The sequence below is a fragment of the Papaver somniferum genome, chromosome 11 (assembly GCF_003573695.1).
Source record: "Papaver somniferum cultivar HN1 chromosome 11, ASM357369v1, whole genome shotgun sequence".
Classification (NCBI taxonomy): domain Eukaryota; kingdom Viridiplantae; phylum Streptophyta; class Magnoliopsida; order Ranunculales; family Papaveraceae; genus Papaver; species Papaver somniferum.
Genome location: NC_039368.1, coordinates 37,762,641 through 37,834,027, shown reverse-complemented (window position 1 = coordinate 37,834,027; position 71,387 = coordinate 37,762,641). Strand labels below are relative to the sequence as shown.

The window sequence follows — 71,387 nt, the reverse complement described above, 5'->3', positions numbered from 1 at the left end:
TAAATCCGGGCGCTTTCGTAAGCATCATTATGTATCTCCACTAGCTCATTAAGTTGTAATTTCCTATGTTTCCCCGCACTGTCATAATCCATGTTGCACATCTTTATCGCCCAATAAGCCTTATGCTCAAGTTCAACCGGAAGATGACAAGCTTTTCCTTAAACCAACCGATATGGATACATACCAATCGGTGTTTTGTATGCCATTCTATACGCCCAAAGTGCATCGTTGAGTCTATAACTCCAATCTTTCTGTGTTGTCTTAACGGTTTTCTCCAAGATATACTTGATCTCACGATTTGAAATTTCAGCTTGCCCACTAGTTTGTGGGTGATATGGCGTACCGACCTTGTGATTTATGTTGTACTTCTTGAGCAGAGCATGAAAGGATTTCTTGAAGTGCGAACCTCCATCACTGATAACCACTCTTGGTGTACTATGTCTAGAAAAAATATATTCCTTTACAAACTCACAAACAACTTGAGAATCATTAGTAGGGGTGGCTTTAGCTTCCACCCATTTTGAAACATAATCCACAACAAGAAGTATATAAAATTTTCCATCCGAATTGACAAAATGACCCATAAAATCAATTCCCCACACATCAAATATCTCAACAATGAGAATTGGTGTGAGTGGCATTTGATTTCGAGCACCTAGATTGCCCGTTCGTTGACATCTATCACAAGATTTTCAAAAAGTATATGCATCCTCAAATAATGTAGGCCAATAAAAACCACTCTCAAGGATTTTAAGAGCGGTGCATTTTGAACCAAAGTGACCACCACATGCATAAGTATGGCAAAAAGTAAGGATGGATTGAAATTCAGAGTTAGGTATGCACCTGCGGATAGTTTGATCCGAACCATATTTCCACAAGTAGGCCTCATCCCACACATACTTCTTGGCTATCTTCTTAAGCTTTAACTTTTGAAAACTAGACATCGTACTAGGTACTTGCCTTGTAACCAAGTAGTTCACTATATCAGCGTACCAAGGTGTTGAATCTTCAACTGAGAAAAGTTGTTCGTCGAGAAAACGATTTTGTAAATGAAGTTCTTCTTCGGAAACAACAATTCTACTAAGATGATCCGCAACAGTATTTCTGACACCTCTTTTATCTTTGATTTCATAATCAAACTCTTGCAATAACAATATCCACCGTATAAGTCTTGGATTAGCTTCTTTCTTCTTCATTAGGTACCTAAGTGTTGCGTGATCGTATTATACAATCACTTTTGTACCCACCAAATATAATCTAAATTTCTCCAGTGCAAACACTATAGCCAATAATTCTTTCTCGGTGGTAGAATAGTTGATTTGTGCAGCGTTTAGGGTCCTAGATGCATAATAAATCACATGGGACAGCTTGTCCACTCTTTGACCCAAAATGGCTCCAACTGCATAATCACTTGCATCACACATCAATTCAAATGGCAAACTCTAATCCGGTGACTTGATAATCGGCGCAGTTGTCAACAATTCTTTCAATTTATTAAAGGCTTCTTTTCACTCCTTGTTGAAGTCAAAAGCAACCTCTTTTTGCAACAATTTGCACATCGGCATTGAGATTTTGGATAAATTTTTGATAAACTGCCTGTAAAAACCTGCATACCAAGAAACGAGCGAATCTCCCTCACCGAAGTGGGGTATTGTAAGTTCTTTATTAGGTCTATCTTTGCTTTGTCGACTTCAAGCCCTCGAGAGGACACAATGTTACCTAGCACTATACCATGGTCTACCATAAAGTGGCATTTCTCCCAATTTAAAACAAGATTAGTGTATGCATCTTTTTAGCTCAAGTTCAAGATTTGCTAAACATATATAAAATGAATCACCATAAACACTAAAATCATCCATAAATACCTCAATGATGCGTTCCACATAGTCAAAAAATATACTAACCATGCACCTCTGAAAAGTGGCAGGTGCATTGCAAAGACCAAACGGCATTCGTCTATAGGCAAACGTACCAAATGGACAAGTAAAAGTAGTCTTCTCTTTATCCTCTGGTGCAATAACAATCTGATTGTACCCCGAATAACCGTCCAAAAAGCAATAATATAATGTCCCGCTAACCTCTCTAGCATTTGATCAATGAAAGTCAAAGGAAAGTGATCCATTCTAGTTGCGGCATTAAGCTTTTTGTAATCTATGCACACTCTCCATCCCGTTTGAACTCTTGTAGGAACAAGTTCATCATCTTGATTTCTAACAACAGTGACACCCGATTTCTTAGGCACCACTTGTACCGGCTAACCCATTTGTTGTTAGAAATTGGGTAAATCACCCCCACACTTAGCAATTTGAGGATCTCTTTCTTCACGACCTCCATCATTTGGAGGTTAAGCCTACCCTGAGCATCACGTACCGGCTTGCTATCATCTTCCATAAGGATTATATGCATGCACATTGATGGACTAATGCCTTTAATGTCAGCAATTGTCCAACCAATGGTCGTTTTGTGCTCTTTCAGAACCCGAAGTAGACGTTCTTCTTGTATGGCAGTGAGGTTATTTGCAATGATTACCGGAATCTCCTCTTTATCACCCAAGTAAGCATACTTTAAGTGATCGGGAAGAGGCTCCAATTCTAGCTTAGGTGCCTGCACAATAGAAGGTAAAGGAACCTCATTAGTTACGGGTAAAGAAATATAAGATATATTACCCGTTCGAGCTTCTTGTAATGCTGTTAGAGAACCACACATCTCCACTATCTCTTTGGCTAAGTCGACGTCCAAATTCGGTTGCCCAAAAACGTCCAAATCAATGTTATTTCGGAACACAACTCCAATTTCATCTTCGTTTCTTAAATCAAACATATGTTGCGCTAACGAATCAAATAACATCAATAGAAAAAGCGGAGTGCACATCACTAGGATAACGCATGGCTTCAAATATGTTGAAGAGAATGATCTCCTTATCAAATTCCATAGTGAGTGTACCATTGTCAACATCATTCTTCGTCTTTGCAGTTTTTATAAATGGTCTCCCAAGAAGTAACGAAGTAGATGAACAATCATCTCCATTTTGCATATCCACAATGTGGAAATTAACCAGAAAGATTAACTGATTCACTTGAACTAACACGTCCTCCACAACTCCCTTAGGATATATATTGGACTTGTTTGCCAATTGAATAGTAATCTTTGCTTCCTTTAAAGGTCCAAGATTCAATGAATCATAAACATCAGCTGACATAACACTTATGGATGCTCCCAAATCAAGCAAAGCACGCTCGAATCGTCGATTACCAATAGTAATTGGCAGTGAGCCACCCGGATCTTCACACTTTGCAGGCATCTTCTTTAGTAACATAGCTATAGCACTTTCGCCCACTTGAGTAATTTGATTAGCAATCAACCTATCCTTCCTTGTGCACAAATCCTTCAAAACTTTAGCATACCTGGGTACAGTTCTGATGGCCTCAATAAATGGAATGTTGATTTGTATCTTGTTGAAAATATCTGTGATCTCCTTATCTTGAGCTTGCTTCTTTGACTTGGAAAAACGACTAGGGAAAGGAGGTTGTATGGTAAAAGTGGGAATTGTGTCCTTAGGTTGGACGGCAGAGGTTGGATTTTCCTTTGGTACGGTTTCCACCTCTACTTCCTTTTCAATATCTTCATTAACCACTTCTTGTTGCTTTGGCTCTTCCGTTTGTTTCCCGCTTCTTAAAGTTACTGCATTAACGTGCTCTCTCGGATTCACAAAAGGTTGCGATGACAACTTTGTCGAAGCTTGTGCTTTCATTTGATTCATATTTGTGGCCAACTGTCCCATCTGAGTTTGTAAATCTATGATAGCGTTATCAAATTTTAACTGATTTTGATCGGATTTCTGTTGACTTTTTTGGAACATGGATATGAGCATGTCTAACTTAGATTCTTCAGTTGGAGGTTTTTGTTGTGGTTGAAATTGTTGTTGAAAACCACCTTGTCTTGCATATGGATTAGGTGTTACAGCTTGCTTGTTCCCACAACTGAAATTTGGGTGATCTTTCCAACCAGGATTATAAGTATTTGAGTATGGATCATACCTTTGCCTCTGATTAGGAATTATAGCATTCACCCCGGCTTCCTCTTCGTATGAAGGAATGATTATCGTAGCCATTCTTTGGACTACCTTCTCTATGTTGTTCATCAGTTGTTTGGACTGTGAGGTTTCTTCCATCTCGCTAACTCTTCTTACATTCGAGTTATTCCTGGTGTAGAACTGTTGAGCGTTAGAAGCCATACTCTCAATCAAACTAGTTGCCTGCGAGATTGTCTTTTTAGTAAGTGAACCACCAGCATCTGCATCAATAAAATTATGTTGCTCCGGAAGTAATCCTTAAAAATATTGAATGATGAGTGTTGGAGATATGTTGTGGTGAGGACAGCTTGCCACCAACTTTTTGTACCTATCCCAGTATTCATAAAGAGACTCCCAGTAATTTGCAGAATACCACAGATCTCTTTACGAACAGAGGCTGCCCTTGAAGCAGGAAAATATTTTTCCAAAAATAGCTTCTTCATCTCGGTCCATGATGTAATACTCCATGGAGGAAGGTAATACAACCATTCTTCTGCTGAATCTATTAAAGAGAATTGAAAAGCTTGCAACAATGTTGTATCACTGTCTTCGGCACTTTGCCTAAGACTTGTCATCTTCTGTTGAAATTGTCGAAGATGGCGATTCGGATCTTCACCTGGAAGTCCCTTGAACTTCGGTAGATGATGAAGTAGATTCGATTTCAGCTCCACTGGGTTAGTGATTGTAATACACAGTGGTTGCGAATCTAAGCATGGAGATGTTAACTCTCGCAACTTCCTCTCCACAGGTGGGGGTGGATTAGCGCCGCCTACCATCTCTGTTGTGGACGATTCTGGTTGCAGCTTCTTACTTGCTTGAAGTATTGTTCCTTTACGAGTTTGAATTCCGCACCTCGGATAATCCCAATCCTTCGATGCCAGAGATTAAGTACCTAAAACAAATATCTAGAAAACAAAGTTAAAAACTAAAAAAAAAAAAAAAAAAATCTAAAAATAAAACTAAAAGAAACAACTAAAGCTATCGACTGCTTGCGGGCAGCGGCGCCAAAATTTGATGCGTGTCGTGAATGCTATCAAATTAAATCACTTATTTCCACACAATTAACTTGTAATATAATGGAAGCAAGGATCGTTCCCACGAAGAGCAGGGAGTTTAGTTGTCAAAAAGGTCACAAATTGGTGGTGGGGGGGGTGGGGGGGGGGGGGGGGGGGGGGGGGGGGGGGGGTTGTTTTTAGATTGAAAACAAAGTAAATAAAGCAATTGAAAATTGATTAAGTTGCAAGCAATGGAGAGAAATATGATCAGAGAATCCTTCTTCGTTACTAAATAGTCATCAAAGTAGCATATTCATCTATTCTTTATCATTCATATATTATTATCAACCGTAGGAAAGCAGCTAGCGCAGTGCTATCCTCAAAATTCCTTAAGTCACTAGATACCGAAGCGCTCGAATGCTAGATTTTATTCTCTAAACCACCTAGAAATAGAGCACTCTAAGTGTAATTTGGTCGAATGCTTTATATTTTGTGAATTTAGGTCAATCCTAGTAGTTGAACGCTTAGCGCAAGGTTCACTTTCTAGTGTTGTTTCTACTTGCGGTTTCTCCACAGAATCTCTCGCAAGGTTTCGCAATTTCTACTTGTGTAGAGAATTATTCAACAATTACGGATATACTAATCCTCTACTAGCATTAGGTTAACTAATAAACTAGTTCAGTTGGCCACCTAAACAATTTATCAATCAAACATAAATTAATTATTGTAAAAACAAACAATAATCATGTGAAGAGTTAAAATAGATTTATATGCTAAATTGAATCATATATTAGAACTTAGAATTCATCCCCAATCACTAAGAAGTTTAGCTACTCATGGGATTAGTGTAACCCATGGGATACATATGATAAAAGTAAGAGAAATAATTACGGTGATGAAAATAGCTCGAAAACCCTAAATTTCTCCTATTGTGTTCTTCTCTCCAAAAGCTTGATGAAAGGTTAAAAGATATCCCAAAAATATTAAAAGAGTCTCTTATATAGTACCCCAAGTTGTAGAAGCGCCCGTGCATGAATTCGGATGGAAATCAATTGCCAAAATTCGCAACTTCCCAAAAATTAGTCATGTCCCAAAATCTGGCCGTGCGAATAATCAGTTAAATAACCAAATGGGCCGCATGCAAAGCTGAGAAGTCCAGCCCATATTAAGTCAATGGCTTGTCAGTTCTGTAGAACTGGCAGCTTATTTCACTTCTCTTCTTCCGGCCAAGACTTTCCAACGTAATTTCTCCTGTAACATTCTTGGTTTTTCTTCTTTCCGATTACGTCTGGGTTGAGTACTCAACCGTAAATTATCCTGGATGTTTCCTTGCTTTCTGATCAGTTTTACGGCTGAAAATTCTAGTCGTTAGCTCTCCTGTAGCTTTTCAACTTCTTTTCCTTCTCGGCTTTTCTAACTCCAACTCACAGTTCCAGCTCTTCTCGTTTCCCACAGCTAACTCCACCAACAGCTATTATCTTCCACAACAGCCATTGTTTCTCCTTCATCAATCTCGATCACTGCCAGCCTATGTTGTGAAAGGCGAGCGCCTTTGGCGCTTAAGCACCAAAGGCGCTTTAAGCGCTAGACCAGCGCCTAGGCGACAATGTATACTTGCTGCTGTTGTTTTGGAATTTTCGGGATCTCGCCTGGGGCGCCTCGCCTTGCCCAGCGCCTTTTACAACATAGCTGCCAGCTCCATGATTATCATGCAGCAGCACGTCTCACTGAGTATAACCACCACCTGCCATTGATAATGGAAGCAACTCCTTTTCATCTCTGCCGATGATCACCAAACTGCCAAACTGATCTTTCCAGCTCGAGCTCATTTCAACCTTCATCTCAGCGTAAACTCCATGAAACAATCACCGATAATACAGCATCATAATCTATGCAAATCTTCCAACAGCGAAGCTAACTATTCCATCACCACTGTACTTTCTTCTCAGTCGATCCATTACAGACTCTTGCTCGAGTTCTCTTCATCCCTGCTCCATCGTAACTCATTGGCAGCAGCAACATTGCCATGGTGACTGCCATCAATCACTTCTATTCTTCTCGTCATCTCGGCAGAATCCAAGTTCCATTTCACAACAAACTCGAGCACCATCAGCTTCCCCTGATCACTGCCATGGTTGGCAACAACAGCAACTTATTCAATGTCCTTCTCGAGCTCCAAGATTTCACCATGTCAGTGGCAAACTCCATTTTCTCATTCTCTATTTTTACAACCAACATCTTTACTGGCCATCTTCTCTGCTCGATCACTGTATAACATCACTGCCACTACCTATCAACTTCATCAACCATCTGCAGTTACATATCGATTCCAACAGCCACAGCACATTCCTTGTCAAACTCGAGTATCACAGCAGGCTTCATATCGTCACTAACAGTTTCAACAGCTCAGTTCAATTGACGACAAGAACAACATTCGTCTACATAGAATTTCTCGAGCAATTACTCTCAGAAATTCATCAATCCATCATAACTTATTCAAAACTCCAGCAGTTCACCATTATTGCAGAAACCTTCAACACATCCACAATCCTCAACCATCATTGATCCCACACAATTCTCAGCTTCTCTCCTACAGATCAATCCATCTCCCTCTTTGCGACCGAATTGACTCTGGAACGCCATTGACTTGGTTTAGGCCGGAGTCCTACGGATTAATCTCTCGAATCTAACCACTCCCTTTGCAGTGCATCTGTGTGAGGTTGAGAAGTTTGCTCGGTTGAGGAGTCTCGAAAACACGCTCGTCTCTTCAATCCCCTGAAAAACCAGCAAACTGTTTGTTGATGATCTAACGGCAACCAAAGTAAAACGGCTAACTATAAACTGTTTAAACGGTTGACTGTTAGCCGTTAAAATTCTAGTCTGTTAGATCTTCAACGGCTTGAATGATCCTGTGGACAAAAATCAAAAACGGCTAATCATATACCGTTTTAATTCAACGGTTAATTCACACCAATCCAAATCTAACCATCATATCTTATACTACACTCACCTGAAAATCACTTCAAAATCTTATATCTCTTTGCAATTATTTTATATTTTGGTTTGATTTATTGTACTTGTTCCAAAACATAATGGTTAATTTTACACGAGCAGAAGATTTGGCAATTGTAAAAGCTTATGTTATGTTTGCAACCGATTCAGTAGTCGGGAGGTATCAAGATTCAGAAACTTTCTGGGACAAAATCGAACCGGAATACCACCGTAATTTTGGCACTCGTACAAACCGGACTTGAAAAGCGCTTCAAAACAGAATGAGTGCCCTCAAATCAAAGTAAATAAAGCAATTGAAAATTGATTAAGTTGCAAGCAATGGAGAGAAATATGATCAGAGAATCCTTCTTCGTTACTAAATAGTCATCAAAGTAGCATATTCATCTATTCTTTATCATTCATATATTATTATCAACCGTAGGAAAGCAGCTAGCGCAGTGCTATCCTCAAAATTCCTTAAGTCACTAGATACCGAAGCGCTCGAATGCTAGATTTTATTCTCTAAACCACCTAGAAATAGAGCACTCTAAGTGTAATTTGGTCGAATGCTTTATATTTTGTGAATTTAGGTCAATCCTAGTAGTTGAACGCTTAGCGCAAGGTTCACTTTCTAGTGTTGTTTCTACTTGCGGTTTCTCCACAGAATCTCTCGCAAGGTTTCGCAATTTCTACTTGTGTAGAGAATTATTCAACAATTACGGATATACTAATCCTCTACTAGCATTAGGTTAACTAATAAACTAGTTCAGTTGGCCACCTAAACAATTTATCAATCAAACATAAATTAATTATTGTAAAAACAAACAATAATCATGTGAAGAGTTAAAATAGATTTATATGCTAAATTGAATCATATATTAGAACTTAGAATTCATCCCCAATCACTAAGAAGTTTAGCTACTCATGGGATTAGTGTAACCCATGGGATACATATGATAAAAGTAAGAGAAATAATTACGGTGATGAAAATAGCTCGAAAACCCTAAATTTCTCCTATTGTGTTCTTCTCTCCAAAAGCTTGATGAAAGGTTAAAAGATATCCCAAAAATATTAAAAGAGTCTCTTATATAGTACCCCAAGTTGTAGAAGCGCCCGTGCATGAATTCGGATGGAAATCAATTGCCAAAATTCGCAACTTCCCAAAAATTAGTCATGTCCCAAAATCTGGCCGTGTGAATAATCAGTTAAATAGCCAAATGGGCCGCATGCAAAGCTGAGAAGTCCAGCCCATATTAAGTCAATGGCTTGTCAGTTCTGTAGAACTGACAGCTTATTTCGCTTCTCTTCTTCCGGCGAAGACTTTCCAACGTAATTTCTCCTGTAACATTCTTGGTTTTTCTTCTTTCCGATTACGTCTGGGTTGAGTACTCAACCGTAAATTATCCTGGATGTTTCCTTGCTTTCTGGTCAGTTTTACGGCTGAAACTTCTAGCCGTTAACTCTCCTGTAGCTTTTCAACTTCTTTTCCTTCTCGGCTTTTCTAACTCCAACTCACAGTTCCAACTCTTCTCGTTTCCCACAGCTAACTCCACCAACAGCTATTATCTTCCACAACACCCATTGTTTCTCCTTCATCAATCTCGATCACTGCCAGCCTATGTTGTGAAAGGCGAGCGCCTTTGGCGCTTTAAGCGCTAGACCAGCGCCTAGGCGACAATGTATGCTTGCTGCTGTTGTTTTGGAATTTTCGGGCGCTCGCCTGGGGCGCCTCGCCTTGCCCAGCGCCTTTTACAACATAGCTGCCAGCTCCATGATTATCATGCAGCAGCACGTCTCACTGAGTATAACCACCACCTGCCATCGATAATGGAAGCAACTCCTTTTCTTCTCTGCCGATGATCACCAAACTGCCAAACTGATCTTTCCAGCTCGAGCTCATTTCAACCTTCATCTCAGCGTAAACTCCATGAAACAATCACCGATAATACAGCATCATAATCTATGCAAATCTTCCAACAGCGAAGCTAACTATTCCATCACCACTGTACTTTCTTCTCAGTCGATCCATTACAGACTCTTGCTCGAGTTCTCTTCATCCCTGCTCCATCGTAACTCATTGGCAGCAGCAACATTGCCATGGTGACTGCCATCAATCACTTCTATTCTTCTCGTCATCTCGGCAGAATCCAAGTTCCATTTCACAACAAACTCGAGCACCATCAGCTTCCCCTGATCACTGCCATGGTTGGCAACAACAGCAACTTATTCAATGTCCTTCTCGAGCTCCAAGATTTCACCATGTCAGTGGCAAACTCCATTTTCTCATTCTCTATTTTTACAACCAACATCTTTACTGGCCATCTTCTCTGCTCGATCACTGTATAACATCACTGCCACTACCTATCAACTTCATCAACCATCTGCAGTTACATATCGATTCCAACAGCCACAGCACATTCCTTGTCAAACTCGAGTATCACAGCAGGCTTCATATCGTCACTAACAGTTTCAACAGCTCAGTTCAATTGACGACAAGAACAACATTCGTCTACATAGAATTTCTCGAGCAATTACTCTCAGAAATTCATCAATCCATCATAACTTATTCAAAACTCCAGCAGTTCACCATTATTGCAGAAACCTTCAACACATCCACAATCCTCAACCATCATTGATCCCACACAATTCTCAGCTTCTCTCCTACAGATCAATCCATCTCCCTCTTTGCGACCGAATTGACTCTGGAACGCCATTGACTTGGTTTAGGCCGGAGTCCTACGGATTAATCTCTCGAATCTAACCACTCCCTTTGCAGTGCATCTGTGTGAGGTTGAGAAGTTTGCTCGGTTGAGGAGTCTCGAAAACACGCTCGTCTCTTCAATCCCCTGAAAAACCAGCAAACTGTTTGTTGATGATCTAACGGCAACCAAAGTAAAACGGCTAACTATAAACTGTTTAAACGGTTGACTGTTAGCCGTTAAAATTCTAGTCTGTTAGATCTTCAACGGCTTGAATGATCCTGTGGACAAAAATCAAAAACGGCTAATCATATACCGTTTTAATTCAACGGTTAATTCACACCAATCCAAATCTAACCATCATATCTTATACTACACTCACCTGAAAATCACTTCAAAATCTTATATCTCTTTGCAATTATTTTATATTTTGGTTTGATTTATTGTACTTGTTCCAAAACATAATGGTTAATTTTACACGAGCAGAAGATTTGGCAATTGTAAAAGCTTATGTTATGTTTGCAACCGATTCAGTAGTCGGGAGGTATCAAGATTCAGAAACTTTCTGGGACAAAATCGAACCGGAATACCACCGTAATTTTGGCACTCGTACAAACCGGACTTGAAAAGCGCTTCAAAACAGAATGAGTGCCCTCAAATCAAAGTAAATAAAGCAATTGAAAATTGATTAAGTTGCAAGCAATGGAGAGAAATATGATCAGAGAATCCTTCTTCGTTACTAAATAGTCATCAAAGTAGCATATTCATCTATTCTTTATCATTCATATATTATTATCAACCGTAGGAAAGCAGCTAGCGCAGTGCTATCCTCAAAATTCCTTAAGTCACTAGATACCGAAGCGCTCGAATGCTAGATTTATTCTCTAAACCACCTAGAAATAGCACTCTAAGTGTAATTTGGTCGAATGCTTTATATTTTGTGAATTTAGGTCAATCCTAGTAGTTGAACGCTTAGCGCAAGGTTCACTTTCTAGTGTTGTTTCTACTTGCGGTTTCTCCACAGAATCTCTCGCAAGGTTTCGCAATTTCTACTTTGTAGAGAATTATTCAACAATTACGGATATACTAATCCTCTACTAGCATTAGGTTAACTAATAAACTAGTTCAGTTGGCCACCTAAACAATTTATCAATCAAACATAAATTAATTATTGTAAAAACAAACAATAATCATGTGAAGAGTTAAAATAGATTTATATGCTAAATTGAATCATATATTAGAACTTAGAATTCATCCCCAATCACTAAGAAGTTTAGCTACTCATGGGATTAGTGTAACCCATGGGATACATATGATAAAAGTAAGAGAAATAATTACGGTGATGAAAATAGCTCGAAAACCCTAAATTTCTCCTATTGTGTTCTTCTCTCCAAAAGCTTGATGAAAGGTTAAAAGATATCCCAAAAATATTAAAAGAGTCTCTTATATAGTACCCCAAGTTGTAGAAGCGCCCTGCATGAATTCGGATGGAAATCAATTGCCAAAATTCGCAACTTCCCAAAAATTAGTCATGTCCCAAAATCTGGCCGTGCGAATAATCAGTTAAATAACCAAATGGGCCGCATGCAAAGCTGAGAAGTCCAGCCCATATTAAGTCAATGGCTTGTCAGTTCTGTAGAACTGGCAGCTTATTTCACTTCTCTTCTTCCGGCCAAGACTTTCCAACGTAATTTCTCCTGTAACATTCTTGGTTTTTCTTCTTTCCGATTACGTCTGGGTTGAGTACTCAACCGTAAATTATCCTGGATGTTTCCTTGCTTTCTGATCAGTTTTACGGCTGAAAATTCTAGTCGTTAGCTCTCCTGTAGCTTTCAACTTCTTTCCTTCTCGGCTTTTCTAACTCCAACTCACAGTTCCAGCTCTTCTCGTTTCCCACAGCTAACTCCACCAACAGCTATTATCTTCCACAACAGCCATTGTTTCTCCTTCATCAATCTCGATCACTGCCAGCCTATGTTGTGAAAGGCGAGCGCCTTTGGCGCTTAAGCACCAAAGGCGCTTTAAGCGCTAGACCAGCGCCTAGGCGACAATGTATACTTGCTGCTGTTGTTTTGGAATTTTCGGGATCTCGCCTGGGGCGCCTCGCCTTGCCCAGCGCCTTTTACAACATAGCTGCCAGCTCCATGATTATCATGCAGCAGCACGTCTCACTGAGTATAACCACCACCTGCCATTGATAATGGAAGCAACTCCTTTTCTTCTCTGCCGATGATCACCAAACTGCCAAACTGATCTTTCCAGCTCGAGCTCATTTCAACCTTCATCTCAGCGTAAACTCCATGAAACAATCACCGATAATACAGCATCATAATCTATGCAAATCTTCCAACAGCGAAGCTAACTATTCCATCACCACTGTACTTTCTTCTCAGTCGATCCATTACAGACTCTTGCTCGAGTTCTCTTCATCCCTGCTCCATCGTAACTCATTGGCAGCAGCAACATTGCCATGGTGACTGCCATCAATCACTTCTATTCTTCTCGTCATCTCGGCAGAACATCGGCAGAATCCAAGTTCCATTTCACAACAAACTCGAGCACCATCAGCTTCCCCTGATCACTGCCATGGTTGGCAACAACAGCAACTTATTCAATGTCCTTCTCGAGCTCCAAGATTTCACCATGTCAGTGGCAAACTCCATTTTCTCATTCTCTATTTTTACAACCAACATCTTTACTGGCCATCTTCTCTGCTCGATCACTGTATAACATCACTGCCACTACCTATCAACTTCATCAACCATCTGCAGTTACATATCGATTCCAACAGCCACAGCACATTCCTTGTCAAACTCGAGTATCACAGCAGGCTTCATATCGTCACTAACAGTTTCAACAGCTCAGTTCAATTGACGACAAGAACAACATTCGTCTACATAGAATTTCTCGAGCAATTACTCTCAGAAATTCATCAATCCATCATAACTTATTCAAAACTCCAGCAGTTCACCATTATTGCAGAAACCTTCAACACATCCACAATCCTCAACCATCATTGATCCCACACAATTCTCAGCTTCTCTCCTACAGATCAATCCATCTCCCTCTTTGCGACCGAATTGACTCTGGAACGCCATTGACTTGGTTTAGGCCGGAGTCCTACGGATTAATCTCTCGAATCTAACCACTCCCTTTGCAGTGCATCTGTGTGAGGTTGAGAAGTTTGCTCGGTTGAGGAGTCTCGAAAACACGCTCGTCTCTTCAATCCCCTGAAAAACCAGCAAACTGTTTGTTGATGATCTAACGGCAACCAAAGTAAAACGGCTAACTATAAACTGTTTAAACGGTTGACTGTTAGCCGTTAAAATTCTAGTCTGTTAGATCTTCAACGGCTTGAATGATCCTGTGGACAAAAATCAAAAACGGCTAATCATATACCGTTTTAATTCAACGGTTAATTCACACCAATCCAAATCTAACCATCATATCTTATACTACACTCACCTGAAAATCACTTCAAAATCTTATATCTCTTTGCAATTATTTTATATTTTGGTTTGATTTATTGTACTTGTTCCAAAACATAATGGTTAATTTTACACGAGCAGAAGATTTGGCAATTGTAAAAGCTTATGTTATGTTTGCAACCGATTCAGTAGTCGGGAGGTATCAAGATTCAGAAACTTTCTGGGACAAAATCGAACCGGAATACCACCGTAATTTTGGCACTCGTACAAACCGGACTTGAAAAGCGCTTCAAAACAGAATGAGTGCCCTCAAATCAAATTGCAGAAGATTTGCTGCAATAGCGACGGCTTTTCTCAGGAACCCGCCGAGTGGATGGACTGGTGAACAAATAGTAAGTTTCCTCATACAAACAAGGTTATTAATTTTAGCTTCATTTCATATGATAATATTAATTAAGTGATTTACTTCATTGACACTTTCCATTATATGGTTGCAATACATAGAACCAAGAATGAAGTTTGTTGAAGGAAAGGGGAAAAAACCTTGGAAACATGACGCGGTTTTTGCAGTTTTGAGGCAGCATGTTGAAGGTTGTGACCCGGAGAATTTAAGGTCCCATCATGGTGAACCTAGTCAGTCCACCCCGATTCCTATGGTTGTTTCAGAAAGTGAAGGTGGTGATGGCACAGATACAGCAACGGAAACCCAAACACAAACACGTTTTTTTTTTGCAAAAGATAAACCCAGGGGACTTAGCAGAGACAAGGCCAAGATGGAAAATTACATGGATAAAGTTGCAGAACGAGGCTGGAACAACATGATTCAGTATTTTTAGAAGAAGGATGCAGTCAAACATGAAGAAAAATTAGCTAAAAATGAGTTAATGCGCCAGGTAATTGAAAATGGGACAAGGGATACCTTGGCTAGAGAGAAAAAGGCCCACAATGAAAAAATCTCCATTAGGCATAAAGATATGGAAATATTATTAACGGATGTGGAAAGGATGCCTGAATGGAAGAAATATGCAGTGACAAAGATGCAGAAGGAAATATGTACCCGGTTGGGATACGATCCTCGTAATTAGTTATTTAATTGACTTTATTAATATGGTTAGTTGGTTTTCTTGGTTATTAGTTGTCTTGTTTAATGGTTAGTTGTCTCGGTTATTAGTTAATTAGTGGTGTTGTTAATTAGTTGTGATTTAAATTTCGAGATGCTTTTATTTAATTAGAGTGTTTGTTAACTTTAATCCTATTGTATCCATTTGATTTTTGAATTTTGGACTATACTTCTTATTAAAAAACATGTTCGCACTAATATATTCATTCAATATTATAACAAGGTACAACATCTTTCAATTGCTCATGCAATGCATCAAATTTAAAAGGTTTCTTCTTGTCTTCACGGTACTCGATCTGAGCTTTCATTTTTTGAAAAAGAAAAAGAAAACATTAACATGATAACTTAAAATAAAACATTTGACATTAGAGTACATAGTTAATCAACTTATTAACCAGCTTTTATTATATCCTTACTCGAACTTCGTATGAAAATGATGCATGCTTCAAGTTGATATCAAACAGAATAGTAACAAAGGTTTGGATTTCAGTATTAATTAGGTTGAATCTGTTTGTTACTGACTTCTTTGTTCTTCTATTGTCGTTTCCTGTAATATCTTCAAAATTTTGGAAAATACGGTTCCAAAATTCGGTTGATTCATTGACTTCTCCTGGGATTGTGGCTCTATTGGTTTCTAAAATCCATGCTTCCACAACACCGACATCTTCTTCATTACTGAACCTCATCACGAATATTTTCTTACAAAACTTACTAGAATATTTTCTTACAAAACTTGCCTATGGAATGAGGAAATGGTATTTGTGATCCAATTTAGGGGATTTTATAAAAAAGTATAAAATGTTACCATACTATTTGTGATCTGATGAGTCTTAAGACAAGTACATGTATTTATCTAGAAAAGTAGTCGACCAATTAGGTTATGACAAAACATACTGAAGATTCAAAAAATCCAAATACATTATGACGATGCTCAAGTTGCACTTGACTAGAATACTAGATGGGCACGTATAAAAGTGAATGAAAATAAAATTCGGAACAGATAAGTCGAAATAATTGATGTGAGTTGATATGTCGAAAGATGAAAAATACATTGATCCGTCAACTCAATTTCCGAATCTTTAATAAATTAATGAGTGAACCCACGAAACCGAAAACTGGTAATAAGAAAACTCACTTACAGATTCGCAAATAGTGTTATAAATTTATGAGTGATATGACTAAACCGACAACTGGTGATAAGAAAATCAAGCCGACCTAAATGCATCAGTAAACAAAATGACCACACTAGACCACAATAACAGTAGTAATATTTGAAAATTGAGATACCAAAAAGACAGGCAATGTACTATAAATAATGTTGCTATATACCATAACAACACAACCAAATTATCGACATCTAATTTATTCTAGATATATATTCTCTTCAATTTTCATCACCTCCTTTGATTATTTTAATAGTCATGGTCGCCGGATTCACCCCTCTTGAAGATGCAGCTATCATCTAGTCTTGAATTAATGTCTTTGTCGCTGAAGGAGAAACAAGAAATATTGTTTCAGGGGTCAATTTATGGGAGCTTGTGGTTCTACATTTGACGGTTAGGAACGGAAACCCACACCAGAGAACATCTAGAGTTTTACAAAACCGGGTTCCAAATATTAAGAGAAAGGTTAAGCTGTACCTAAGTTTTTTGGTTCCACTTTTAAGAAACATGCCTTCTGGATGGACAATGAACGAATGTGTAAGTGTACTAATTTTGGACTAACATCTTAAATATTCATAATTTATTTTTAATAACACAATTTTAATATTTGGTTGTATAATATAGGAACTTCATTCGAAACATAAATACGAAGCTGCAACCGGTAAAGCATTCCAATTATACGAATGTTATTTACTCCTGAAGCAGAGGTTGCCTGAAGAATACGATTCGGATATATTATGCCGTGAAGAGGGTGAAGATGATGACGAAGATTAGTTTGGTTGCGCAACACTATAGATTTTGTGGGTACATCTATAGCACACCCTCCCTAGACTAAACTTGGTCGTTAGGGACGCCTACGGTTTAAACGGTTGCTGCACCGACTAAGTGCAGTCATGATGCCTGTGATAGTGAGTTATGTTTAATTCCAGTAATTTTCATTTAATGTACTACATAGTTTAAGTACCCAAATAAAATAAGATTGTTTACACATCTTTGTCACGGACAATGGTTCTCCGTTATTATTGAGAAGAACGGTTAATGAATAACCGTTTTCTGCTTTTTTAGAACGGCTAACCATTAGCCGTCCCGAAGTCTTCCCGCTGGGATTCCCGCACGCTAAAGAAACCTTACGGGAATACCCACGTTTGGCCATGCTTTTTTGGCTTAGGAAAGGGTTGGGCATGCCCGTAAGACCCAGTCTCAAACACATACGTTATGTCGTGTACATATATGCATACCCATAACCACCCAACCACCACTAATTCTGTCCCGCTTATACAGGACTGTAGGCCATTCACCCGTTTGGGGTTTTCAAGGGATATTAGTGCGATTATCCATCAATAACTTCTTGGGAAATTATGCCTCTCTGGATGTCTTTCGTAATGAATATGCATGTCGCCATTTTACTTTCTTAATATATGGTAGTCTGAACCTCTTGAAATACATGTATGATGAATTATGTTTCTTACAGAAAGACGATATAGATCCGTAGATTCGACATAATTTTCAATGGTTAGCTTTGAAAGTGGTAACTGAACATTGTACATTACGGATTGTATTCATTTTTGATATGATTGTTGATCTCTGTAAATGAAGCATATCACCAATAATTTTCAAATTTGTTGTCATCTGGATTGCATAGGGAGGTTGGCCTATACGACCATGGTCTCCCAAAAAAAATCATGGTCCCTAAAGAAAGGTTTTTTTTGTGAGATTTTTATATGTTGAGCCCATATAGTAAAGGGTTATAGTAGAATTTTTTCTACACCCGTAGGGACCCGAAGTTTTCACTCCGTCCGGTTCCACCGCTTTAATACCCAAGCCCGAATTCGACTTTTAAAACCAGTTCCGTTAACCGAGTAGAACCGGACCATTGACGCACCATTACGTGGCACAGGTTATACTACCTACCTAGCTTAACTTTATTAGTATCCGAATGTCCGATTCATCCTCTCCCTGTCTTGGAGAAATTTTGTTTTCCCAGAGAACTGCGGCAAGCTTCAATTTCACAAACGCAACATCGGTTTTTGTAAGGAATCCCATCATTCACATGTCGAAGAGGTAATCAAATGTTCCTTTCTGCTGGCTTTGTTCGTTCTCTAGCTTTTAGGGTTTTCAGAGGTTCAATTTCTCTCTTCCTTTTTCGCTTTGTTTTTGAAAATGAATAGAATTTCATGGGTAATTTTTGTGGATTAAAATATTCGGAATACTCACTTTCGATTCCGAAGTCGATTTTTGCACTTTCATATCTTCAGCTACGGTTTTATGGGTTTATGTCTGACAATATGATACAGGTTTTAGAAATGAAACGAGTTTAATTATCATATGTGTTGGTGGACATGATTGACACTTATTGGTGTTTTTGTAGCTCCTTGGTTCTACTGTTGAAATTTCACATATAGCAAGATACGATTTCAGCTACTGTTGAATAGTAATTTAGATGAATATTTGGTCTATTTATTTTTGGTTTTAGACATTAGATGGTATATACAAATTATCTATTGATTTAATTTGATAATGAGAGTTAGGAATAATTGGCTTCTCGACCACTTCATGTGACAATTCCTTTTGCATGTGACATTAATAGGTTTTATTAGTTCTAAACAAAGAGACATTTTTTAGGACGCAAAGTAAATCAAATTTGAATTTCAATGTCAATGTCAATGAGACGGAAGCTTAGAGGTTCTCCAGGAGACTCAATACGTTGAATTTGCTAGCTATTTAATATTGTAAAGAATCAGTACATGAAAAAGTAATCTCGGTGACCTCTACTACTATTGGTGAGTGGGTTTGGCTCTCCACAGGTATCTAACATATCTCACTCTCTATTTCTTAAAGACGGTAATTTGAAAGTTACAAACTTTCGAAACAATCAATTAGTAAGTACTTCGACTCGTACCTGTAGAAAAGTTCCTCAATGAGTCAATGGTCATTATGTTCGTCCAAATTCTCACTCTCCTACATGTTCTTTTCTTTCAAAATAAGATGCTTTCTTAAACCCTGGAAGCTCTGAAGAAGTTTCGAGTTTGAATATTTATGTTTGAGTTTTGTTATCAATAACGATATGTTTGAGTTATTAATTATATAATTTATATTCCTTGTTCGGCATCCTTAAAAAAACTTCTGCATACCTACATTCTGATAAAAGGTTCTACTATTACTGATGGCCTCATACTCATTTATATTTTTTTGGTGCATCAGGGTTCTTTGCAAGTTCTTTGCCCATGGGGCATGCCTAAAAGGAGATCATTGTGAGTTCTCACATGATTGGAAGGACCAAATAAATAACGTACAAATCCTCTCATCTCAGTGTACTTTGTGTTTATAGATTCTTTATTACCGGGATGCTTTGTTTTTTCGAGTCGCTTGCTAACAAGTATCTTGTGTCTTGTGGTTTTCGACTATCAGATATGTACCTTTTATCAGAAAGGAGCCTGTGCTTATGGTAGTAAGTGCAGATATGAACATGTCAAAGCATCTCGTCTACATACTTCTCTTTCATCAGCTTCAACAAACTCTCATCATCATATCCCGTCTAGTTCTGTTCCAGTTACATGCCATCCTTCTAGAGTACCCTTAAGTTCTGAACCATCTCCTGTCCTGAGTAGTCACGCAGAGCTTTCGGATCTGAGTAGGCCTTTTTTCCTTCCTGCTACTTCACCATGGTCTCAAGAATCCGGTGAAAATTACTTATTGGAGAACGAAAATGGTGGGGAATCTACCGCTGTTGACCCAGCTGAGATTCCTATTTGCTCGTTCGCTGCTGCTGGTAAATGTCCTCGTGGAGAAAGATGCCCACATATCCATGGCGATCTGTGTCCCACCTGTGAAAGATATTGCTTGCATCCATATAGACCTGATGAACGGGAGGAGCATACTATGGCTTGCGGGAGAAAGCAAAAACATCTTGCCGCACTTAAACACAGTCAAGAAATTGAGTGCAGTGTTTGCTTGGACCGTGTACTCTCGAAGCCATCAGCTGCCGAAAGGAAGTTTGGATTACTGTCAGAATGCGATCATCCATTTTGTATATCATGTATCAGGAACTGGCGTAACAATTCCCCAACATCAGGCATGGATGTGAATAGTGCTCTTAGGGCCTGTCCAATATGTAGGAAGCTCTCGTATTTTGTCATTCCCAGCGTGATTTGGTATGCCAACCAGGAAGAAAAGCAGGACATCGTGTCCAGCTATAAAGCAAAACTCAGGTATTATGGTGCTGCCTACCAAGTGTTATGAGTTTGTATATGTTATACTAGAAAACAAGTCGACTTTACCATTACGGCATATTATTTGAGCATTTAATCTCAGGAGGCAGTAGGTCATAGTAATTCATCCTTTGGACAAGAAGAATCTTAAATACTCAACTTTGCATTACATGTGATTAGATAGCAGAGGTTAATGTTAAACGAATTTTCTTACTCTCTTCCACGTTTTACTCATTACTAGACAAAATGAGATTTTTTTTTTCCTTGTATTATATAAAAATCACGCTAGACTACAAACTTCTTGTGTGATGTACGCATGCAGTTACATGTGCATGTGACACCGTAGTTCTGTATAGTTTAAATACAGAGTTAAGAAGATTGGCGGAACGCTAGTATTTAGTTTGTATTGTTCTGGTTTTCTAGAAACTAAAAATGTCTTGGTGTGAGTTTTATAATGTTCGTAACTGTATAGCTTATAAGGAATGTTGAACCTCGGATGATCAATTAGACCTGACTTATTGAGTATGGTAATCTGCCGTGTAAGACATTATTGTATCCTATGCATGCTAGTTTAGATAAGAGAAAGGTATTTTCTTTTGATTTTCTTTCATATGTCGTGTCTATTTTAATCATTGATTCATTTATATCCAACATAAAGTTGACTATACCGTACAGCTTTTTAATTTAAAACTTAGGATTGGCTGAAGGTGACAACTCATTCATTGGATATGGACCTGACAAATTTTCTTTTATATTCCTTTTTCTTGTAGTTCTATAGACTGTCGGCACTTCGATTTTGGAAATGCAACATGCCCCTTTGGGACTAGCTGTTTCTACAAGGTCTGTCATTCTGTTTCTTAATCGATGCTTATCCTGGTTAGCTTTGCAATTCTATAAGGTTGACCATTTTGGCTTATAACCTTGCATTTTGAATTATTTTTGATCTGTCTCAATCCAATCGCTACAGACCAATCAAGCTTTAAAATTATGTTGACAGGCTTTCAATCTGAACTTTATGAAATTAGTTCCTTTGACACGAGACAGTGAGAAAGTGGTTACACTTGAGAAATTTTATCTAATTGATGGCTTGAAAGCTAAAAAATTACAGGTAAAGTCAGGAAAACATAACATGGGCAATCAAAGGCATATATCCTCGAAGCTCATGTCACTAAATTTTCTTGTGACTTAAAAAGTAATTGTATTTCTCTGATGTGCATCATATCTCGAGAGAGACTTCAGGGAGTTCTCAAGTTCCCATTGGTTCTATTTTCAGTATATTTTGTGTTTGCTGCTACTGACTTAGTCTTCATTGAACTACTCATATTTGTGATGGAGTTGACGGGTGGATTTTGTGATTTTGCAGCATGCTTACCGTGATGGCAGGCTAGAAGAAGTGGCTTTGCGGCACCTCGGGGCTGAAGATGGAGACACAGTGATAGCTAAAGATATTAGGTCTGTATTTGGTTCCCCGCTGTCCTTTTTAAAGTTCGGTCAGCATCATTCTCGCTGGCATTATTTCTCCTTCTCCCCTCTTGATTTCCTTGGCATTTTTCAGGCTGTCTGATTTCCTTCGGAATTTGCAACTAAGGTGAACCAGACTTGGTTATAAAGCAATACTTGTAAGTTCTGTAAGTTGCACAGGTTTTTCTTCATATTGCTCTGTCATGTGTTATTCATCTCATGTAACATTAACTTATACCTAGGCTTGTAATGGTTGTTGGATCATAACTAATATGACTTGAATCCAGGCCTTTGGCTTCGTTTGAGGAATCAAAGCCATAAAGATAACTAGTTCCCTGCAAAGTACTTATATCTGGAGTTAAGTGTCTTACTAAGAGCATGGCGGAAGTATCGTCGCCGCCGGCATTGCCTTTTATCACAATTTTGGATGGCAGAGCTCTTCGTATCTTCTGGTCTGATGTTATATGCTCAAACTGGTTCAGATGTTATACACCATAACAATAGTTTTGGCTAGTGGATTGGAACTAAAATCTGGAATTGGTTATCTGATATCAATATGTATTCATTTTGACCGATACTGAAATATTACAAGGATTGGAACTAAAATCTGGAATGGGTTTATCTGATATCAATATGTATTCATTTTGACCGATGCTAAAATATTACAAAATTAAGTTTCCATTTCTGAGACGAGATAACCTAATTCGGTATCATGGTGAAAAAACTGGTCATAAAAATCCTAGATGACCAAACTTGTGGTACAAAATCCCCATTCAAATGTTGGGATTCATTAAAACTCCATCTTAAACAAAATTGATACAAAAATCCCAAATTTTTAAAAATTGATACAAAAACCTCAAATTTTAGAATTGGTTTAATCAAATTTTTTGGGGTTTTTGTGTTAGTTTTGTTTTGATTTTTTGTGTTACTTTTATTTTGATGGGTTTTTTGTGGATGGATAGTGACATCTTTGGGGTTATAACTCGCGGATCGGCATCACGGTGAAACAAAAGTGTTCTCCGAGCACCCAAATACTTAAAACTCCTCAGACTTTTAATTTGAGCATGGATGCTCACTCTTTTGTATCATTCATGAACACCAGTTTCATTGTCGCCGAGATTGTGTACTAATATTCGTTTGCTCCATAGATATAGCAACAGACTTTCTTGTCCCCCATCTATTGAGAACAAACGCCAGGGGAAGCCCTCCATGACACATGGAGGGTCAAAGAAGGGAGAAGCAACCAAATCCACGACCGACAATGCTTATCACGGCCAACAATACGCCCCACTACCACACAACTGCTTTCCGACAGAAAAACACTCGGTTGATACATGTTACTGGGTTTATTACCTCTCATAGTAGGTTCATTTTTTGTCCAATAAGGAGTACTTATGACCAGCATATAATATTTTAAAAGAAATTGTCCAATTGCTAGAAAAACATTTGCAATCAAAATCTGCCAATAATTTTTATGAAACCATTAGAAACTCCCACATCTTTTACAATAAGCAATAGTTTACCTGTATTGCAGTTTACAACAATAATATTACATACAAAAGATCATACCTTCTGTCCAACTGGTTGAAACTCAAGGTTACCACTCACTACACCGAAGTCATGAAGAGTCCAAAGGCCTTTTTTACATTTGGATTCTGAAAGAGAAGTACATGAATTATCCACCATTTGTTTTTCGCAGATGTGGATGGATTCGCCAATACCAGAACTTGAAGAAGGAGGAGCGTCTATCTTCATAGATTCTGTGGAAGATGCGTTTAAAGTGTCTGCCAAGGATGCAGGAGGAATTTCTATCCTCATGGCTTCTGTGGTAGATGCATTTAAAGTGTCTGTAGAGGCTGATGGGATCAAAGCTCTTCGAGAACCAAGTCTAAGCTTTTGAAGAGTGATCTCTGCTAGCAAGAACACGAGTACAAATCCGTAAATTTGGCATTCTAAACTATAACTGTAATATTACAAGTGAATGCAAGTACGACCAAAATGAAGCATCTCTACGGACGGACAGCTTTAAGAACAATAAATCTACACAGGACTGAAATTCTTTCTATCAGTTTGAGCTAGTGATTCATGTCATTACGATCTCAATCCCAACACAAAGGTGTTGTACACAGAAATTTTTTAGGACCAAGAGTATACAAGTAGTTCATGTACGGTAGCACAACATTCTTTTGGAATAGCTATTGAAATATAAATAAAGCTTATATATCATGAAAATAAAAGAAAATTCTCAAAGTTTATCGTTGGTTTTTATGGTTGCTATATTTATTACTGAGTCACTGACCATAATGCAAAATCACATTTCAACTTATCGACTAGGCTTCCAGTTATTATGCAAACGTGCTTTGGGTGGCGATTGACTGATCCGAAGTAAATTAAGTGTCAATCCCTACCTATGGTCTTACAACTAGTTCTTGCTAATTCCGAATCCTGATAAATTTATTTCAAATTTGGCATTTCTAAGAGCAACTGCAGTGGTGCGAGTATAACCAAAGACCAAAGAGGGAAAAAAAGATTAAATTTTGGGTTTAGTATGGTGTGTGACGCTACGGTTGAAAGACTAAATTTGGTCAGACGTACATTATACGTTCGCCTGGTGTGGGGCGTAAACTATACCAACGCCTGATTGGGACGTGCACTAAAAAAAAAGAAAAAAAAAATGAAAGAAGTGGGGCGGAGGTATAAAGCCCGCCCCACTAAATTGATTTTCAAAACAAAGAATGGGGCGGTGGTATAATGCCCGCCCCACTAAATTGATTTTCAAAACAAAGAATGGGGCGGGGGTATAATGCCCGCCCCATACAAAATAATTAAAAAAAAAAATGGGGCGTAGACTTTACGTACGCCCCATGTGGAGCGTAAACTATACCAACGCCTGGTGTGGGGCGTAGACTATACCAACGCCTGATGTGGGACGTGCACTATATGTCCGCCTGGTGGTGGGGCGTGAAGTATATCAACGCTCGACTATATCTGGGTTTAGTCTTGGTCCCAGACCAAATATACTCTGGGTTTTAGTCGTTGATCAAAATTTGATCGATAGTACGTTCCACTACGTCTGTTCAAAAGACCAAATATTTGGGTTTACTCTCCCACTGTGGACGCTCTAAAGCTTAAGAATATAAACAACATTCTAGGGACTAGACCATCAATCCTGTTATAATGTTCATTTAAAACTAAAATGTTATAAGATACAGCAAATCAGACCAAAACCAAGCATTGATGGAGTTCTCTACAAATATTATGCTAAACATAAGTGCGTGGCAAGTGAGCTCCCTGCATCTAGGATCTCAGCTACCCGTATCACTTGAACTTAGTACTGACAAAAAAACTAAATCATACTTGAAGTGAACAACTAAGTTCACACTTTAGTTTAAGGTGAACTCCGGCTGTGTAAATCGACTGAGCTGATAAATTTTAGGTCTCAATTCCAACCTAGAGCATCTCAAATTCAAACAAAATTTTACTTGGAACTTAGAAAACTCAAACAAAAATTATCCTAAATTATCCGAACGTCGTCTAATGTAATGAAATTTCAACAACTCAACACCTTAAGCTAGTGAAATAACACGCATCCATTTCATAAATCAAAGAACTAAGTCACCAGTGCACAAATTATATCAGTGAGTAAACCCTAATCTCATTTATTTTTTTCCCTAATTCAATACTAACCAAAGAAAATCAAAATTTTGGGAAAATCCATATACATGAATATCAAAGATCTAAGATACTTGAGATATTCTCGAAGTAAAAAAAACGGCAAAAGAGAAAAGAGAGTAGTACCGTAGATAGAGAGAGAATCATCTTTGATAATCTTTGAAGAAAATGGTCTCTCTAATTCCAAACTGTCCAGTGAATCAGAAGCAGCAGCTCTCACTCTTCCAAACATCTCTCTCTCTCAAGATGGATCCAGTTCTCTCTCTCAGGATGGATCCAGCAATAGATGGATTACTTGATATAAAAAAAAAAAAAGAGGCGGGAAATCAAAAGCGGGAATTGAATTTCTGAAAATCAACTTTTGAATGAGATCTAAATATATGATGGTGCTTTTCTTTTCGTTTAGATCTCATTCAAAAGTTGATTTTCAGAAATTCAATTCCCGCTTTTGATTTCCCGCCTTTTTTTTATTTATTTTTTTATTTTTTTATATTAAGTAATCCATTCTATTGCTGGATCCATCCTGAGAGAGAGAACTGGATCCATCTTGAGAGTGAGAGCTGCTGCTTCTGATTCACTTGACAGTTTGGAATTAGAGAGATCATTTTCTCCAGGGATGGTCATTTGCCCCACCCAAATCCATCCTAGTGGGTACCCGTCCCTATTGGGTAGGGTTTTATCCGTACAAACGGGTTTGGGGTTGGATATGGGTAATACCCGAAATTAATGAAGCGGGGATGGGGCGGGGATGGGATTCTAGGTCCCCGCCCCGTACGTTCCCATTTTAGGATTTTATATTTTTGTTAATTATTTATATTATATTTAAACTAAGATATTATATTATATTATAAAAGAAAAGGTAAAAATATAAGATATCATTAATTATTTATATTATATGGCTAGAGATATTTTAGCGATTCCAGTTTCAACGGTAGCTTCCGAATCAGCTTTTAGTACCGGAGGTAGATTTGTGAGGGTCCAACGTAATAGACTTCATCCAAAAACGTTGGAAGCTTTGATGTGCGCTCAAGACTGGCTATGGGATATGCTGAATGGTAATGAAATTCTCTTTTTATTGAAATGCTTTTTTTACATTTAATACATCATTATGGTTATATGATACACTTTCTTATTTTGGCTAGGTGGATCAAAATTCGATGGTGAAACATTTTGGGAAGAAACTGAAGCAGACGATGAGCTGATCAACATGGAGGAAGATACTTGATAAGAAATAATTAAGAACTAAAATGAGTGATGCTCGTTTATAGACCAATTTGTTTTTCTTTGCTTGTTTTACGATGAATTTATGAGTTTGAAATTTTAAATTATTATTATTATTATTGGTTGAACTTAGGTATTGATTATTAAATTAACTCATCATATTTGAGCTTAATGTTATGGGTAACCCGTAAAAAACCCGCCCCGTACGGGTATTTCCCATACCCGCCCCGTCCCAGATCAAGCGGGTAATGGGGAGGGTGTGGGTTTTTTTTCTGAACGGGGCAGTGACTGGGATATAAGATCCCCGCCCCATGACCATCCCTATATATGTGTTCGTTTTATATCATCTAAACCGGGTTTGAAAATCGTTATTTTATCATCTCAACCAGGTTTGAAAGACGGCTGTTTTATCGGCCATTATAATGGGTCATGCCTATGTAGCGTGCCAACGGGTAATGGAATAAGACGGCTTTATCTAGACATGTTATACCTGGCTTGATTGAGATATACCCAGATTAATTGGGGTAAAATCCAAGATATTTAGAAGTAAAATAGGCCACCCCGTAACCATGTATTTTCAAAATGGCTAATATACTCTTGTTTAGTTAACACTTAAAAAAATCTGATTAGCTTAACTAATCGAGTTTAGATTAATTAACTGAGTAGATTAAAAAAATTGTCTCATGAATTCAATCAATACCAGTTTTAAATTTTGTGAAAAGTCGGCAAGGTATACGGATGAAGAACACGCCAACTACATATGACAGGCACGGTCTATGGATGAAGAACATTCCGACTATATGCATCACTTATCGACATTTTATTGATTTCTTACCTTGTCGGCTATGTTATAGTCGGTACATACATTTTTCTCACCTTGCCGGCCATAAAAATTGTCGGCATGTAAATATTTCTTACCTTGCCGGCTAAAAAAAAGTCGGCAGATAATAAATTCTCTAACATTGCTGGCGGCCCATTAGTCGGCATTGTAACCTTGCCGACCTTTAAACAGAAAACAGAATATGGGAAGATGTAATTCACTTTATTCATACAATTTTTTTTAATACATTGATTGAAACATAAAATCTAAATCCTTGTCGACGGAATAACGAATGCACTTAGCATGTGCATCAAGACTTTGGACCCCTAAGCGACCCTAGTGGACGAGTTATAGTCTCGTGAGAGTTTACATAGAGATCTACCCACAAAACCTACCATCAATCTTCGTCTGATGCACCCTCCATGAAGTCCGGGGCATACTCCGGATTTTGGATACCATGAATTGATAGCTTGCTTCGAGTACAGTGCTTCCCCCTTTTCTTCCAGGTAGCGCGCTTTGACAACTTCATGCTACAAAAATAAAACACAAACTTGCTTAGTTAGTGGTGTTTCATTGGAAGATAAAACAACATGGATCACGTAAAATAAACCACATAAATACTTACAAATTGTTCAATGGACAAGTTAAAGTGGGTAGCGTTGAAAATCGGTTTTTGTAGCTAAATAAGCAAGTATCGCATTTTCGATGACTAGGTTCCTATCATGAATTTGATGAACACTTCTTCCATTAGGATTCCCAAACTCTTGCCTATATTTGTTGTATACCCTAGCCCAAAAGGTTACGGCATCCACCCTTACAAATGACTGCCTTCTAACTCGAGTTTTCGCGTACCAATCTTTGGTGATTGCCAAATCTTCATTTGAATCAAATGATGTCATTTCTTGTATGTGGAGGTATTGGGGGAGTTATATGGAGTATATGATGATATGAGCTTTGGAGAGTATATTCAAATAGGTGTGTGTTGTTTTGTACATAGAACTAGTGTATTTATAGGATAATACCCAAATTTGACAGTTACGGTAGTCAATCAATGCACTTGTACTTGCAAAATTTTGAATTTTGAATTCGCCGGCTAGGTTTTTGTTTCCCAAACATGCCGACTAACACACTGTCGGCAGGGTCATAATTTTCTTACCCAGTCTGGCTATAAAAAATTTCAAACACAAGAGACGTTATATTCATCTACATACTGCCGACAAGGTATTTGTTTACTACCATTCTGACTAAAACATAGTCGGTGTGGTAGTACTTTTATTACCCTGCCGACTTTATGATTTTTATAACACATGAGATGTCATATTCAGCTGCATACCGCAGGAAAAACACTTTTTTAATACATTGTCGACTAACTTATAGTCGACGGGGTTTTAATTTTCTTAACCTGCGGACTTTATAATTTTTGTAACACATGAGAAGGTTATATTTTGCTCTTTTTAGTTAGCACGAAATTTGTTCATCACCATTCCGGCTATTAAATAGCCAGAAAGGCATGTATTTTCTTACCTTGCCGACCCTAGTAAATTTCTTCTTCTGCTGTCAGGGCCGGCAGTCTGCCAGTTCACAACCTTGAGGCCCTGTTTTAGTCGGCACTGTAACTTAAAAAAGAACCCTGAACCCTTCCGGCGGAGAATGATTGAAACTTTACATGGCTAAACAAACCATTCATTCAACAATTAGAAGTCCAACATTTTTTGTCTAAAATACAAAAACATGTCCCATAAACCTTAAAAAAAAACATTTGTCCAACTATTAACCTTAACATTTGTCTATCACAACATAAAGAAATAAATTAGGAATGCATTCATTCACCACCACGACCACGACCGCGGCCTCGTTAGCATTTTCACGACCACCACCACCACTATCACTATCACTACCACTACGACCACCACGGGAACGAGCCCTCTTTTTGTCAGCATTAATTCATCTTGGCTTGTGCTTTCCTCCTGGCTTGTGCTTCCCTCTTTACTTCAGCATTAGCTTGTTGGAAAAATTCGGTGGCATCCTCATTGTCAACATTTCTAGCATAGTCAATTTGCTTGGTCTGCTCTTCAATCGACAAAGGCTCTCCTTTTTCTCTCGTGCAACACATCACCTTCACAAGGGTCTTTAAATGCTCCTTCTATTTTCAATTAAACAACAAACAATTAATATAATGGTAACGTAATCTTAAAACAGTAAGAGAAACTATAAAATACTTACAAAGTACTTAAGACTTGTTGTTGGGTCTTTCGCTTCCATCTTCCTCTTACGATCCACTTGTTCAGCAGTCTGTTCCCTGATCACAGTAGGATAAGCCCAACTCAAGTACCACCGCATGTAATTCTCATGATCTTCATGACCTTCGGTCACCTCATCCAAAAGACTCGTATCGATTTTATGCTTTTGTCTTTCCGTCCAATGAGATGTACCTGGTGCTGGGAGCGTAATGGACGCCAATACTATTTTGAGACGTGGTGTAGTCCTTCCTTACCACTTTAAAGAATGGATCATCACCGGGATGGGGTTCTTCTTGGACGTAACCCACTTGTCGCATTACCCGACGTGAATCGTACATTGAAAATCCATGGGGGTACAACAAGGGACTGTAGTAGAATACAACTTCGTCTCTCATTTGGATTAAACCTTCATTTCTAGCAACTTGATACGGATCAAATATTACCTCATCCGCAGTCAATTTGTCCAAGGCGATTCGAATTTTGATAAGTTGTTGCGGCATATCCTTATCCTGAGCACCCTTAAAACTGTATCTTTTTCCTCTTGGCTTATCAATCACAATCTTCTCATTCACTTTGACATAGGGGTTAGGTTTCACTAAAGTAAGGAAGTGCTCATATATCCAAACCTATGCAAATACAAAGTTTAGTAAGAATCTTACATTACGAGCATTTTGAAAATATAAGTGATTTAGACAATAAAATTACCTGGAAGAGATATAGATTTACGTTGACTTGCGCAGTGAGTGCCCTTGAAGCCTTTGTCAACTCATTGTTCAAGAAGGCGACCACCGCAGTACCCCAAGAATAATCATGCATCTGATCTAAGGGATGCAATAGTTGAATATACTTGCAGTCGACCAAGCTTCTGAACTGTCGGGGAAGATACATTTGCCCAGGACATATAACAAATAAGCGGCCGCGATAGCATTGATTCGCACCAAGTCCACCCTTCCTTCCTTATCATAGATTTCCTTGGTTCCAGAGAATGTGTCCCTCAACTTCTGCAGATTAAACTTCTTGCTTGGATAACCATCCTTCATCACAAACATAGACTCCGTCTGAACCTGATTCCAACCGAAGAAATCTTTAGTCAATTCGAAGATCTTGTCCCAAGAAATGCCATCATCGTAGCCATCACTGATTGATTTTCCCTCAACCTCGAGGCCTAGAATTTGATGAGCATCATCAGGATTTATCACCATCTCACAGAATAGGAATAACATTGTATCAGTCTCTCCGTAGAACCTCTTACAGAATGCAGATACGGTAACTCTATCATACTCAACAATCGAACTCTCCACCGCAGGCCACAACCCGGATTTCTTGACAATCGCTTGCACCTTGTCACATTCCTTGTCAAGTGGCCATTTCTTAATTACTGAAAATGAAGCTTGGCGCCTCAAGAGACGGATAGCATGCTTGTGATCCTAAATACCAAAAACACAAAATGAAAACAAATACAAACACTTGAAGCAAATTTAAGATAGATACACTTGAATAAAAATAAAAAAGAAGACAGAATGAGATTACTTACGACAGTATTTTGGATTTCACATGCCCATGAGTCTTTGTATCCAAAAAGAACATCTCCACCATCTTCTGGGGTCCCATTTAGAGGCTCACCTGGTTTCAGTGTAACCTTCAAGTGAGAGGGAGGCATGTGGGAATCAGCTGGTTTAATGATAACCCTCGTCTTCTTTCCGGTTTCAGTTGTGGATGCAGCTTGGGTTTGTTGATCATTATCTTGAGTTTGTTTTCCACCTTATTCTTCTTCTTCTTCCTCTTCCTCTTCAACAATTTCATCTTCTTTATCCTTGTATTTATCTCCGTTACCATCATCATCATCATTACCTCTTCCAACAGGTGGCATGTCTTGATGACCATCATCATCATCATTGTTACCTCCTCCAGCAGCCAGTGTTCTTTCAACATCATCATCATTATTACCAGATGGAATTGATTGGTCTTCATCTGGAGCTTCATCATCATCATTTGGTTCCGGTGGTAGTTGAGAATCATTCCGTTCGCGTATCTTGAGCGTTCCCGCATCAACTAATGCCCCTCGATGTGTTGCAGTTAAGAGTTTCTCACCAAAGCGAGGAGGTCTTGAAGGAGGAGTAACATTTTTCTTCTTTCCCTTTGCCAACCTGAATAAGAAAAATTAAGAAAAAAAATTAAAAGTCGGAAGGGTCGACATATATAACCAACCCGGCGGAACAATGGTCAGAAGGGTCGATATCTAAACAACATGCCGGCTAAACTATAGTCGGCAAGGTCTTACTCAAATAACCTGTCGGCTTATAACAACTCAAATAACTTTAAGGCATCACGAGACACAAAAATTTGAAATACATCCGGCAGGGTAAAAAATTATAACCCACCGACTAAAAAAAAAATCGTCAGCAATCTCCTAGGTTGAATAACTTGCCGACCCTGTAAAAGCAGTTACAGATACTAAACAGCCGGCAAGATATTCAACCTAAGAGCTTGCCGACTAACCCTAAACATGAAAAGTCGGAAAGGTCGTGGAACAAACACCTTGCCGGCTAAATAACTGCAAATTCACAAATTCAATTTTTCTGACCTAATTTGACATGAAAACATGAAATTGAAGTACTAGAGTGAGTTTAAGTAGGCCCTTACTTTCTAAATCGTGTCATTTCTCCTTTTTCAGCGACTTCGATTTCTTTTTCTTCAACCGCTTTTTTCTTCTCTTTTTGTTGAACTAATTTTGCAATTCCAGGGTTATATTCATTGCGTTTTCTATTAGATTCTTTCATACGACTATCCCTAGGTCGCGGAGGATCCATGTTTGAAGATTAATCGGAATTTTCGGATCGACGATTAAGACGAATTAATCTACGAGTTTCGATGGTGGGGGGTGGAGGAGCCGGTAAGGTAGAGGAGGAGAAGAAGATGAAATGAAAAAAATGAAACTGATTAAGAGTAGTAAGAATTATAAAGGGTAAAGGTAATTTTGTAACTTTATCCATTATGGCTCCCCCTTAACCCTTAAAAATAGTCCACTTAAAATTGGGTATACCCCAATTAATCTGGGTATACCCTAACTTGCCCAGGATGTTATAACGGTTTTCTAAAATCGATTTTTTCTCTTAAATAACACTTTATCATAAGTGTACAAAAGTGCCAACGGGCCATGGCCTTTTTCTGTACAAAAGTGTTATGAGATTCAGAATGGGCAGCAAGAAGATTGTATTTTTGAAAAGTATATATGAAGGAAGGAGATTCCACCCAAAGTCTGTTTTATGCTATGGGCAAACTATCCAAGCATTTTTAGGGGCCACTCAAAAGGAATTAGGGATCATCTTTTTATTCCCATTCACTGAAGGGGGTTAAGGGGTATCTTAAAAATATAAAATTGTTTATATTGTCCTTCACCTTTATACTAAACCTAAACCTATATCCTTTATTTTTCATATCATTTCTCTCCATCTTTTCTTTTCTACCCATCGAATTTTTTTTTCATCATTTTAATTTTGATTGAAAACAAAGATCGTCGATCAAACAAATGTTATGATTGATAAAGTTGAAACTTAGAACATCAGAAAAAAAAAAGGAGTTAGACTAACAAAACGAATAGATGATAGTAGTTGTGATTCAAAATTAGGATTTGATTACTTGAAATCAAAATTTTGATCCGAAAATTTTCTTGGATTTACAGTAGCAGAAACATAATCGGTATATAATAATCTATTTTACCTACCGATTATCGTTGATGTTCTTGGATTTACAGTAGCAGAAACATAATTGATATATTATAATATACTTTACCTACCGATTATGGTTGATGTTCTTCATTTCTTAAGAACATCAACCATAATCGATAGGTAAATTGATCGTTATCTACCGATTATTCTTGATTCAAAATATTCAATTTCTCTGTACTTAAAGTTACGCACAATCGCTAGATAACGAACACCATTTAATACCGATTGTGAAAGTAGAAAATTTCAAAATTTTATTGAGTTTTGAAATTTTGAATTTGGGGTCATGAACACAATCGGTAGATAATAAGCATCACTTATTAACAAAATTTACTAATGGTAGTACCAAAATTCAAAAATTGAGTATATTCGGAGGTTTAAGTAACACACTTTACTACCAATTATGGTAGTACCAAAGTTCGAAAATTTTAGGATTTTGGCAAAATCGCATTTTGGGGAAAATATACACTCGGAAGTTAAATTTACTACCGATTATGTAGTCCTAAAATTCGAAAATTGAGTATATTCGGAGGTTAAAGTAACACACTTTACTACCAATTATGGTAGTACCAAAGTTCGAAAATTTCATAATTTTGGAAAAATCTCATTTTGGGGCCAATATACATTCGGAAGTTAAATTTACTACCGGTTATGGTAACACCAAAATTCGAAAATTGAGTATATTCGGAGGTTTAAGTAACACATTTTACTACAAATTATGGTAGTACCAAAGTTCAAAAAAATTAGGATTTTGGCAAAATCGCATTTTGGGGCCAATGTACATTCGGAAGTTAAATTTACTACCGATTATGGTAGTACTAAAATTCGAAAATTGAGTATATTCGGAGGTTAAAGTAACACACTTTACTACCGATTATGGTATACCAAAGTTCGAAAATTTTAGAATTTTGGCAAAATCTCATTTTGAGGCCAATATACATTCGGAAGTTAAATTTACTACCGATTATGGTAGTACCAAAATTCGAAAATTGAGTATATTCGGAGGTTAAAGTAACACACTTTACTACCGATTATGGTATACCAAAGTTCGAAAATTTTAGAATTTTGGCAAAATCTCATTTTGGGGACAATATACATTCGGAAGTTAAATTTACTACCGATTATGGTAGTACCAAAATTCGAAAATTGAGTATATTCGGAGGTTAAATTAATACACTTTACTACCAATTATGGTAGTACCAAAGTTCAAAACTTTTAGAATTTTGGCAAAATCACATTTTGGGACCAATATACATTCGGAAGTTTAATTTACTACCGATTATGGTAGTACCAAAATTCGAAAATTGAGTATATTCGGAGGTTAAAATAACACATTTTACTACCAATTGTGGAAGGGCAATTTTTCCATTACGAAATATGCGAGATAAGATATAGCTTCAATTTAGGTTTAGGTGATCATATTTTGTCTTATTGTTGGCCTCTAATTCCTTTTGGGTGGCCCCTAAAAATGCTAGGCAAACTATCATAACTCACTGCCAACTTTTAGCATGTTGAGCCACAGGGGTGTTAATGTGCTAAGTACTTTATGTAGTATGTGCAAGAAGGAAGAAGAGACTGCAAATCATGTTTTGTTGCATTGTGAGTATGCTCATGAGATATGGGGGTATTTTCTGGATTCTTTCCATATGAAATGGAGCGTGAATAACAATGTTATATCTCATTTTGATTCTTGGGTTGTTGTGCTTATGAATGGGAGGAAGAAGTATTTGGAATTCTATGGTTTATGCTATTTTGTGGCATATTTGGAAGGAAAGATATTCAAGAGCTTATGGTGGTAGAAGTATGCAGTCTGGTGAGCTTTGTTTACTCATCAAGCAAACTTTTATTCTTTGTTTTTTTTTGACAAAAATGTATTTAGAGGGATGACTGTTAATCAAGTCCTCTTTAATTGGGAAACTGCCATTCATGTATAATTGGTAGTGAATGGCCTTCCTAGGCTTGTATTTTCTTTTTTTTCTTTTTAATATAATCATCTTTTCTCAAAAAAAAAGAAGGTGTTTTCGACATGTTTTCACACCCATCATAATCGTTTTTTCAGAAAAATTATTAAATTGAGAAATTTTTACGCAATTTTTTTTCAAACTTATAACTAAAATTTTGAAAATAATATAAAGTTATCCCGTACCTATATGTTCAAAGACTTCATAGAAAGTAGAAACATACGATAATTAAACTAATACTTAAATTTTAAAATTTTAAAAAACCAACTACGAACAACATCCTTTTACGATTTATTCAAGTATTGTTTATTTTCTCGGCAATTCCTAATTAATTCGCTCTCCTCCTCCTATTCGTTCTCGTGATGTATCCGACTATTTTCATCAGCATTATAATAATCATCAACATAATTTTATTTATCGCTATTGTTACAATCATTTACTTCGTTATCCATATTAGTATTGAAATTATTCTTCTATCATTCATCAGATACCTTGGTCTGAACAAACTCATCAGATATTCTATTGTCAACCTATTGTGTTAAATGTCAATGTTTTTTAAAAATATAGCTTCATGGCCGATGTAACCTAACAAGTTTACAATCGTATAGTTATTTTTATTTTTCCAACCTTAAACATGAGTGTATATCCATATTATCTCTAACAATATCATTGGACCAACACCACATGGTCCACATCATTTTCAATCAGTTGTTTTTCTGTATATAACAAGGGGCCAGTTTGACGACTGTTGATGATGGATTTTTGACGAAGATTAAAAATGAAAAGTCATAGTTTTGTATATTTCTGACCTAGCTTCAGACGAATATAGAAAATTTGTATTTTATGATTTATACATGAAAGCTCATGTCATGCTGATCTCTGACCAAGTGTGTAGCCTCTTCAGAGCATGCATGACTATGTAATTATTGAAGTTTCTCAACTGAGCTTTCAATATTCCGCGTATTTCATCATTTATACTTAGCAGTTTCAGTATATGTTGTGCAATTGTAGTATTCACTTCTGTATAGAATCGAGAGTGATTAGACGTTTCCTAGATGGATTGACCACTAGAATAGAGCGATAACGTCTGCAGTATGTGGAAAATGTTCCCTTACTATATATAATAATAATTCAGAACGAGTATGATGATTCTACTATCTCATACCTCGATTCTCGAATAAATATAATGCTCCTAAACAGATTTTCTGCTAGTATAGAGTCATCCATTAATTAATTCTAGCGAAATATATATCAATTGAATTCCTAGATATCAATTGATATCAACAAAGATAAATCTACTATCATTCACTACCTAAAGCTCTTACCGGCTACCGTACAATGGTTACAAGCAACTTTTGGATGCAACACCACTTCAGAACCTCTAATATATCCCGGAGTCCCTTTTAGGAAAGGAATAGTGCAGCAAGTTAATAGCTAGCTAAGTCATGACGCGGGGCGCGACCTAGTCGATAGCCAACCGAGTCGGCACGGACATGGTGGTTGGCTTGGAGCAACGTAACCATGGCCATATGGCTAGGATGGGCCAAGAGACAAGGAGGTTGTGACTACTATCTAAGCCAGGCCAGACTAGGTGGTCGTGGCCCGGTCGTGTCTAGGACACAAGGTGGCCATGTCTTGGCCATGGGTAGGCCGAGACAAGGAGGATGTGGTCACTGGCTAGGCCAGGCCGAGAGATAGGGAGGACATACTACTATCTTGGATAAGCCAAGAGAATAGGAGGTCGTAGCTAGTTAGGCTAGGAACAAGGTGGTCATGGACACTGGATATACCAAGCCAGTAGATAGGGATGTCGTGGCCACTATCTTGGCAAGGCCAAGAGACTAGGAGGCCGTGGCCTGATGGCTATTACAGGCTAGGCCTGAAGGAAAGGAGGTCGTGGCCACGAACAGGCTAGGCCTGAAAACAAGGAGGCCGTGGCAGGCTAGGTCAGGCCTGAAGACAGGGAGGTCGTGGCCATGGTTATCCATGCCTCAAGACAGGGAGGTCGTGCCCATGGTTAGCCAAGACTGAAGACAGGGAGGCGTGGCCAGGATAGGTCATACCTGAAGACAGAGAGGTCATGGCTTGAGAGGCTAGGTGGCCGGCTAGGCTAGGCTAAGCTTAGAGCAAGGTATCCATTGACTGATTATCTAGTTGGCTAGCTAGGAAGTTGGTGGCCACGACCTGGCTAGATAATTGGATAATTAGGAAATTGGTGGCCATGGCTAGGTTATGAGACCCAACCAAATTGGCCTGGCTATGGAGTGCGGCCATGTTGGTGTTGGCACTTTGTTTGTAGCATATGGAACATATTCGAGGAATTCAGTTGTGGGAGTTCTGCGACTCGAAGTAATATACCAAATATTATGCTTCTGGTAATTCAGAATAGCATAGTATCTTATTCTGAATATTTATAATTGCAACATTAGTGTAGACTGCTCAATGCATGAAAATTCATATGGTCGTACATAGAATAATAAGAGTTCAGCTGGATGAAGTTCTAAAATCTTGCAGGCATATTTAAGGCCAGTATGACCATTAGCAGGATACATATTCTCAATTCTCTTGCAGAATATGATGCAGAAGTACGAATCTATAAATTTGATATCAGGTCAGGAATTTATACATATTTATAGACACACACATATGTATATATATATATATAGAATACCGAGAGTTCAGCTGGGTGAAGCTCTAGTACATATATAATTGCAGACATGTCTCTAGTGTAGGCTCATAGGCGATATTTACAAGTTTTGCCCTTGTTAAAAAACCACCATCTACATTAAGTTCCATGCTTAGCGCGAAACAATAATGTTTCGTGGTATGCACTAGATGGTGACATTGACAGTATAGAAGATCTCCAAGAAATTGGAAATTAAGACAAAGATTGAATACTTATATTCTATTTCGATGTCATAATGGATATGTCTTCATATACTAGTTAGGAAAGTCTCGTTGATAATAGATACGACCAAGTTGGAGAAGGTATGACTGTTTGTTCGAGCGAAGACATTGGCTGGACGTGTACGCGAGTAAAGGTGGCTACGACCACGAGATTTGGCAGGAATTAAAAGTTGCTTATGCTTCTGAAACATATGGTTTGTTTTCTGTGGGATTTTTCGGTAGGTAAAGAGATTTTTGAATGATTTAAAAAGGTATTTTGAAAAGGGAATAATACTTTGCTTGGCTAATAAATGGAAATCCTAAGTGTGAATGCAAAATATTGCAAACATTTTATAGGAATTACGAAGGTTGCAGAAAATAGGGAAATTTTGTAAAGCGATGGTAGAATGTTTAAGCGTCGAATGCTTCGAGCCACTTGCCATGTATGACCACCCCTTATGGTTTATCCGTGTTGATGAGTTTGTAATAACCACTTAATATGGTTTCAGTGACCAGATATGGCTCTTCTTCAGGTGAAGCAGTAACCTTCTTGACCGTGTTTCCGATTTGGAAGGAATTGGGATTTGGTACCTCAATCTTATCGCATATCCCGAGGATAATTGGGTTACTAGTTTTCTTATTTTCAACAGAGAATATTCCGACCTACTTAATAAAATATTGAAAAGAATCAGCTTCCCATTCACATCGCCGAGTCATCTTGGGGTTGATATCCGAGTCAAGTCCCCAAGTATTGATCAGGTGTGGGGCAGCTGGTTGTGATAACACGTACCTCATCATCTTCCTGAGTGTTGACTCTGGAGGTGCTGGCTCCGCCTATAGATGCGTTCCTAGCTTGTTCCATTTGGTGATGGCGCTGCGCGGGTGTTAACCCCTCCATTAAAGTCTTCAGATAGGTGAGAACTTCCCTCTGAGTGGTGGCCATGGCTACTTGCGTTTCAGCCAAGGTATCTTGCCTTTTCATCAAATCAGCTATGGTTGGCGGTGCCTGCTCCTCGTTCCTAGCATCCTCGACGGCCGTGTTGTTGTTTTCATTAGACATGTTTGAAGGAGTGATCTCTTGAGTCTTATCATAAATCTTTGATTGTTGTCGGGGATGGTCTGCGGTGAGCAATCCCTAGCCGCACTTCTCTTTAGTTACTGAAGTTGTTTTCTTTGAGTAGGCTTGGGATCCGTCTCGGCCTCGTAAAGTGTTGCATGTTCCTTATATACAGATAGGTGACGATATCCTTATGCTACACCTTTGAAGAGTGGATGGCCTTGTCGCGGTTATGACTTTTTGGTTGACCGTCTCTTCTGAGCTTTGACAGTGAAGGGATTCTGTGTAGAGCCTCAGTCCCCAAGTGTGGTTTACTTGGTTATATCTTGTATGGTCGGTGGGTTGATCATGATAAATATATCACCATCTTGCATCCGTACTGGTGACTCTATTACTTCTTCCATGGGAAACTCAAAATGGAGAAGTTCGGATTACCTTTATTTGTAGTGGTTGTTTCTATGGTGAAGCTCTGTCTGGTATCAAAAAAAGAGCAACAACGGTTCTTGGCAGCAATTGTGATCAGAAGAGACTGCATTATCGTGGGAACAAAACAGGTTGGATGGAGCTGCATGGGCGTCCGTGGAATCAAAGGGGTTGGATGGACATATAAGCGAGTAAAACTTTCCACGACCACGAGCTTTAGCAGGATGGCACAAGAAGTGTCCACAACTACGAACCTTGGCTGGCTACGGTCACGATCCTTGACAGGGAGGAGTGGTGTCTATGGGCACGAACGTTGGCAGGGAAGAGTGGTGACTACGGTCGTAGACCTTGGTAGGAAGGAGTGGCGGATACGGGCACGAACCTTGGCAGGAAGTAGGCGTGGCGTCTACGAGCACGAAAGGAAAGAAGAAGGCGTGGTGGATACCGACACGAAATCTGGCAGGGATACCTTGGTAGGAAAGAGAAGTGAGACCTTGGCAGGGAGAGGCATGGTGGCTACGGGCACGAACCTTGGAAGGAAGGAGAAGGGGTGGCCACGGGCATGAACCTTGGAATCCATCGCCACGAACATCGACGGGCTTTGATCGTTCGTTATGGCCCAAAGAAAGGGTTTCTTCCTTTCATATAACTAACGTACATGAGTTTATTCCTTCTTATCCTATTTTTTTTTCTAGTGAAGTGGCTCTCCCATGATTCTACGCCTCTGTAAAGTCGCCTGTTATTGCTTGCTCGATCGTAAGTGTGACATTGGTGTATTAACTTGATGAAAGTTTCAGATTTGTGTTTTCTTGCCGAAACAACTGCAAAATCTTCATCCGAAGTTGGAATGAGGTAGTTTACCTCTCATTATTTATCTAAGAGGAAGATCTAACTTCGTAGGTGACGTTGACGATGAGGTGTACCTCCTTGGGAGTTATATTTTGATGTGTTAGCACCATCAATAAACTTAGAGGTGTTCCTGGATGGCTCCTTGTGGAATTGACATTGTTCTGGTAACATCTGCTACGTGAGTGCCTTCAGATATGCTAGGTTCTCCTTCTTGGTGGTAGTTGTGCCTCCTTTTGTTTCAGTAAGAGCTTCTTGTTTTTTCATCTATTTTGAGAGGCTTGATGATGTTTGGTTACGCATGGCGTCTCCAATGGCATGAAAGAGAAACTTTGGTGTTTTCGTCAAAAGCGTTTCGAAGAATGATCTATTTTGTTTCACCACTGGTATTACCGAAATTGAAACTGGTACCTGAAACTGAATGAAGATCTAAGATTCACCCTTCTTTTTCAAATGGTCGAATAACTGATTTTGTGACCGAGAGGTTGATATCCGGCTGTGGTCGCCAATTGTTAATACCCAAAAATCGCTCATAGGTAAAACAATGTACTGTCAAAGTACTTTCTTTAGGTTAGAAAATACAAATCGTATAAAACGAGCCTAAACCAAGAAGTTGGACGTTCTTGGTTACAAAGAGATAAAATGGGTTGATCTTAGGGGAGGGAAAGCAAAGTAAGTTGAGGAAATCAGTAGTCATTGAATTGGGTGTGAGGTTATTGAATTATGGAAGAAGAAGAGCCTGGGAATGATAAGCTTGTTCTGTCTTCTGAATAGACAAAGTAGTATATTTATAACTGTAGGGAACACTCACTGTTCCCTCGTAAGTAGTGGAGGTTGTGGAGAGATGGAGATAGTGGGATAATTATGTGCTTACGCCCATGGTATTAGGAAAGTTTCTGGAAACCGTAAACCATCATTCCATTACTTATCCACTTCTTTTAACCGCTCTCAACCGTTGCCACTACTTGTAACTTCCTTATCATGGGATGTTGCCATGTCACACGTTGCTGTAAACCACCAGACCAATACCCATGAATAACTCCCCCATGTAACATGTTTTGATTTCTCGTAGGAATTAGTAGAGTCATGGAATGTCTCTATTCTTATCCAGGTTGTCGCGATATACTTGAATGAGTAATAGCCTAAGCTAGCCAGACTTTGTCGAAGTGGCATATCTTGAAGAGACAACTCGGCTCCAAGGTTATCCGGAACTCGCTCTACCAGTTTCTACTACATAAGAAGCATCCATATTTATTTTGACCAAACCAAAAATTGGAGGTATCCAGACTTTTTCATATTGTAACACATTATTATTGGTTTCAGATTCAGTATTATAACTGCTAATACATTGGTTTACAAGATAACCATCTTAGTAACAATATGTTGCCGTATAGGATTTTGGTTTTGAAAAACTTTTCTACATTTATCCTTCCATATATACCAAGTCTCAATCATAAGCCTGCAAATGTAAAACTCATAAGACATGTGAGAATCATCATTGTAATTATAAATCCTAGTAAACCAACTCACAACCCACATTCTAAACCCAATACCTTGGTTCAAAATCTGACTGACGTTAACATTCACTCCAAGCCAAACTGCTCTAACATGTGATAGTCTAAGAAAATATGGTCAACAGATTAAGTAATGGAACCACACAGACTTCAATGTACTTCTATATGATGCTTATATCTAGAAAGTTCTTTCTAAAAGATAAGATATCATGCAAGCGCTTCCAAACAAAAAGCTTAACCCTATGGGAAACAAAAACTTTCCATAAAGCAAACCAGATTTCATTAGGAAAAGAGTTTATAGTATCATTTCTGGAAATACTAAAATTACTAATAATGTTATACGAACTTTTAACTGAAAACCTTCGTTTTCTAACCTGGAGTCCATATAAGAGTATCCTCACTTGTATTCGGAACAAACATGGCACAAATCTTTCATCTTGAGAGAAAATTCTATAAACCAGATTTTCATTCCATATTCTAGTATTAGGAAAAAATAAATCACAAAAATAATTGTAACTATATAAATTCACCAAAACATTAGTGATTGGCTCAGGTGGCCTATCAAGCCCATCCATCCACCATTCTAACCAAATTTTGACCTTTGTTCCACATTTAGCAACCCACAAGCTATGTTGTTTTATTACATCCAAACCAGAAAATATATTATTCCATGCCCAAGAGCTATCGTCTTTTAGCCTATCAATATGTTCAAAACTACAATCCTCAGCATATTTAGCCTTGAGAATCTGAACACATAACGCATCATATTCAATATATACTTTCCAAGCCGACTTACTTAGCAAAGCATTGTTAAAGTTTTCTAGGTTCATAAAACCTAAAGCTTTTGGTTTACTAAGCCTAGTACAGGCAATAAAACTGATGCCCTTGTTAGTTTTATCATAATTTTAGGGATCCCAAAACTACCCACTTGGTGAGAGGAAAGGGAATTCAGTACTGCTTTGATCATAGTGGTCCTCCCAGCCTGATTAAGAGTCTTCCCACTCCATCTTTTCAGTCTAGCGTCAAAAGATTGTATAATTAATCCAAAATACTTAGTTTTATTATGACCAAGCAACAAAGGGACTCCAAGATACTTCTCAGAGTCCTTGGTGAAAGGAATGCTAAGGACTTTAGAAATGTCACTGCAAGCACTTGGACTTGAATTCTTACTAAAGTAAACACAAGACTTATTGAAATTTAAAACTTTCCACGAGTAACGACCAAACCTGTCAAGCACATCCAAAATTCGTCTAACATTCTGCATATTAGCATTAACAAAAATAAGAATGTCGTCTGCAAAAAGCATATGTGAGATAGAAGGAGCTCTCCTAATAGCTTAAATGCCTGTGATAACATGGTTAGCTTCGATATTCACTAACATCCTAGATAAATGCTTCATACTTAAAATGAAAAGATAAGAGGACAAAGATTCCTTTGTCTAATACCCCTAAAAGGACTAAATTCATGTGACATGTAGACCCATTCGACAGCCCATAAATTTTTGTAGTAGATAGCCACACAATTTTTCACTAAAATCAAATTTCTTTAAAACTCCCAATAATAAAAGGCAATTGCATTCATTTTGATTCCTGAAGAGATACTCAGGTCTGAAAACACCATCTTGATTTGTCAATCCCGCTCAGGAATTCTCTCGGGAATCAAAATGAATGCAATTGCATGGAGTCAAATGGGAATTCTATCCACAAATACCAAGTAATCCGAATATGACACAAAACCCATAAAAAAACTGCACATGGAAAACTAGCCAAAATGATAAGGGGCGTCCGGAAACTTTTTGAATTTTAAAATTTAAATGTTAACGTTACGATTTCCGTGCTTCGATCTGAATGAAATACCGAACCCCAAATTTGAAAAACACCATCTTGATTTGTCAATCCCGCTCAACTCCACTCTCTCACAGTTTTTTCTGAAAAAAGGGAAAGAAAGAATAGAAAATATAAGTGAATCGTATTAATCAGAAATCTCAGTGGCTCTTGTTTTCATATTTCTTCTCCCTGGCGATTTGGGTTTTCTGGTGGTTAGGGTTTCTACTCCTTGTTTCTTTCTTAACCCGTTTGCGATAAGGAAGCAATAAGTGTTCAAGATATTTGTAAAACATCTGGCATTTTAATCAAGATCATAGGTTGAAGAAAATGGAGGATAATCAGTCCTCGTCGTCGAGAATGATTCAACATGACATGCATTTGGCCTCAAGAAAAGCGGAAGAAACTGGTTTGCTGTCTTCAACTTTCTTTTGTTTTGTTTTCTCCTTTTTTCTCCATTTAAGTCATATATTTAATCTCTTCAAATAAAAATTATACACAGCACTGAGGCGATACCAAGCTGCAGGATGGCTAGAGAGCTTTATTGGACCAGTAAGTGGATTATCATCGTCAAAGCATCCATCAGAGGTTGAATTTGTATCATGTTTGAAGAATGGTCTTGTTCTTTGTAATCTAATTAACAAGATTCAACCGGGTTCAGTTCCCAAGGTAAACTCCTCAAAGGTCCATATCCCCAATTTTATTTTATTTTTCTTATTAGGGATTTGGATTTCATCATTCTTTAATTTTTTGCTTCAATTAGGTAATAGAAAGCAGTTCATCAACATCACTTCAATCTAAATCAGATGGTGGTGTTCAGCCATTGCTTGCTTATCAGTACTTTGAGAATGTTCGTAATTTCCTAGTGGCAGTAAAGGAACTAAATCTCCCTGCTTTTGAAGCTTCAGATCTCGAAATGGTAAACCAAGAATTTCTTCCTCACCCAGATTACTACTCTTCGTTACTTAAAAGACTATTAGTAATTTTTTACGTTTTTGTTCTCAGGTTTCACTTGTGGGTGGATCAAGTGCTAAGATTGTTGATTGTGTTTTAGCACTTAAAGGGTATCATGAATGGAAGCAGTGGAAAGGAGACACAAGTGGATTTCATAAGCATACTTATGCCGCTCTTTCTTCTAGATCACCAATGACTCTTTTAGCTGGTAATGCTAAGAACCTGTCACACACTGCTCCTGGAACTCCCTCGGGCCCTCGTCGGCAGCTGGACATGTCGTCATTTGTTATCAATGATGAAACATCATCTACAGAAGCTCAAAACCGCAGGACAGATGAAGGTTAGATTTTCATTTTTTTCATTTTTGAAGTATAGAGTGAGATCTGTCTGCTTTTTCTTGCTTCATGGTCCATAGATTGGGAACTTTAGTAGTTATTATCTTAGGATTCCATTAGGCATTGTAGTGTTTGAATGTATCAAATGTATATGAATCAAGTTTAGAGGTAAAATTCTAAAGTTTGATGACACTCTAAGTAACCGCTGGGAGGTTGGTTTTCCTTGAATCAATCCGTTTGCTAGTTTTAAAGGAAGAGGATGATCATGTCCTCTTCCTTCTCAGTAAACCCTTCATCAAGATTTTTCAGTTTTAATCCTTTTGACATTGTAAGTAGTGGAGACCCCTAAACTGGTTGAGTTAGGAGCAGTTTACCTACAATTACAACTAAGAAAAGAACATAAAAGAATGTCGGGCAATGCAGGTATTTCGTATTCATTTAGAATCATTCCTTTCCCCAATTTAGCTTTTTAATAAAAAGATCTTTACGTCAGGTTTATTTGTTACTGATGGTAAACTCCTTTGACTTCATCCTTTGAAGGAAGAGGACACGATCATCCAACAATTAACCAGGAGTTAGTATTTGCAAGGGTTCTCATTAAGCTGCTGGTATTGTGTAAAACGATACCCCCAGATAAAATTGCACAAGAAACGTAACATGTAATGTTGTAAAGGAAATTTAGTGGACTATACTTCACACCCCTTGCTTAAATATATTGTTAGACATATATCCTAAAATAGGTGGACTTCATTATTCTGTAGGAATGATGTTATGGAGTATACTGTATACAAATTACAAAACGTGAACCCTAATTAAAAAGTATCAGTGTTGACGATTGATGAATGCTTAAAAATTAGAGAGAGATGATGAGTACAATCCAATTGCAACATATATATTCATGTTGTAAGCTTTATCACGCGTTTCCTTTTCATTTATAGTTTAAAATAATGGTGGGTAGTCTATTTTGGTCCAGTCGAAGTTGCTTTGTTGTTTTAAAGACTTCTGATAATTTTGGTTACTTCGTGTTGTTCGTTCTAGATTTACTAGTCGGGGGACTTGCTCAGTGCCTCGTCAACATGAAGGAGAATGTCGATCAGAATCTTTTGAATTCCTTTCATCATGGAAATCTGGTAATATTAGCTGCTCATAACCTCATTATTAAACTTCTCATTCAATAGACTCAAGGCAAACAATGAAGGTTTTGGTTATCTTTGGTACAGGACTCTGTGAAGTTATTTAGCCAGATAATGCCAAACTATTTGCAGGAACACCAAGTCGATCAAGTACCTGAGGTAACTATATTGTTGCATGCCATATTCTCTGGTAGAAAAAACAACAGCAAGAAACTAGTACTGTTTTTATCACATGCTATTGTTATACAGTTGTAGCTTACAGCATGTTAAATGGAGCGAAATTTTTTTAAAAAAAGGGATCAAAATAATTCTAGGCTTTCAACAAAAGTAACTTGTTTTTGCCAACTTGGAGCAGCCATTGGTCTAAAATTTTGAACCAGTAACACTGGTATTCTAAGAAAATATATAAGCTTTTTGCCCCTTACTCTCCCTCAAAAAATTCGCAACATGTTGTAAGTGCAACAAATAGGTGCAGATTTTGAAGTAAATAATTGAATATCTATTCTTGACTTACCAAAACAGAAAAGATTGAATATCTATCCTTGGAACCTTTCAAACACTTTTTTAATAGATGAATCTTTAGGCCAAAGTTAAGTGCAGATTGTTGCTTTTGGAAGATGAATCTTTAGAATTCTAAACATAAGTGGAAGCTTTATACTTTCGAAGTCTAGTTCATTTTTAACAGTAAGTAAATATATGAAAAGTCAGCGGTTCTTCGTAGAGTTTTAAGCAATATATTTTGTTTTATCGTGTTTCAAGGAATGCATGAATGCGGGTAAGTACAAACGCCAGCTTTTACTGAAAGCACAAGAAAGAGAACTTATGGTAAGATAAATTTCTTTCCCAAACATCTGTGATTTAAGTAGTATTCAATTATTGGAAAGAAAATGTGAACTAAATTCTGAAGCTTGCATATTTTATTTTCGAAGCAAAGCTGTTCCTTTGATGAGTAAAGTAAGTTGGATGTTTGGTTCCGAAAGAATGAGTTCCTATATGTTTCCCATCAGGAACAAGAATAAAGCTTACATTAATGTTTTAAGATTAAAATACTTTTTATAAAAAAAATTGGTGTTGGATCTCTTTTCCATTGTGCTCTGTAGTGAATGAATTGAGTGTGATATAGAATAGCTAGTATACATATCATGCTATCCATGCTTTAGATGAACTTAATATGAAAGAAAAAATGATTTGTTTGATGTTGGGTTTGCATTAAATCATTTTTCCCCCTCTTTCATATTGATTATTTCCTTACTCATTAGATAGCTTGCTAATTTTAAATGAGTCCAAAATATCTTGTTCCAATTATTAATTTCTCGACCAAACTTCTTTCAGTGTTGTTTGGCTGCATCAGGCCTATTGCTTGTCTCGATTTGCAAAAATATATTTTCTTATCTAATTCACAGAGGAAAAATCATATAATTGCCAACCTTTAACTGTTGCTATATCTTTTCTTACCTCTTGCCCTTGTATTCTGCTTGTTGTTAAAGTTTATCCAGACATTAAGAATGATTATGAAAAGTTTCTGAAGTTAATTAATATGTAGGATCTCAAGAAACTGTTGACAAGTACAAAGAAGGAAGTTGAAATCTTACAGGTGCAATTTCAGAGTGATCTAGAACAAATAGGTAATGCTCTCATATGCAACTGGATATGTAATTCATCATGGATGTCCCTATATAGCACCCAAAGTTATGTATGTTATAATACCAAATTAAATTATTATTAGCCTGCCTTCAAGATTTATCCGTTGCTTGAGACTTATTTAAACTCTAACTTGTTCACGATGTTCGAATCACTATAACTTCAATGCGCAAGAGCCACTTTATCTTTTGGCAGATATTACCCTCAGTGATTTAAGTGTTTCCCGTACATCATTGTTTTCATTACTTTGTAATCTCAATATTCTAAGGGTACTACTACTAATTCATCATTTGGTACAGGAAGTCAAGTACAGGAGCTTGCATCTACTGCTCTTGGGTATGGGAGGGTTGTCAAAGAAAACAGGGATCTGTATAATATGGTTCAGGATTTAAAAGGTTGGGTCAGGTCATTAATTTTTTCATTGGCATACTTATAAAATGTATGGTAACTAATATTTTTCAGATTTTTCTATTCAGGAAATATTAGAGTCTACTGTCGAGTTAAGCCTTCTTTTAGTAGTGAAGCAAAAACTGTGATTGACTTCATTGGGAATGATGGATCTCTGACGGTAGTAGATCCATTAAAATCCCAAAATGATGGGAGAAAAGGTTTTCAGTTCAACCGTGTATTTGGTCCCAGTGCTTCTCAAGGTAACTCTTTTGTGCCTAAAATTTACCTCTAATATCTGATGAAGTTGTCACTGAAGCTTATCAAATTTTGGCAGAGGAGGTATATAATGACACCCAGCCACTAATTCGGTCGGTCATGGATGGGTACAATGTCTGTATTTTTGCCTATGGCCAGACGGGGTCTGGAAAAACACATACTATGGTAATGCTTGGAAAGATCATACTAACCCGGTAGAATTTGACTTACATATATTTAGCATGTTCCTTCTTGACGAAGTTCTAGTCCCACCTATTGATTGTTTTCTCCCTTATAGTGTGGCCCAAGTGGCTCATCTGCTACCGACATGGGTGTCAACTGTCGAGCCCTGAATAATCTATTTAACATATCATACTCGAGGAAAGATACGATGAATTATGAACTGCGAGTTCAGATGGTGGAGATTTACAATGAGCAAGTACGAGACCTTCTTACAGAAGACTCAACAAATAAGAAATATCCTTTATAAAGTTTTTCTTCATATTTGTCCTAGTTCTCTCGATATATCCCATTACGAAATCTAGTTCCTTTTCTTAACTATTAACACATTAGAGATAGGAAACTGTATCAGCAACGGAAAGTCGAGTCTACCAGATGCCACCATTCACCTTGTTTTGTCCACTGAGGATATCCTTAATCTGATGAAACTTGGTGAGAAGAATCGTGCCATTAGTTCCACAAGTATGAACATTCAAAGCAGCAGGTCCCACAGGTTTGAAGTTTAAAACTGGTGCTACAATTATGTTTGTCTTTCAATTTTTCCTTACTAACCAGTTTCAATTATCCTTATCCATTTGAAAACTTAATATTTCCATTATCACCGTCTCAGTGTCTTGACAGTTCATGTGCAAGGAAAAGATACTTCAGGAAGCTTTCTTCATAGCTGCCTGCATTTGGTAGACCTTGCAGGAAGCGAGAGAGTTGATAAATCAGAAGTTACAGGAGAGAGACTGAAGGAGGCACAATATATTAACAAGTCTCTTTCCTGCTTGGGAGATGTGATAATGGCACTAGCTCAAAAAAACTCTCACATCCCTTACAGGAACAGCAAGCTCACTCAACTGTTGCAGAGCTCTTTAGGTTGTTATATTAATTCGTTCACTTTGCTTTTCGATCTAAGTTTCTATCTGTAGAAATTTCTATTTACCAAGATGTGGAATGCAGTAAGGCATCAAGGTTTACCCCGTTGAGAAGTTTAAGTCTCTTCTCTTGAATTCCATTAAGGTCGTGCAAAAACATTAACATTTGCTCGTTTGAGTCCATAAATTGACTCTTTTGGGGAAACCTCTAATACACCCATCGGAGATAGTTGAAATTAACTCCCTTTCCTTGAATTCAATTATGTAGGAGGACATGCAAAGACATTAATGTTTGCTCATGTGAATCCAGAAGCTGAATCTTTGGGGGAAACTATTAGTACACTGAAGTTCGCGCAGCGGGTTTCTACCGTTGAACTTGGTGCTGCTCGCTTAAACAAAGAAGATAATGAGGTTCGAGAACTCAGAAAACAGGTAAACTCACCTCTTCACGTAAATAAGCATTTTAACAGCTTTAACAAATTATTGAATACGAATTTAAGTAATGCGATTCAGTTGCTATGTTATTTCATGCTACAAATGTTATTTATATCTTCTAATATTCGGAGGTTTACACGAACATTATGTGTTACACAAAACATAGATGACATATGTATGTATGTATGTGCTTTTTTGCATAAATATGTGCTTAATTTTCTTTTCTAGAAGACTAGATAAGGTTTGATGATCTAACTAGAATTACCAGGTTGAGATCCTGAAGGCGTCACTAGCAAGGAAAGAAGAACAGACTGTAAAACATAATCAAGTAAAGGAACTGGGATCCCCACGGCAAATGATACCAAAAGTAATGACCGAAAATACTCCGCCACGATCTCGACGATTAAGCATCGAGAGTTGTACTGCTGTGAAGACAGAGACGTTTACAAATTCAGAAAACAGGAAAAGGTTGGAAAAATCAGTTGCTAAAACGAAAGTAATGACCGAAAATACTCCGCCACGATCTCGACGATTAAGCATTGAGAGTTGTACTGCTATGAAGACAGAGAAAGTTACAAATTCAGAAAACAAGAAAGGGTTCGAGAAAACAGTAGCAAAACCGAAACCTGGAATCGAGTGTACTCCTAAGCGTTTTCGAAGATTAAGTTTGGAAGGGCCAGCCTATGTGAAGGACCTGCAGTTTAAAAGTTCAGAAAAAGAAGTAATTTTTCCCCTTCATCTTTTCTAGTTTATTTTTTCCTTCTTCCTGACAGTAATTCAAGTACTTTCATAAGTTGTTTAAATATTTATGGCTTGTAGACTTGTCTTTATGTTCCTATATCATTCTTATCAAGCTGAACTAACTTTGTGTTAGCTGCAGGTTTGTGCTACCATTCAGTGTCAACAAAATAGAGAAACAAACAGTAAAGGCAGAGATGAAACGTCCCCGACAGAGGGTTGTCACCTTAATTTTTCTGCTTCACGGAGTCTCACCAGTGGGACTTTCAAGAAAGACGTCAAGGAAAGCACTCATCCTGTCCAACACCTACTAAAGACACCTGAGCGTGCAACATGTGGAAAAACTGTGGTTCAAATTGCTACCCCGAGTGATTTTGGTTTTTCCACCAGTAAGTATCAGACTCCCAATGTTGCTAGTGGTGCTAGTAGAAAACCGTCGCAAATAAGGAAGTCACTTCAGACCATTGGAAAGTTTATCAGTGGCTCTGAGAGAAGGTAAAAAATCGAACTCTTGCATTTTCTGTGTAGTAAGACATACAATATGCACTGTTGGTAGTCTATGATAAAGACTAATTGCCCTGAAGCTTCTACTGCGAAGATGACAAGTCCTGGGATTTTCAAGCATGAGCACAACAAATATGCATTGTCGGTTGATATTGATTTTACATGGTATTATTCCAATCTAACTTCTGAAGAATTTTATAAATTTTCAGGAACCATCAAGAGTATCAAAAAGAAATACAGTTACCCAGCCATGGGAATGTCAATGTGGATAATATGAAGTCACCTTCAATTGCTAGCAGCAGACCACTGAGGAGGCAATCACTAACCAGCGCCCAGATTTCAGGAATGTCTCGAAGATCTTCTCTTGGTGGGAAGTCAGATGACCCATGTAAGATTAATAACCTTGCTAGGAATTGAATCATTGATGCCTCCAATTTCATAACAGAGTTTTCTTATTTGTCTATTTTTAATTCTGCAGTTGCAAATGAGACACGGAGGAATGCAGTGACACCTCCACCAATGCATAAGGATAAGAGGTGGTTATAGTATTGTAGAGATCTTTTGACTGCTGAAGGACTAAACCAGTGTTAGACATCTGCGGCTTGAGCATTTAGGCAATGTCATGCTGACATTTTGGTGATGACCAGCTGGAGATAGCCGGAGTCTAGTCTGGTTCACAACTGTGTATATGTAGTAGGTTTCATGATTTATATTGGAGCATAAATCAGAGCATTTTTGTATTTAGGGATGTTACATTAGTTAATGAAAGGTATAAGGTTCAATCCTGAAAATTGGATTATCTCTTATTGTAAGCAGATATCATACAGTGCTAAGGTTTTTGTTGTTCAAAGATAATAATAATACCATTAATTGTGCAAACATCTATACGCTACTAGTTGGTGTGCTTAGTGATTACATACTTCTTCTCAAGTAGGCACTTACATTAGCAACTTAATAACCAAGTTCATAATATGGGAGAGGCAGATATCATTCATATACTATTGATTTTCATTCCTTGAAATTCGAACATCGAAGATAATGCGACCTTTTTTCCTTCCTGCAGTCTCATCCAACTCCATTAGACAGGTATCACCCAACTTTAACTCATTTGACACTGCAAATTCACTCCAACCATCACGAAGACACATGTGCTTGGGATTACAAAGTTTGATGGGCCACGCCTTGTTTTGCTTACGATCTCTAAGGATGATTGTACTCCCACAGTGCTCTTCCAGATTGTTACTCCTTACAAATTGTCAAGGAATGTTCTTCCCAAAAACAACAAGGACATAATTAATTAATAAGATAAGGTGGTATTAATTGATGAACTAAAACGATTATTAACAAAAATTTATCACTCACCAAATAAGGGCAGCTAGGAATTAGGTGTGATGCAGCCATGGTTCTGGTGAAGCAAGGGGAACAGGTAGAATTCTTTGACGCCTTGGTGTTACTTGTTGATCTTCTCCGAGGATTAACTCTAACAGATGCGCGTCCTAGTTATTGATTATTATCAGTTATTAATACAGTATTTAAATAGATCGGAACTTAAAATATAAAATATTCAACTGGGAGGAAATAGATGAGCTTACTCCGGTCATGTTCTTGAACGTGATCACGACGAGTAGGTGGCGGAAATTCTTTCTCACGGATGATACCATCACCATCAGTAGCGGAATCGTAGACAAAAACATTGAAAAGCAAGTCGCCTTTGTGTTCAAATACTAAGAACTCATGAACGTTCAAGTCATGGAATTTGACAAACTCTCTCCAATTATCTCCACTGAAGCACCATTTACTATCTTCTTCCCTTCTACACACATCAACTTTCCATAATGTATCCTTGCTCCTCCTTGTTCTTAGCAAAGCCGTTTCCTTGTCCCTTTTGCTCAGTTTGAGCTCTTTTAATTCAGGACTGGAAGCCACTGGTATCATCTACAGACACACACTTGTACATTAGAGACAGAATCAATCAATTAATAGAATCAACCCATGATCAATCTAGTTAGACAGGTGAACACACAGATCATAGACAGCGAGATAGAGAGAGAGAGGTTACCAAATTTTGATCATATCCAGGCATCAAAACCTTGAAAAAGTGGAGATTATGTGCAGCCATTGTTACTAGTTCGACTGGATTGATTAAAGTTGTGAACATTTGTAAATGATCAAGTATGATATATCTTCTGACAGATGAGATTAAATGTAATAATGACTAGGTAGGTAGTAAGTAGGTTCTACCTAATACTACTCGCATTTATATTGGGATCCTATCAGTACAGTTCACCACCACCAAATATATTGGGATTTAGTACAATGAGGCGGGGACACAGAGCATCTAGCCCTGTTAGAATATGAACATCCAACTCAAAACCAATTGGCAATGAGTTAAGCTAAGGAGTTAAGCTATGTGGGACTATTTTAGTTCTCCAACAAGCCCCAGCAAAAACAACCACAAGAAGATGATAATGAATCAGCACACCAAGACAGCACTAAGCTCGCACTTAAAGAAATACGGTTCCGCGGACATCCAGATACTATACGTATAACTAAGAAGAAAGAGCTGGATCCTCCTGATACCTCAGTGAAGAAGAAACTTGAAGAGCGCCTCCCCAATGATCAACATAGTTCTGAGGATAATGACGAACAAATTTACGTTCCAAATAAATCTCGTTGGTTGAGGATATGCTTGGATAAATGGGGAGTGAAAGATGATGATGCTCTTAGATCTCAAGTGAGAGCTGCAGGTAATATTTTTGAAATGTATACTGCCGGTTTTTATAGTGAGGATGGAGATTTTGGTTGTGGAGCTATTATAAGAGATTCTTGTCATAGACCAATAGTTGCAAGGTCTAAGGTTATTTCTCAAGGGGAGTGTGTCTCACCATTTAATCTAGAGTTGGAAGGGGTTGCTTTAGGGGTAAAACTTGCCAAGGAGTATAACGTTTTTCCTTTCTATCAGTACTGCCCTTCTGACTATGTGTCTCTTTTTGTTATGCAAAATTGGAGTCTGCAAAGCAGATGTTACTGTAGTGGCACATGGGAAGTTGTCGACAGTCTCTGTAAAACAATCCATGTTTCCAGAAGACTATGAAGACCATGAAAAGGCTTTTCAAGTCATCCTAGATATTTTATCGGATATCTCCCAACTCAAGAGTTGTGGTCTTCCTTGGTTCCATGTGGGTTATGGTGGAAGGAACGAAGCTGCATATCTTGTCGCGCAGCTTGGAGAAGATAAAGAGTTGAAACTAAAGGAAATTGGTGAATCGGAGGATTTATGGAATACTATCCATGAAGAAGTCTTTGGTCAATATATCAAGATGCCATGGTAGAAAACAGCGAGCAGCAAGTTGAACTGCAATTTATGGAAGCACGACATTTGATGCCTTGGAAATTTAATAGTATCCGAAAGTTCCATAAATTTTTCTTGTAAGAGCTACTATTATAATGAAGAAAGTGGTTCAGTTACTAATGTGAATTTTATGCGACTTGTAAAGCTGAAAACCAGAATATTTGTGTTCCCCAACGGTACTGCCTCTATGGAGTAGTCTTTTGCTTATGTTCTGTTGTACACGGCAATTAGAGTTTAGAAATTTCCTGGTAATAACATAACAAATACAAAAATGAAAGCTTATTTTTGGCACCAAGAAGAAAAGCAGTCTTACAAGTTAAATAATGATGACAACAATATTGATCAGCCTAAATACAAGAAGCTCCTAGCAAGGAGGTCCACTGCAGCAAAATACTGGACCAGATTACGTGTTTATGTCTCCCTTTTTTGCCGATCCTAGTTTTTCTCTCTACAACTTGGTTCCTTTTTGTCTGGCTTATATTTACTTGTGCACAACATCAAGCTCTAACATTGACATTGACAGAGGTGACCCTAAACTACATTACAGATGAGGATACAGACTTTCTATCCATGACTCAACTCCTTAAGCACTGGAAAGCTTGAAATCAAGCATTTCCCTAATATTAAGCCGAAGAGAAGGGCCCATTGAGGAGCAAATAAACGCACTTTTCCAGTACACTCCTTTAGCACCTGTTGGCTTGTTTACTTCCACAGATTTCTGCCATGTTACAGAAAAGCCACAAGCAAGCTAAGTATAGTACATCGAGGTCGAGTATCCACTCATTGGGTATACTCGTGTAAAATCATAGAAAGAGACGGGGATTTGAATATAACATTACCACTGTAGCAAGCAAGTTTATGAGAAGATCTTCTTCAGAAAAGTCTGCCTTTCCAAAAGGTATATGAACTATTCCAGTTTTATCAGCTCTGAATTCAACCTTTCCTTTCTTGAACTCTGATATAGCCTGAAAAAATATTTTTTTGCCAACTTCAGTATGTGCAGGCATTATTTGTCACTAACTCTTAACCCCCCACCACCCACACACACGCACTAGCCCCCCTCTATTCTTGATCATTGGTTCCCAATTTTTTTCAGAAATCGGGAACTGCAGTAGAATATTATATACAACTGTTAAGGATGTTATGACTCTGCTAGGATTAAGCCACACCTTATCAGAAATCGGCAACTTCCAAAGAGTCAATAATGTGCCTTTAAATTTACATAGTTTGTGGAGTACTAAAGTCCGTACCTGAGGTATATCAGCTGTCACAGTACCAGCTTTGGGATTTGGCATCAGCCCCCTTGGTCCCAATATCTTTCCAAGTGCAGCAACCTGAAACAAATCGGAAAAAAACATCAAGATATAAGCAAACAACTTTTCTGTCACCGACAAAAAATACTTGGACCTATTATCCACACAAAAATCCAGATATTTATCTTCACAAAATGATCAATAGCTTCAGAAAATGATCAACAGCGAAAGACTATTTATTTTCATAGTTTCTTCTTATTTCCAGAGCTTTGGTTTATCAAGGCTGACAAATTTACATCTAACTGTTAGCATTCTTGTGAAGGATATTTAGAAGTAGGGAATACTTGAATGATTCTAATGAAATAGCCTGAGCTCGAGTTTTTAGCACAACCAAACCTACATACAAATGCCCAACTACGGTCAAATTGTCTGTTTTCTACCTTTCATGTAACAGTTACACACACACGCGCGTAGAGGAATAGATCATATGCTGCCACAGAGGGGGTAAATTTAACTCCCTGGAGAAACCTTTTCCGTACACATTTTGGAGTCATCTGTCTGCTCAACTATTGAAAAGAAAAATCGTGTGCCTAGGAAAAAGGTGAGAATATTTTATAACCTTATCCAGAGTCTGTTTCAAGGGAAGAACAGTGATTACCCAACCCCAAACTTTAGGGGAAGGGAAGGTGTGATAATGCCATAATGGCGATAATGATGGTGATCGTTCTTCACCTTCATTAATTGGACGATGATATAAGAGCATTAGACAAGTAATAACACTAAGTCTTGCAGAGCAGCACCTTAGGCATCATATCTGGGGAAGCTATCAACTTATCGAACTCCATAAATCCTCCCTTGATCTGTTCTATCAAGTCCTCCCCACCAACTATATCAGCTCCTGCACTTTTTGCTTCATCGACCTTTTCACCTATTCGACATTCAAGATCACAAGTAATCAACAACATTAACAAATATTATCTGAATAGACAAGATGCCGGACTGCCAGAACAGATCATCCTTACCGGCGAATCTCCTGGATAACGTACATTACTTGAGTACTGTCCACTATTATTTCACATAATACTTTTTGTACTACTTCTCTAGTTAGTCATGAGACAGACTTAACCTCTAGATTACTGCTGCTGTAAGGAGGTTATTGAGAAATTGCACTATAGAAGAAAGAACGATTGTGCCATATGATATGGTCAGAACCTAAGATGTGTTATCTGTGTAATTGTTTTGTTTCATTCCAACTATTTACTTTCGGTCAGTGTTCAAGATTTTGCTACATGAAAAGGTTCAGCCCTAATCTTGTCTTTCAAACTCAAATGCAAGAAACCACATGATATTTTCAAACTTAAATGCAAGAAACTAGTAAGTTAAGCACACACCTTGAGTGAGAACAGCAATTTTAACAGTCTGACCAGTTCCCTTGGGCAAACTAACCTACATTGAAAATGATCAAGCAGATTCAGTAAAACCAAGATAAAACTCAGAGGTTGCTAATTTCCTAAACATCTAGATGCCCCAAAAGGCATACCGTTGCCCTCAGCTGCTGGTCATTGTATTTTGGGTCAATGTTCAGACGAAAATGGGCTTCGGCGGTCTCTATGTATTTAGTTTGGGCCATTTGCTTCAGCAGAGATATCGCAGCAGGCAAGTCATACTCCTTTTTGTCGTCCCTTAGCTTTTGAATTTCCAAAAATCTCTTGGACCTTGTCTGAATGTTAATACAGAAATATGGATTCAAGTTATGTTAAGTTGAACTAAAATACATGGAAAAACACTGAGAGAGCTGTCTTATAAATACAAAAGAACTACAAAATGCCTGTAGAAAAAAGGGAGAGCATCAAATTTAGTGAATAAATCAAACCCGTTCTGATATACCTGAAAACATTAGAATTGCCTAGGAAACTAAGTGAATATTAGTAAAAAAACAAACGAAAAACGAACTTGTTTATACAACCATTCATCTACGATTCTAGAAAAAAAATGGTGTATTGAAGTACAACACCAAACAAGTTTAATCAGATCAAGCGTTTCCAGTATATTTCAAAAGGTGAGTTAGCTTAGCTCAGTTGTAGATAATTCTCCTGTTTCTAGTAGCTTGATTTCTAAGGGCATGGCTTCCGTGCTCCCTAATAATAACTAGTTGAGTTTCTAACTAATGTGTGCTGGTATTAAATTTTGCCTTTTGAAATGATTACACTAACTGTATAAAAATAATATATATATATATATCACTAATAATGTCTAAAGAGGTAAAGAGACCGAATGGAACTAAAACCTAGCAATCAAAGTATACAAAGCTGAAACCCTAACAAGCCAAAAATTAAACAGAATCCAAATGCACAAATATAAGAATCTCATCTCTGAATTGCTGAGTTTGAGCGAGGAAAATGACCTAACAATTTCTACTGCTAGAAAGAAAAAAGAGATGAAAATTCAACAAGGTGACCTAAAAAGAAGTAGAATTTAGGTTTTGACTTACTCTATCTCTCTTGAGAGGTAATGCCGCTTTTCCTTTCTTAGGCTTGGAAGGAGTTGCGGAAACAACAACCTTTGGAGACCCTTCCACATCCTCCTCCTCTTCCTCATTGACATTATCCTCAGCTACTTCTGCATCAGCTTCAGCAACAGCTGCAGCTACGAAATTTGATGAAGTTTTGCCTGGTCTTATGATTGAACATGGATTTTGAATCCAATTACATGATGTTTTTCTAATAATCCCATTCTTCTTTGCAACTGAAGGGCAAATGTAATTATTACAGATAGCGAAACTCTTTAGAGAAGAAGATAAGAAAACTGGTTCTGATTTTAAGAAAGAAAGTGATGAGGTTATCTCCGAGTAAGAAGAAGAAGATAAAACAACTGCAGAAGAGGCATAAGTTAGTGTTGGAGAAGAAAATGAAGATGCCATGTTCGAATTGAGAGACAGACAGACAGAAATCCGGAGTCTAGAGAGGGTTTTGAGGTTTGTATTTTCTATCCGTTTATATAAAGATAAGGCAGAGAGCCCAAGAGGAGATGGCGAGTTCTATTATTTCTTAACTGGATAGACAATCCAGGGCGACGTCCAGCAGGGATTACTAATTCACACATGGCAGACAAGTGTGTATTATATTGTATGACTGTGAATAATATTTTGTACTATTTATTTTCATTTTTTTGATCGGGAGTGCTATTCAACTTCCTCTTTTCCACCTACCCATTACAATCTAAACCTTCATGGCTTTTAAAATAGTGCGATTCAAATCTTGAATCGCAAGATTCGAGTCATTTCGCAGCTTTGAATCGTTTCTGTTCTGAATCGTGTAGTCAAACTGCTTTGACTACGATTCTTGACTTTGATCCTGAAGTCAGGACATTTCAAAAATGAAAATCTCGTGGAGATTTTCGAACTGATGACCTCCCGTGCATACGAGTGCCTCCCGACCAATGTTCCACGCTTTTATTTGTTGACATCTAACGAAATTTATTACTATATAATATCAGATACCAAAACTTGGTAAGAAATTCGTTGATGTTTAACGAAACTTATAAGTATATGCACGTCAGAAACCAAAACTTGGCAAGAAAATATGATTTTTGCTAAACATTCCATATAGTTCACAAAAACACATCTGATTCATAATCGACAGTGAATCTTCGATTTACGCTTTAACATACGATTCGATTCTCAAAATTAAAAATCGATTCGCTCCGCGATTTATGATTTCACAACCTTGTAAATCTTATATCTGGGGAATCGCGAACCCCACTTGTACCTGAATGTGAATCTTAATTTAGGTGTGTGGTTTAAATTGTAGGGAGGTGGAAAAGAGGGAGTTGAATAACATTTCTGTTTTTAAATCTCTTTCAAAGTAAAATTTGGGAATAGGTTATAAATAGGAATGAGAGCCACAAACGTAGACAAGTAGAAAATTAAAATGTTTGAGGTGAAATTATGTGAACCTGATTATATAGAAGAGTATTTGGACAATTTCACAAATCAATATCCGAGATCAATCTAGTCGTATCCAAATAAAGAGGATTTGAATTCTGCCAAGTTTGAAACTTGTTATCTATCTTTAAAGATTCGAACTCTATAAGAACAAGTCTCGTAATTGATCTTAATTAATAAGGACTTAAACTACCTAGATTGATTACATACTACTTGTGTTATCTTATTATAAGATAAAACAATAGAATGTAGGGAAGGAAAAAAAGCACAAGACACCAAAAGTTTTATCCATGAAAAAACTCTACCTACAAAAAAATCCTGGGACCTCGTCTAGCTTTGAATACCGAACTATTAATCCGCTACAGACATTATCTTATTACCAGACTTTGACTGGAATATAGTTGAGACCCTCCGGGACCTCGTATAGCTTTGAACACCAAACTATTAAGTCTTTACAGACATTATCCTATTATCATACTTGGACTTGAATATAGTTGAGACCGAATCAACCCTCCAAGCAATTCAGGTGCAGCTGTGCTCTTTACCTCTCTTGAACCTCGCAAGACTCTACGCGATTGATTCCCTTAGCTGATATCCTTTACAACCTTAGAGTTGTTTCAACCTAAGTGAAGACTTTTGATATCAATCTGCCTCTAACAGATAAGCCTATTTCATTTCCCTTTTGATCATTCGATCTAGGTTTGGAAATCTATTTGTATAGACAAAGTCTAGCAAACCTCAGGGATCTGGAACACTTACACTCGGTTAGTTGAAAAGCCTGGATTACTAACCACCTCTCAAGAACAATCCAAACAAATCTAAGAAGTGGTTAGGTATCTATCTTGAGGAATCACAAATTCTAAGACGAATAAAACTTTGTGATTTCTATCTATCTCATTCCTGATATACGGTAACAAGAATCTCGATGATCAATAAGAACAGGATCCGGAGACACGGACTATCTGGTAAAAAGATAGTCATACTGGGATTCACGAATCCCTAAGTGAAGTCTGCAAGTCTTAACCTAATTATTTTTCTCAACGAAAACTTAGGTTTTAGAGGACGACTCTATCAAGCAGCTAGGACACAAAAATGTCAGGGATTTAGAAACCATGTTGCATGAGTACCTCTATTTATAGATTTTCAAAGACTCTACGTGGATTTGGATTCAAGCTAAGATAACTTGAAATCCAAGAAAATACTTTCTCAGTTTAGATGAAATTTTTATTAGGAGTTTATATAAGCATGTAAGAAGTCCGCCTTAAAATTACACAAAAGAATACACTATGGTCCAGGATTTTGGAACCGTGTGATAGTTTGTATCGGCAAATATGCATTTTAAACTTTCAAAGCATAAGCCGTGTTCATTAACACTCAATACTTAATCCGTAATTCATAAACACAAAGTGATCTAATGAAAAAAAAAGTTTGTCTTAGAAGTGTTTACGAGAGTTGTAAGCAATGCCAAACATATTTGTGGAAATAGTTTATGAGCATCTGCTAGTTCAGTACTGGGTATCTATACATAGGGGTACATATACCTACGAGCCAGTTCGTGAACTCGTGTTGTTGGGTTACGCGTACCGGGTATGTGTACCCTTAGCCATTCACGAACTCAGATCCCATGGGTACGCATAGTGGGTATGCGTACCTATACCACTTTCAGAATTCAGACTACTAGCATACGCTTACTGGGTGTGCATACCTACCTTGTGTCTATCTATAATTCCTTTGTTCTGATATCTCTCTTTAAGAAATTCAAACATTCCCAATTGCCATAAATAATAATTTCATTGCTTGGGCAATTCCCAAATTATCAACTTGAAACAAAAATAGTTCATGGACAATAAATTGTTCTTAACCAAGATTTTTAAGTATCTATGAACATTCATTGCTTGGATCGTATTTCAAGAGATTTATCAAGACAGGCTTGACTCAGAATTTCTTCTTTGTAATATTAAATCAACTAATACTATATAACATTGTATCATAAGATAAAATGATAAATGCCGTGAGTACATAGGATGGTCCAGTTTTCACATACCTCTTTGTTGATGAAGTTTTCCAAATGTCTTCGTTTGTTCTTCAATCTTCACTCTTCGAGGGTTCTTCAGTGATGTCTGATACTTCAATACCATAATCTAATCCTAGTCCGAGAATTGACTTTAGTAGACTAAAATGTTTTGTACATCTAACATTGGAAAAAGATTAAGATAGCAAAACTTACGAGTTCGACCAAGTAGTGCTCTAACAAGTTGGTAGTGTCATCGGTAGTTGCAGTTCTTCGAATATCTCTTCACTAATATCCACTGAGAAGCTATCACCTTGTAGGAGGCTTTACCAAATGGAAGTTCGACAATCGTCCCTAACCAATAAAGAGCTCCATTGAAAAGTACTCCAGACGGTTTATCATAAATATCAAACACATGCCAAATGAATTACATGTTTTTCCATGAGTTTGATTTTAAGGAATACGCTTGGACTAGATAAATTTCTCTCTATTTTGGAAAATATTTGGCGACTTATAATTGTGGTTTCAAATAATGTTTACCAACTTTTACTCGTATGTCTTGCCATCATAACCAAAACCATGTAATCTACCATAATCGTTATATGAATTCTGATATGGATAATCTCTTATATTGTTTTATACCTATATTCCATAGAAAAAATAAATGCAACTGATAATTTTATTCATATATTAAGCCATTACATTAACGAACAATTCAATCTCATGTTTTGAAGATTTGTAAGGGAAATACATTTAAACAACAATAACAACTAAAAATACGGGGGTCTAACAACCACACCCAACAAATCATTTGGCAATCTGAGAGGACTTACTCCAATACACTTTCTAGAGAATCAACTAGACAGTCAGACTCAATCTAGAATAAAATATATCAAAGAGTTTAATATCGCTAACTCTTAATTCAATCCGCAATCAGCAAATAGAAATCTGCGACCCCGAATGAATATAAGAGGAATTACTTGAATGGTACCAAAGACCAACGTTCAAGTGTCAATAAATGTTAATCAACAAACAAATGTTGGATATTCTAATTGATTGATCTTAACGCACAACCTGTGAAATTTCAATTAATATAATGCGGAAAAGAAATAACACAGACACCAGAATTTTTTTAACGAGGAAACCGTAAATGCAGAAAAACCCCGGGACCTAGTCCATATTGAACACTACACTGTATTAAGCCGCTACAGACACTAGCCTACTACCAATTAACTTCGGACTGGACTGTAGTTGAGCCCTAATCAATCTCATACTGATTTAAGGTACAGTTACGCTCCTTACGTCTTTGATCCCAGCAGGATACTACGCACTTGATTCCGTTAGCTGATCTCACCCACAACTAAGAGTCGCTACGACCCAAAGTTGAAGACATGATAAACAAATCTGTCTCACACACAAAAGTCTATCAGATTGAATAAATCTGTCTCCCGCAGAAATACCCAAGAGTTTTTGTTCCGTCATTTGGTAAATCAAGGTGAACGGGAACCAATTGATAAACCAGACTTATATTCCCGAAGAACAACCTAGTATTATCAATCACCTCACAATAAACTTAACCGACTAGCGAAACAAGTTATTCTGGAATCACAAATGATGAGAGGAAGGTGTTTGTGATTACTTTTCTATCTTGCCTATCGGAGATATAAATCTCAAGACAATTTTACAATTGCACTCAATCACGATAGAAACAGCAAGATCAGATCATGCAACTACAAAGAGAATAGTTGGGACTGGCTTCAGAATCCCAATGAAGTCTTCAAGTCGTTAACCTACAGGGTCTCGAGAAGAAACCTAAGGTTAAAGGAGAATCGACTATAGTTATGCAAATAGTAACACACAGGAGGTGTGGGGATTAGGTTTCCCAGTTGCTAGAGTTATCCTTTATATAGTTTTCAAATCAGGGTTTGCAATCCAAGTTACCTTTGTAACAAAGATTCAATACCCACCATTAGATGAAAAACCTGATTCAACCAAGCTAATATATTTAAACCGTTTGATCGAACTTAGATTGTTACACACAAATGAAATGTTCCCTTATTTAGGTTTATGTAACCGTACCCAAACGTGTACACCATGTTGGTTCACAAATAGTTAACCGAGGTTAGCCATATGATTACTCTCATATCAACCTTATTCATCTTAACCATAACTAGTTCAAATGACTCAAATGAAACTAGTTAAAGAGTTGTCCAATTATTATATTCTCATGGATTTATACAAGAACACAATTGAAGCAAAATCGGTTTGATTCACTCGAATCAATACATGAACTTTATAGCCACGGTTTGCAAAGATTACATTCCTTATTGATAAATGTTTTAGGTTCATGTACAATCGATTTTAGAAAGTAACCGTACGCATACTTAAGCAACCTGATTTGAGTTTGTTTTAGTTTTCAAACTCACCATAAATTCATGGACGTGAACTTTTCGCCAGTATGCGTACGGGTACGCGTACTTTAGGTAACTGGATGAGTTTGGTTTTGGTTTTCAAACTCAGCAGAAATTCACGGACGTGAACTTCCGCCAGTATGCGTACGGGTACGCATACTTACCCAGCCTCCTAAAACCTTTTTGTATACATACAAGTATGCATACTTTAGGCTCCCGGTGTTGGACTTATACACTAATGTGTGAACACACTATGCTTATATTTAAAGATGGTTACAGGATTCTAAACTCTTTATTTCAATCATTGAAACATTCTTCTATAATGACAATAGCCTTTTTCACACACTATTAACATCAAAGCAATTTTCAAGATATTGAGATAATCATTATCGAAACATTCCAAGTCTTACATCAAATGATTGTATTCACACAAACCATGTGAGATGTTACTCGGCAATTTTCTCATGATATAAGATGAACTTGGTCGAAGCAAAAGCTTACCAACACATATTTCGAGAAATATGTAAGCGAGATATACTTAGCTCGAAATCTCAAATGTGTATAGAAAAAACTATATTGTAACACGACTTATGTCTCAATATAGTAGATAGAGTAGAAATAGACTTTCCAAGTGATAGATGAGTTTAAGTCTCCACATAAATTTTTTCGATGAAGTTCCACAAGCTCTCCTTAGTCGTTCTTCGTCTTCAAGTGATAAGCGTCATGAAGTCTAAGCTCAACTACACAAACTATGTCCTAGTCCGAGACATCTATAAATATGCTAGAAATCAAGACTTATAGTTTTGATCACTAACATTGACAAACATGCTTGAGATAGCAACGCATGCGAGTTCGACCGAGCAGTGCTCTAACAATCTCCCCCTTTGTCAATTTTAGTGGCAAAACTATCAATACATATGGATTACAAAATAAATAAAAATTGTAGCTTCTCATCCAAATGCTTGATCTTCTTGGAATTTTCAACGCGACTCTAAATCTTCGTCACTTCCAAGTTCTCCATGATCCTAAAGGTTGTAAGTTCAGCATCATAGTTGTTGAAGATCTGTAGCGATAACAATGAGAAAACAAATGCTCTCGATCATTGTTATACAGTGTCATAGTATTATTATACAGCATCAAAGTTCAATCGTATCACAACTTTGACAACAATACTATGGTGATATGTATCACTCCCCCTTAGTCAATACTTCATCTCGACATGAACCCCCCCCCCCCCCCCCCTTACATAATGATCCGTAAACCATATGTATTTGTAGTATCACACTACACATTAATTCTCCCCCTTTTTGTCAATATAAATTGGCAAAGGTACGAAAACTAGTGGGATCCTCATGAAATTTTCATAGAGATACTTCATGACCAAAAGAGAATACCATATCAACTTATTTAGATGCGATCATAAAGCCGAAGCTAAATGCACTCATCAAGGAGTTTATAAAGACACAAGATAACCCTTATAATATTCCACGACCGCACTCCCCACAAAGATTTGGAAATTAAGCACAATTTCAAAAAGAACTCTCCCCCATAAAATGTCATTCCCGAAAGAACAGCAAAGGCGACCTTACTTTCACAAGAAAAGAAAGATTTCTTTGGACATAACCAAATCACATGAAAACATGAACTTGAATCCAAAGTATTCAATTGAATTAACCACAAAAGAATCCATTATTAATCCAATCGAAATGCACAGCTAAATTAACCACAAGAAAAACCCATGATTAATTCAATCGGATTTACACAACTAAATTAACCACAAGAAAGTGATCAATTCAACATGCTCGTCATAAGAGAACTTACAGAGCAACAACTAAACTGACCAAAAGAGAATGATCAATTCAATTGGTCATGCTCAAACATAAGAAAACTTTTGGAACAACACAGTATATGCACAAAAATGTGGATCGGAGATTGACCAATACTGCGGAATAGACAAAGATTCATTCTATTTTTATCACTATCTACATAATGGCATATAATAGATATAATCTTTGTAAACAAAAATTCATCATATCTTCCATCAATTATTTGCATAATAACACAATAGGTTCAATTTTTGTTTGTCAAAAGTTCATTCAATCTTTTATCAATACTTACATATCGACATATGAAAGAGATAACTTTTGACTACGTATGGGACACTCATAGTTCACGGACACAAACACACATATCCCATAACAAATTGCAATATATAAAACCAATAAAGATTAATACTGCAAAAACAATCTTTGCCCTTTGAAGGTAGAATCAATATTTTTCGCACGGATTTACACCAAGAGTAGTTAACAAAGGCGTATAAAAAGATTTTCATAGAAAAAGAACATACAAAGTCATTAAAGACCATGCATCATAGTTCACATAAGATGATTATGAACATTCAAGAATCCCATAGAAATGCGTACTACTGCCTATTCTTGAACTTACTTCTTTGTGATTCACCACATCATTCTTGTAAAAGCTACAAATGAGCTTATAATATAATTACTCCAAGAATCCTAGTGCCCAAGTCCAACATAAGTAGAACAAGTGCAACAAAACGGAGCAAATTACTCAAAAACAAGATAAGGGACAAATACCAACCTCAACTCATTCAAATTTAGGATTTCTCATCACCATTTTGAATATAATTCAAAGAGAAATAGAATTCAAAAAGAATGAGGTCATTCCGAGTTCGGACAAGGAAGTTATGGCCAAAACAAATTTACTGAATATCAACGTCAAGTATGCATACGGGTTTGCAAACGAATTTTCGTATCCTGGAGCAGTATGCAAACGGGTATGCGTACTTAGACCCCTGGAATTTTATTTTAAATGATTTTATGCGTACCTGGTATGTGTACCATGCAGTCCAAACATCCCGAACCATTATTTTCAAACCTAAACATTTAAGAACCTTAAACACAAATCAAGTTAGGTAGATATGAACGATAAGAAAGGTACGTGGATCATTATAAGTTCACTAAGAAAATAAAAATACAAATCTTTCTCAAGTTTATAGACATACCTTTTTAGAAAAATCCAGATGAATTCTACAGCCTTACCGAACATAATCTGTGCGCCCCAATTTTCGTGCTTCCCTCACTGTATACATAACAGGGTATTCCTTGGTGAGGATGCACTTACAACACATTCAGTTTGTGTTGAGGTCAACAATGTCTTGCTCAGTACAAGTGACTTTTGGATTATCATGAAAGAGATCGCTTTTAAAACCTCCAAATCCATCTTTCCAAAGAACTCTTTAAGTTCCAACATCATGGATACTGCCTTCTCCATAGTCATGGAATTTTCTAGGAGATCATTCTTTTTCACACTCAAAGAGTCATTGAATTTCTTTGGAACCCAATTATGAGTGCGTTTGGAAACAACCGGAACCTTCTTCCCGTTACTCTCTTCGATATTTCTTGAAAGAGAATTTGATTAACTATTCTTTGCAAGTTAGTCTTTCTCCAACTGGGAGCATCGGATCTTTTCTTCGTCTTTACGAAGCTATCCTTTTGATAACCATTACGATTGTGAAAGGGATTCATATGATGTTTATAGGAAAATCTAGGTTTATCACATCAATGTTCCTTTGCCTAAAGTTTGGACAGTTACAACCTGTAACGTTAAGAGAATTAGTCTTAATGTATGATATTGGTTTCACAACTTCTTGTGATGCCCAAAAAAGAACATCATGAAGTTTCTCATTCCTAATACGGAAACAACATCTCCTTTCCAGGTGACATTTGTTTCCGCAATAGTGGGAAACATAAGGAATGTTCTTACCTCGATCCGTGTGTGCTGACTTTGGAGGTTGATATACATTTCTCTTTCGAACCTTAACCGCCGGTGAAGGTATTTCACTTTTGTCATCAGTGGAAACCTTTTTTTGAGAAGAATCACTAGCCTTGACAAATTTTACCTCTTTGCTAATACTTGGATCATCTATTCCATTATAGCCTAATCCTCGTGTATCACGATGATTTTTACTTTCTCCTAGCATAGTGGTTAACTTGCTTGAACTAGTATTGAACTTTTTCAAGTCATCTTCAAACATCTTGATTTTATCAAGAGTAGCAGCTAAATCAGCCTCAAGACATTTTTTCTCGAGCGAGAAAAGTGCTTTCTCTGTCATCAAAACTAACTTGTTGAGGATTAATCCTTGCTTCAGATTCTGCAAGTTTCTCTTCCAACAAAAAGTAATTTTAATAAATATTATCACATTCAAGTGACTTCATACGTAGGTTTTCCTCAGAATCCTTGAGGATCGATTCGCTAGAATGATTCGAAACATAAACACATGCGTAACATATTCTCAACTACTTGTTTTTCCGACAGAGAGGAGTCAGAAGAGGTGTGACATGAGAAGTTGTCATCTTCTTCTTTTCAAACGAATTCAAAAACTTATCATACTCTGAGACTTCGTCATCAACCTCTCTATCAATATCTGAATCACCTTCATCAGAAAGTTCATCCAACTGTTCTTCTAGGACTGTTTCCCAGTTATCAACACTTTTTACATTAGGAGAATGTTTAGATATTGACATATATGTGACCGTTCTCTCAGGTGAATCCAAGATTTGAAAAACATCTGGTAATTTCTGACCTGGTACGTTATTAGAGATAGACTCGTCCATAATCAGATCGCTACAAACACAGACTTATAAGGTCTTTAATGTACCAATTGAAACTGCGGGGGTCTAACAACCACACCCAACAATTCATTTGGAAATTTGAGAGGAATTATTGAAATACACTTTCTAGAGAATCAACTAGACATTCAGACTCAATCTAGAATAAATCATATCAAAGAGTTTAATATCTCTAACTCTTAATTCAATCCGCAATCAGCAAATAGAAATCTGCGAGCCCGATTGAATATAAGAGGAATTACTTGAACGGTACCAAAGACCAATGTTCAAGTGTCAATCAATGTAAATCAACAACCAAATATTGGATATTCTAATTGATTGATCTTAACGCACAACCTGTGATATTTCAATTATATAACAAAATATAATGCGGAAAAAAAATAACACAGACCCCATAATTTTGTTAACGAGGAAACCGCAAATGCATAAAAACTCCGGGACCTAGTCCAGATTGAACACCACACTGTATTAAGCCGCTACAGACACTATCCTACTACCAATTAACTTCGGACTGGACTGTAGTTGAACCCTAATCAATCTCACACTGATTTAAGGTACAATTGCGCTTCTTACGTCTCTGATCCCAACAAGATGTTATGCACTCCATTAGTTAATCTCACCCACAACTAAGAATTGCTACGACCCAAAGACGGAGACTTGATAAACAAATCTATCTCACACAGAAAAGTCTACATGATTGAATAAATCTGTCTCCCACAGAAATACCCAAGAGTTTTTGTTCCGTCTTTTGATAAATCAAGGTAAATAGGAACCAATTGATAAACCGGACTTATATTCCCAAAGAACAGTCTAGTATTATCAATCACCTCACAATAAACTTAATCAACTAGCGAAACAAGTTATCGTGGAATCACAAACTGAAAAGTCGAGGGTAGCCAAGTATACATCAAGCTAAAACTTTTCCTTCCTATAAGTCCTTTATCCGAAAGTGATTGTCTATGGACTGAGACGAGACAATACAACAAATCAGTTCACACTTCGTGTGATCGTCTACGGATACGAGATTGAGACAATAAAATGATGAAGTGTTTTTACTTGATACAAAGTTTCAGACTTAACCAAACACAATAAGATTGCTTATCAAGTAAATATGAATTAACGTTTATGTAATTTACTTTAATTATAATAAAACAATTATAATGCGGAAATATAAAGTAAATAACACAACAACATTTTGTTAACGAGGAACCGCAAATGCAGAAAAACCCCGGGAACATGTCCATAATTGAATACTCTCAGGATTAAGCCGATATACAAAATAAACCAACTTCGTATAGTTGAGACCAAGCAACTAAACCTATAGTTCACCTAGTTCCATATGTATTCCCACGCCTCCGACCTGTAAACAAGTCACGTACTTGGACCATTTCCTTTGGTTCGTATTTCAAACAGTAAAGGAACAACAAATCTGTTTGGTATCAACTCTTTTCAACCAAGTGATATGAGTTGGACAAAGGCTCTTCTGTTTATTTAACATAAACTCCCTTGCCAGGTTCCAAGATTTATCTTATGTACAATCATCAAAAGGTAATCGTTAAGATTTTGCAATCAATACCTTTAATCCCAAGGAAACGTATTGATGCCGATCTACACAACTATTCTATCAAAGTACCCAAAGGATAAATCGATTATAGTTGGATCCTCTTTTACCGAAAAAGTATTGTGAACACCAAAGATTTATATATATAACCAAGTCAGCAATCTTCTATCTCTTCTTTGTCTTCAAATCTTCTTAGATCTTCAATAAACACCTGCACACAACTACTTGAATCTCTTGTGTTCAATCACGCACATAACGGAGTCTGTTAACAATGGATTATCACAAGATCGTCTTTAACACTAATAATAGTCTAAAGATCCCTGTCGAAACCTTGAACTAGTTTGAGTGAATCTTATATCATAAGAGAAGATTCTCAAGTATTATATCATAAGAG

General features: G+C 37.4%; 6 protein-coding genes across 7 annotated transcripts; 3 read left to right on the top strand and 3 right to left on the bottom strand.

Annotated features, from left to right (window-relative positions):
- Positions 1-18,412: 18,412 nt before the first annotated feature.
- LOC113323589 (putative RING-type E3 ubiquitin transferase C3H69) lies at positions 18,413-22,743 on the top strand. Of its 2 annotated transcripts, none has more exons than XM_026571910.1 (7): positions 18,413-18,529; positions 19,670-19,757; positions 19,877-20,676; positions 21,447-21,516; positions 22,040-22,128; positions 22,232-22,295; positions 22,425-22,743. In XM_026571910.1, the coding sequence occupies exons 1-6, from the start codon at positions 18,519-18,521 to the stop codon at positions 22,266-22,268; spliced, it is 1,095 nt and encodes a 364-aa protein (XP_026427695.1). In that variant the 5' UTR covers positions 18,413-18,518; the 3' UTR covers positions 22,269-22,295; positions 22,425-22,743. The 2 variants fall into 2 exon arrangements, with proteins under 2 accessions (XP_026427695.1, XP_026427696.1); XM_026571911.1 differs by having other exon boundaries at positions 22,232-22,304.
- An 854-nt stretch (positions 22,744-23,597) lies between these two features.
- LOC113320792 lies at positions 23,598-26,092 on the bottom strand. The gene is made up of 2 exons (XM_026568684.1): positions 25,936-26,092; positions 23,598-24,047 (listed from the first exon to the last, which is right to left on the bottom strand). The coding sequence occupies exons 1-2, from the start codon at positions 26,039-26,041 to the stop codon at positions 23,701-23,703; spliced, it is 453 nt and encodes a 150-aa protein (XP_026424469.1). The 5' UTR covers positions 26,042-26,092; the 3' UTR covers positions 23,598-23,700.
- Positions 26,093-44,428: 18,336 nt separating this feature from the next.
- LOC113323303 (kinesin-like protein KIN-14L) lies at positions 44,429-53,079 on the top strand. The gene is made up of 19 exons (XM_026571590.1): positions 44,429-44,734; positions 44,828-44,994; positions 45,089-45,244; positions 45,331-45,619; positions 46,653-46,744; positions 46,835-46,906; positions 47,507-47,572; positions 48,291-48,372; positions 48,688-48,783; positions 48,865-49,038; positions 49,113-49,219; positions 49,332-49,510; positions 49,602-49,766; positions 49,884-50,134; positions 50,402-50,565; positions 50,837-51,289; positions 51,449-51,801; positions 52,020-52,198; positions 52,289-53,079. The coding sequence occupies exons 1-19, from the start codon at positions 44,656-44,658 to the stop codon at positions 52,354-52,356; spliced, it is 3,192 nt and encodes a 1,063-aa protein (XP_026427375.1). The 5' UTR covers positions 44,429-44,655; the 3' UTR covers positions 52,357-53,079.
- Positions 52,614-54,248, bottom strand: LOC113323306 (B3 domain-containing protein REM5-like). The gene is made up of 4 exons (XM_026571592.1): positions 53,870-54,248; positions 53,403-53,745; positions 53,173-53,306; positions 52,614-53,078 (listed from the first exon to the last, which is right to left on the bottom strand). Exons 1-4 carry the CDS (start codon positions 53,966-53,968, stop codon positions 53,067-53,069), a joined length of 588 nt encoding a protein of 195 aa, XP_026427377.1. The 5' UTR covers positions 53,969-54,248; the 3' UTR covers positions 52,614-53,066.
- Positions 54,127-55,253, top strand: LOC113324318. The gene is made up of 3 exons (XM_026572636.1): positions 54,127-54,156; positions 54,236-54,557; positions 54,820-55,253. Exons 1-3 carry the CDS (start codon positions 54,127-54,129, stop codon positions 55,140-55,142), a joined length of 675 nt encoding a protein of 224 aa, XP_026428421.1. The 3' UTR covers positions 55,143-55,253.
- A 172-nt stretch (positions 55,254-55,425) lies between these two features.
- On the bottom strand, positions 55,426-59,421 carry LOC113323304 (50S ribosomal protein L1, chloroplastic-like). The gene is made up of 7 exons (XM_026571591.1): positions 58,907-59,421; positions 57,956-58,135; positions 57,807-57,861; positions 57,216-57,343; positions 56,413-56,496; positions 56,002-56,127; positions 55,426-55,880 (listed from the first exon to the last, which is right to left on the bottom strand). The coding sequence occupies exons 1-7, from the start codon at positions 59,333-59,335 to the stop codon at positions 55,746-55,748; spliced, it is 1,137 nt and encodes a 378-aa protein (XP_026427376.1). The 5' UTR covers positions 59,336-59,421; the 3' UTR covers positions 55,426-55,745.
- Positions 59,422-71,387: the final 11,966 nt, after the last annotated feature.

What these genes read in the sequence shown, in the direction of transcription:
- LOC113323589 (XM_026571910.1), top strand. An exon ending in GGACTAGCTGTTTCTACAAG is followed by an intron (nt 21,517 to 22,039) that starts GTCTGTCATTCT and finishes GTGATTTTGCAG; the next exon opens with CATGCTTACCGTGATGGCAG. An exon ending in GTGATAGCTAAAGATATTAG is followed by an intron (nt 22,129 to 22,231) that starts GTCTGTATTTGG and finishes GGCATTTTTCAG; the next exon opens with GCTGTCTGATTTCCTTCGGA.
- LOC113320792 (XM_026568684.1), bottom strand. Translation starts at nt 26,041, where the DNA reads ATGTTTGGAAGAGTGAGAGCTGCTGCTTCTGATTCACTGGACAGTTTG. An exon ending in TGATTCTCTCTCTATCTACG is followed by an intron (nt 24,048 to 25,935) that starts GTACTACTCTCT and finishes TCTTGCTAGCAG; the next exon opens with AGATCACTCTTCAAAAGCTT.
- LOC113323303 (XM_026571590.1), top strand. Translation starts at nt 44,656, where the DNA reads ATGGAGGATAATCAGTCCTCGTCGTCGAGAATGATTCAACATGACATG. An exon ending in CAAAGCAGCAGGTCCCACAG is followed by an intron (nt 49,767 to 49,883) that starts GTTTGAAGTTTA and finishes TCACCGTCTCAG; the next exon opens with TGTCTTGACAGTTCATGTGC. An exon ending in TGGGAAGTCAGATGACCCAT is followed by an intron (nt 52,199 to 52,288) that starts GTAAGATTAATA and finishes TTAATTCTGCAG; the next exon opens with TTGCAAATGAGACACGGAGG.
- LOC113323306 (XM_026571592.1), bottom strand. Translation starts at nt 53,968, where the DNA reads ATGTTCACAACTTTAATCAATCCAGTCGAACTAGTAACAATGGCTGCA. An exon ending in CTGGATATGATCAAAATTTG is followed by an intron (nt 53,746 to 53,869) that starts GTAACCTCTCTC and finishes GTGTGTCTGTAG; the next exon opens with ATGATACCAGTGGCTTCCAG. An exon ending in CGTTCAAGAACATGACCGGA is followed by an intron (nt 53,307 to 53,402) that starts GTAAGCTCATCT and finishes ATCAATAACTAG; the next exon opens with GACGCGCATCTGTTAGAGTT.
- LOC113324318 (XM_026572636.1), top strand. Translation starts at nt 54,127, where the DNA reads ATGAGGCGGGGACACAGAGCATCTAGCCCT. An exon ending in GACACAGAGCATCTAGCCCT is followed by an intron (nt 54,157 to 54,235) that starts GTTAGAATATGA and finishes GGACTATTTTAG; the next exon opens with TTCTCCAACAAGCCCCAGCA. An exon ending in ATCTCAAGTGAGAGCTGCAG is followed by an intron (nt 54,558 to 54,819) that starts GTAATATTTTTG and finishes GCAAAATTGGAG; the next exon opens with TCTGCAAAGCAGATGTTACT.
- LOC113323304 (XM_026571591.1), bottom strand. Translation starts at nt 59,335, where the DNA reads ATGGCATCTTCATTTTCTTCTCCAACACTAACTTATGCCTCTTCTGCA. An exon ending in CCCCAGATATGATGCCTAAG is followed by an intron (nt 56,497 to 57,215) that starts GTGCTGCTCTGC and finishes GATTTGTTTCAG; the next exon opens with GTTGCTGCACTTGGAAAGAT. An exon ending in TAAACTTGCTTGCTACAGTG is followed by an intron (nt 55,881 to 56,001) that starts GTAATGTTATAT and finishes GTAACATGGCAG; the next exon opens with AAATCTGTGGAAGTAAACAA.